General features: G+C 53.6%; 4 protein-coding genes and 3 pseudogenes across 4 annotated transcripts; 3 read left to right on the top strand and 4 right to left on the bottom strand.

Annotated features, from left to right (window-relative positions):
- Positions 1-2,397: 2,397 nt before the first annotated feature.
- Positions 2,398-4,469, top strand: LOC136461739 (carboxylesterase 15-like). Its single transcript, XM_066461046.1, has 2 exons — positions 2,398-3,835; positions 4,351-4,469. Exon 1 carries the CDS (start codon positions 2,751-2,753, stop codon positions 3,729-3,731), a length of 981 nt encoding a protein of 326 aa, XP_066317143.1. The 5' UTR covers positions 2,398-2,750; the 3' UTR covers positions 3,732-3,835; positions 4,351-4,469.
- Positions 4,391-6,905, bottom strand: LOC136461738 (probable L-type lectin-domain containing receptor kinase S.5; annotated as a pseudogene).
- Positions 6,906-7,863: 958 nt separating this feature from the next.
- On the bottom strand, positions 7,864-8,708 carry LOC136461742 (uncharacterized). Its single transcript, XM_066461047.1, has 2 exons — positions 8,055-8,708; positions 7,864-7,965 (listed from the first exon to the last, which is right to left on the bottom strand). Exons 1-2 carry the CDS (start codon positions 8,664-8,666, stop codon positions 7,864-7,866), a joined length of 714 nt encoding a protein of 237 aa, XP_066317144.1. The 5' UTR covers positions 8,667-8,708.
- A 21,120-nt stretch (positions 8,709-29,828) lies between these two features.
- Positions 29,829-31,020, top strand: LOC136457739 (carboxylesterase 15-like). The gene has a single exon (XM_066457753.1). The coding sequence runs from the start codon at positions 29,902-29,904 to the stop codon at positions 30,913-30,915; it is 1,014 nt and encodes a 337-aa protein (XP_066313850.1). The 5' UTR covers positions 29,829-29,901; the 3' UTR covers positions 30,916-31,020.
- A 6,589-nt stretch (positions 31,021-37,609) lies between these two features.
- LOC136461743 (carboxylesterase 15-like) lies at positions 37,610-39,540 on the top strand. Its single transcript, XM_066461048.1, has 2 exons — positions 37,610-38,906; positions 39,424-39,540. Exon 1 carries the CDS (start codon positions 37,822-37,824, stop codon positions 38,800-38,802), a length of 981 nt encoding a protein of 326 aa, XP_066317145.1. The 5' UTR covers positions 37,610-37,821; the 3' UTR covers positions 38,803-38,906; positions 39,424-39,540.
- LOC136460263 (probable L-type lectin-domain containing receptor kinase S.5) lies at positions 39,464-41,176 on the bottom strand (annotated as a pseudogene).
- A 953-nt stretch (positions 41,177-42,129) lies between these two features.
- On the bottom strand, positions 42,130-43,457 carry LOC136461744 (uncharacterized; annotated as a pseudogene).
- Positions 43,458-70,699: the final 27,242 nt, after the last annotated feature.

Here is a 70,699-nt window from a genome sequence, read left to right on the forward strand (position 1 = left end):
CACGCACACACGCTCCAAACACCCCCCAGACGGTTCTGCCTGAACCGCTCGGGGGCTCGGGGGCTACACCCGCGGGTGCGCTCGCGCGCACCCATCGAACAAAAGCCTCCCCTGCTGGCAACGCAGAAAAACCCCCCGGTTGGTTCTGTCCAAACCGCCCGGGGGCTCAGGGGCTACACCCATGGGTGCGCTCGCGCACACCCACTGGCAAGACAAAAAATCCCCCAAACGATTCTACTTGAATCGCCCAGGGGCTCGGAGGCTCCTGTCGGGTTCATAAACGCGGGGTCCCTCGGGGACTGGCTTCCACGCCAAGGCTCAACCCAAGAGTCTAAAAAACAACAGGGCAAAGGGATGGCCCAGCAGCTGACCGAAAGGTCTGGCCCAAGAAGAGCGACACCCACTCATCAATTTCTTCGGCCCACCTATCCGATCGGAGCACTCGCTCCAGGCTTCAGCCACCTCCGAACGGCCTCTCCGATCAGAAGGCCTGCCTCGAGCCCTACTTCCGACTCCGACCCCGTGTCTCTCCGACCGGGGTACGTAAGAACACTGCTTCCTACTCTGACCCCATGTCTTCGACTAGAGACCCCGTAGGAAGCCTGCTTACCGCTCTTCTCCGACTGGCGCGGCCAGGGCCGACTGGGGCCATCCGAACGGGGACACCCGCTCAGAAGGAACCAGGGGCGAATGAAGAAAGCAGTGCACAAAGTCAAACCACGATACCGGGACCATACCCTGTACGCCTGCGGGAGCAGTGCTTCACAACCACCCTGACACAAACAGTATTGTAGGCGTCAACATTTGTGTCTACAGTATTGTAGGCGCTATTGAGCTCCCATACGACAAAAAGCCCCCTATGCCTCTGGGCATCAATAGTGGGCGTCAGGGGTCACCATACCTGGTACTCGTGGTAAGAGCTCCTCACATAACAATAGTATTTTGTAGGTACCGACATCCACCCTTCCTGAAGAAGCCAACGCAACCCCCCATGTGCACCTGACATTCTACAGTGACATCAACAGTATTGTGGGCGCCTACCATCATCGCTACCCTCGTCGGCGTGGGCAACAAGGCATAGAAACATCTGTGCTCTCTCCCTCTCACCTATAAAGCCATCCCCTTTATCTATAAAAGGGGATGCGCTCCCTCCAACAAGAGGAGAGGTCGACTTCTTCAAGTTCAGACTGACTAGATCGATAGCTCACAACCCCTCAAGCACACGCTTGGACTTCTAGCTCATAGCGGAGTTCCGATCGTCCTCGGCCCTTCCGGTCAGACCCGACCGGGCCTCTTGAACACCCCTCCTTTCTCATTCTCATTTGTAACCCCACTACAGACTTCGAACACCTGGGCTCAGGAATAAAGTCACCGACCGACCCAAACTGAACGTAGGGCACGTTGCCTGAACCAGTATAAATCATGTGTCATTGAGTGCTAGGCTACCTCCGATCACAACGTACAGCAAAACTATAAATATTTACTAGTTGGTCATTTTCTGTACCGACACATTACATAGAAAATACAGAGCACATTTCATAATTTTTATCATTTAATTATCTTAAAAGTCAAAAGTAAATCAAAAGACCAACATCTGCATGACATCTTTGGTTTGCTCTAGAAACCCAAGCATTACATAAGTTCTCCAAAAATCGTAGAAAAAACCAATAATAATTTCTCTTATAGTTACACCTGCAATATACATGTAAATGTTCTAATCATTTAATAATTAATTTAATTACGCTTACAAAAGCATTTGCAAATGCTCCTTTGTTGTTTGAGTGGGTCCCACCGCTAGTAGGGCAAGCCACTTACAGCTTGAGTGTGAGGTGAGCGGCGGCTCCTGCGCATTGCTTTCTAGTATTGGTAGTGTATTCTTGATTTTCTCCTCCATCCCAAATTATAAAATGTTTGATTTTTTTGACATCAAGTTTGACCACTCGTTTTATTCAAAAATCTATATAAAATATCACTTCTTTTGTCGTGGCTTGCTTTATTAATAAAAGTTCTTCAAGAATGACTTAAATTTAACTATGTTTACATAAATTTTTTTTAATAAAACGAGTTGTCAAACTTGGAGTTAAAAAAGTTTGGGACGGAGGAAGTATTTTCCAAGGGAAAAGAAGGTGCGTGACGTAAGCAAGATGTCACGATGACATTTGCATCGAGCAAAGAATGGCCCCGCTCGGCTAGGTTTCGGCGCGCAGTGCCACCGCTGCTAGCTGCTTGCACACGCGCGCGAAGGCGACGCTTGGCAGAGGGACCCACATGTCGGCGTGGCTCTTTTATTGCAGGCACGTGCACCAAGGTTTGGTGGACGAAACCCTCGTTTTTTACTTGGTTGTAGATGTAGATGTAGATTGTAGATACTTACCATCTAACCTACGGGCCTCCGATTCAGAATTTGAGATATTGGCAATGGCTTCAAGTCACTCTCATATCGTCACATCTCATATGGCGTATCCGGATTAGTATTCGGGTTTTAAAGTATTTAATTTATTATATTGGGGCAAAACCCGTGTTGACTATTGAGTTGGCTTAGATATTTCTCTCCCGGCCATGGCTGCCATATGAAACCTCGCAATCACATGTTCGACCTGGCACGTCCGGTGCGAGCGAGTGCGAGGTGTCTGTGTCAGACTCTATTCAGTTGCATTCAGATCCAACGCTGAAACCGTGCATGGCGTGGCGTGTTGCCACTTTCAAGGCCAGTCTCTCGTCTCGCCGACGCCGTCGATAGATCGCTCACCATGTCCAGCGACGCCGCGCCGCACGTCGTCGAGGACTTCTTCGGCGTCGTCCGGCTCCTCAGCGACGGCTCGGTTGTCCGTGGCGACGAATCCGTCCTCATGCCGGCAGGGCCGTTCCCTGACGCCCCCGGCGTTCAGTGGAAGGACGTCGCCTACGACGCGGCGCGCGGCCTCAAGGTCCGCGTGTACAGGTCGTCGTCGGCTCGCGGGAAGCTCCCCGTGCTCGTCTACTTCCACGGCGGCGGGTACTGCATCGGCGGCTACGACAAGCCCATGTTCCACTCCTGCTGCCAGCGCTTCGCCGCCGAGCTCCCCGCCGTGGTGCTCTCCGTCCAGTACCGCCTTGCGCCCGAGCACCGCCTGCCCGCGGCCATCGACGACGGCGTGACGTTCTTCTCGTGGCTGCGAAGGCAGGCCGCGGCGGGCGCCCAAGGCACCGAGCCGTGGCTCCAAGAGTCGGCCGACTTCGCGCAGACGTTCGTGTCCGGCGTGTCGGCCGGCGCGAACCTCGCCCACCACGTCGTGGTTCAGATCGCCTCGGGGAAGCTCGCGGTCCACCCAGCGCGCATCGCCGGCTACGTGCTCTTGTCCGCGTTCTTTGGCAGCGCCGAGCGCACGGCGACGGAGACCGAGTCAGCGGACAACGTGTCCCTGACGGCCGTGTTCGATCAGATCTGGCGGTTGGTGCTGCCGGCGGGCGCCACCAGAGATCACCCGCTGGCCAACCCGTTCGCCCGGGACAGCCCCGGCCTGGAGCCGCTGCCGCTGCCACCGGCGCTCGTCGTGGTGCCAGGGCTTGACACGCTCCGGGACCACATGCGGCGCTACGCGGCGAGGTTGGAGGAGATGGGAAAGGCTGTGGAGTTGGCCGAGTTTGCGGGGGAGCGCCATGGCTTCTCCGTAAGAGGGTGGAGCCAGGCGAACGAGGAGTTGGTCCGGATCTTGAAGCGGTTCGTCAACCAAGGTGCCACGCGGAACTGAGGTGAAGCAGTGGCGCTTAGGCCAGGAGTCTACTTACACTGGGAATTGACAAGTTGCTCACAACAAGGCATGGGTTTTAGCTAAAATTTGTCTACTTGAATCTGGTAAATCATTAGAGTAAATAGTCTTGAATCAATGGCTACTGTTTGATCACATGAGTCCCATATTCTAGCTACCTCATCTCACTGCATGTGTCCCCAAATCCAAACATAGGATAGGATTATAGGAACAGATGTATATCCCAAAAATTAGGGATGGGTCTATTCCATCCCTAGAAGTCCCTAAAGTAAACACATGCCCGCATTCCTACTAATGATCAGGCAAAAGTTGCATGAACTCAGGAATTTGTCTTTTTCGCACAAAAAAAAACTCGAGTTTGCAGATAGGGATTGAAAAAAACAAACACATGCAACAATGTTTACACGGGCAGTGACCTGCAAATAAAATGTAACTCAAATGCTTTTTATATCATTGTTAGCACGAAATACTTTGTATATACCCCATATAAATTGGGTAATTACACTATCTGAAAACTAGACAAGTCATTGCACATACGGATACAACACACTTTCAGCAGTATTACGAATGATTTGTACTGACTAGTATTTTAATTCCCTAGCTTAACAGGTGCACAAAACTACAAATACAGCCGACGTATCTCACCATCCAGCGAATGAAGAACAGCTCAACCAACTATAGGTTGTCTGCCCTCCCGTGAAGAGCAACCCGACATCCGGCAGCTCGATCGATCTCTGGCTCGCCGCCGCTAGGAGGCCAAACAAACGCGGGCTTGTGGAATGGGGGCTCTGGCGCCTTAGCTCCGCCGATCAGCACCTGCACCGCCGTCCTCATGGACGGCCTTTCTCTCGGGTTCGGGTGGCAGCACGCCAAGGCTAGTCTCACCACGCGCTCCACCTGCGCCGGGTCAAGCTCGGCGCCGTTGTGCAGCACTGCGTCGTCGGCAGCGTGCATCGCTCTGCCCTCGCTGTAGAGCCTCCAGGTCCAGTCCACGATGTACATGGGCTGCTGCTGCTGCCGGTGCCGGCCACGCCTGCTGCGGCTTGGCTCATCGCGTTCGTCGCCGTTGACGTTGCCGTACAGCACGGGGCTGCTCGGCCTCCTCCCGCTGATGACCTCCATGACGAAGACGCCGAACGCGTACACGTCCGTGGCGAGGGTCGCGCGGCCGGTGAAGAAGCTCTCCTGCGCCATGTAGGCCTTCGTGGAATGGTGCGTCACGCCATCCCGCTCGATGATGCGGGCGAGGCCGAAGTCGCCCAGCCGCGCGTTGTACTCCTCGTCCAGCATCACGTTGCTGGCCCTCACGTCCCGGTGGAGGATCCGTCTGCTGCTCCCGTGGTGCAGGTACTCCAGCGAGGACGCCACGCCGCAGATGATCTTGTGCCGCCGTTACCTCGTAAGCTCCAGACTAGCAGCGGCGGTTGTCGCCGCTGTCGAGGCGGCGGCGCTTCGTTCGCCGGCGTACAGGTGCCTGTCCAGGCTGCCCATGGGGAAGTACTCGTACACGAGGAGCAGCTCGCCCCTCTCGTGGCACCACCCGATGAGCTTCACGAGGCTGCGGTGCGAGAGCTTGCTGATCGTGTTCACCTCCGCCAGGAACTCCTGCTCCCCTCGGCTGGAATTTCCGGTCGTCGACACCCGCTTCACGGCCACCTCTATGTTCATCGTCATCCTCTGAAGGTAGCCAAGGTAAACTGTGCCGAAGCCAAGGTAAACTGTGCCAAAGCCGCCATGGCCAAGCTTACGAGCAGGACTGAAGTTGGCAGTTGCACTCCTGAGCTCCCTGAGCTTGAATCTGACCGGACCATGTGCGTCGACTGTCGATCATCTTCTCCAGGTTGCGGTAGGCTAGCCTTCGCAGTCCTGTCATCCTTCGCCATACGAAGAACACCAGAGACGATGACAGAGCAATCAGAAATAGGGCCAGTAAGGCAAGAACCAAAGTCAGCTTCCTCCTATGCCCCAATTTACTGTTGGAGTCGGCGCCAGGCGTACTAAAATTCCATGACTTTATCTGATTCAGTACAGTGAAATCGCCCGGTTGAAGCTGCAAAACCGAGAGTGAGGTTCTCCAACAAGAGATGCCATGACAGATCAAGGGGCCAAAAATACTCGAAGGTGTGACCTTTCTGGACTGCTTGTATTCTCAACATTGCAGCAGTGCCATCGTACTCTATTCTAATCCACACATCAGACCCACTAGACAGAACGATGGAAAGATTACTGACTGGGTACCAGTAAGTTGAGTTGATGCTGTTGATGTCGATCCCGACATGGTTTCCATCGGGGTCGTCCTTGAAGCTCTTCCTCGTGTCAAACTCTACCGCGACAACCCGGTTCTTGGTTGCGCCATCCGTCTGGTTGTTGGTGATGCCGAACCACTGCCCGCTGCTGTCGCTGGGAAGTGCCGGGCTATTTGTGAGTATGAAAGCCATACCTTCTCCAACAGTCCTGTTCTGCGGCTGGATGTTTAGCACGAACTTGGTGAAGAACGACACAGGCGCTGTCATATTGCTGTTCCAAAGGTTGAGAGTCTCCCTTACGTAGCAGACCCTTCCTGATCGGCTGCTGATGTTTCCGGTGCTCGGCGTGATCTGCAGGGATCCATTTGCAATTCCTGAGCCTGGGCTGAAGCTGAAATCAGCCTGGTTGGCTGTGTCGAAGGTTGGGTAGCTGAATTCGAAGCAACTGCAGGTGAGGTTTCCTAGGATGACAAGAGCTGCAGAAACTCGCAGAAGAAAGCTCTTGAAGCTGGTCCTGGATGCCATGGCGGTTAGTGATTCTTGTGATCTCTCCTGTATTGGTATAATAGACGAGGAGTTGGATTATGTTTTTATTTTCTAGAGAAGGAGAATTTATTCATAGGGACATGCCTGAATGCACAATAATTGGCAGAAACATGAAGAAATCATAGCCAATGCTAATGCTAATGCCAATAATCAGGAAGCATGTGTGCATTGAAAGAAAGAAAGAAAGAAAATGTTATTCATTAGCATTGTGAAGAAGTCATAATATGGGTTTGCGTGGCAGAACTTCACAAACACTGAGACTTTGACTAGGCAAACTTCTAATAAAGTATTGGTTGGTGCTAGAGATAAACTAAAGTACTATCCTATATTAATGTGAAGTTTATTAAGCATCTAGAATCATGACAAAGACACGCACAAAGTTTGACAATGGTAGATGTGAACTATAAGGATATGCTTTTTCCCCCTTTTTCCTCCTACAGCCCACTCCCCACAGAAGATAACCCAAAGCCAAGTCAAAAGCTTCTGTGTTGTCCTAGGATTCAAATTTCTTGGCTTCGACTCTTTTTCTACTCCAAAGTCCAGCCAGTTGATTTTATGGTGTCAACAGAATTTGGTGGTTAAATTGAGGAAATATTCAGAAATCACAACACAAATTTTGGCCACAGTTGCAAGCACCTCCAATTAAGTATCTGTCAACTGAAAATTGAAATGTATACATAAGAAATCAACAGCCTACTAAAATTATTCAATCACTGCTAGAAAAAAGTAACACAAGATAAGGCCATATATCCATCTATTTTGCTTCGTACCATGTGAAATGGTCATCAAAGCATGGAAGACTCCACTGGCAGTAGTTCTTGAGCATGAAAGGGGTTATAGCTGATTTGTCCTCTGTCCACTAGCTTTAACTTGTAACTACCATTCTGAGGGCAGTCCCAATGGTGCATTGATGATGGTTTCTATCCTCATTAAATGATTTGCCACGTAGGCAAAATGCTGACATGGCAACGTAATTAATGAAGAAAGAGAGCAAAAATCATAGAAATTGTTTCTTCATGAAGAAACCAGGTCTACTCTTGACCCAATGCACCAAGAAACTATGAAATCGCCATTGGAGAGAAACCACCAGTTTCTAGGGAGCTCGTGTCGCACTCCCATTGGAGGAAAAGATAGAGTTGGGAGAGAGAAAGAGAAAATAGTTATTACTCATAGAAACCATGGGTTGGAAAGCAGTATTTTTTTGGTGCGATATCCTATATTATAGAAACTACTAGTTTCTTTCATTGGGACTGCCCTGAGTAAACTACTGGTGGTGATCTAGACATGAGAAGCCCAATAGAAATGGGGCCATGCATGCATTATTAAGCAGCAGTTTCCTTCTTGCATCGAACTTTTTTCTTCTGGAGAAAGACATCGGTCAGGACTGTCTTAGACTTCAAGGAAGCAAGAAGTATCTCCAACACCTGCATTTGGATACAGAAATCACAATAAACACAACAGGTTTGAAAGTACCAAAACAACTTACAAGGAGAATAATAAATAAGTATGCAACCTCTTCCTTGCCAATCTTCACGATCCTTTCTTGCAGCGTGCTCAGATCCTTCACACCACTCTGTGCAAGCAAGGCAATGCTAGACACGCTAGATGCCGGAGTTATTGAGAGATCGTCCTTGACAGTGTACGTGGCAGTCCCAGCCACCAACCCATCGGCTTTGACATGTCTCATTGCAACATTCATTGAATTGGAACAACTAGGGCATATGGTGCCCTTTATAGCAGAAAAATAACCACATGCAGGTGCAGCAAGTCTTCCATAGCTGTCCGTTTTCCCCTGACATGTGAAAAAACTATCACTGGCATTTAGTGGTGCATCCAGAAGCTGCTGCAAAGGATGAAGCACACTGGGAGCGACGGCTGGGCTGACATAGCGTTCCTTGCTCCTGCTTGAGATCACATACTTGGCGTCCAGTTCCTGCAGACTGTCAAGAACATTCCCAATGCTGCCAACCATTCGCTCCTTGGTAAGCAAACTGGTAATGGTGCTCACAGGGAGGCACAAGAGGGTGGAGAGGAACTCAACAACGTCATTGCCAGCCTCAGCAAAGCAGACTTTCTGAGCCTTGGTATCAATCAAGAGCTTCAACGATAATTCATTAGTAGCCATGATATCCTGTCCTTATGATAAGTCTTCCAATCTCTTGGTGGGTTATTGGTGTCTGCTACTGCCACCAGGGAAAGGAAGTTATACAGGCGTTCATAGTTAACTAGTGTTAGAGTTCGAATTTACCAGAACAGAGTAAAAAAATGCGTGTTTCAGTTTTGCAACAGAACAATTGATTTTAATGGAGGTGACAAGCAGAATGAGAAACATTATTATTGTGTCAACTTCTATCTATAAAGTAGAAACCAAGAGAAACTGATCGCACAACAAGAACATCGTCTTTGGTTACTAGCTGAGTACCAATTGATCTACATTTCCCTGATGATCAATAGCCCAGTAATAAAACAGCATCACGGCCTTTAAAAAAACAGAGCATCATCATGTTCAAATTTGGTATAGGTATACAGCTTCAGCTGTATTCAGAGGAGGCAGAAAATGGAAATAAAAACAAGGTACGAAAACTCTTCGTACCACTTGGGACTTGGGAGAGACAGAAATTAATGGGACAACTAAATTTAAATCACAACTAGCGGAAATCGTGCAAATCACTTTCGTTTGAGCACAAGAATCTTGTAAACCTATAATCCTATATTGTGACAGACAACCTAGGATCAGATTCCCCCAATGCCCAGATACTCAATTACAGTCAATTATAAATGATCCTGCACATTCTGCTTGTTCATGTCCATCGCAGAATAGAGCTTTGGGCCCCTGGCCCAAATCCAAACCCAACTCTAGCCCGACCACTAAACCCTAGGAATCCTAACCGACCCAGGCAGCGCGTGAAGAGTGGGATAATCACCATCCAAACATAGAGAGGGAAATCAGCAACGACGACATTCGCACGGCAAGATGGGAACAGTCGAAATCGGACAGGGTACACCCATCTCGTGTAATAAAAACAATAACAGGAACAGAAAAAAAAAATCAAAGGTAAGGAGGAGGCGGAGGAGGATTAGCGTGGTGAATAACGAGGGGAAGGCGTTCACAGTGCTGCTGACCTGCTGTTGATGCCCGCCGCTGGGCGCTGGCGCTGCCGGCGACGAGGTCGATGGGTTTTGGCCTTTTGGGTTCTATACTACTGTACTATTTTGCCCTCAGCTGTTTCGTGTGCGGAAATGCGGATGGCCGGATGGGAAGGTTTACGAGCCTTTGGGCACTTGGGGCCTAGCAGTAAGCTTGGTAACTCGGCCCACGCAAGTTTAGCCCAGTAGGGTGGGGAGACATGTGTACGTCGAGCGCTGGCCCATGATCATCGTCCACACGTGGCATCTGGGCCTCCGAATTAAAGCCCAAGCCGGAATCGTACCGGTCGTGTGCATGTGCATGTAGAATTGCGACGGTCCGCGTCCGCCGGAGACAGTTTGACGGTCGCGGCGAATTAAGCGTTTGGCTTCCGTCCTCGCACACACACTACCATCGATGCAATGCAAGCAAATCCCTTCGTCTCCCAAGCAGAATATTAATAAATCTCCAGCGCATGAAGTTGTCTCGCGCTCTCATTGCTTTCGCCAAACTGCTTGCACCGCTGCCGCTCCTCCACCGCGTGGCGCGCGCCATTCCTGAGATGGCACCGAAACCTACACCTACCGCCGTCGTTCTCACCATGAAGCTCCTGGTTGACACCAAGGCGTAGCGGGTCGTGTACGCCGAGGCCGGCAAGGAGGTGATCGATTTCCTCTTCTCCCTGCTCGCCCCCCGCCCCCCCCCCCCCCTCTCCGCGGTGACGAAGCTCCTCGCCACGAGCGCTAGGGCCGGCTCGGTCTCACCGCTCGACCAGCAACTCACCGCGGCGGCCAAGCGCCCGACGGCGACGAGAGCCATGGTCGGCTCGGTCGGCAGCCTGTACCAAAGCGTGGAGAGCCTTGATGCCGGCGGCCACGTCTGCTGCCGCGACGCCGCCAAGGACGCGCTGCTGAAGCCCGCCACCATCCCCCAGCTCATCGCCGCCGCGCCCGCTGCGGCGGTTCCGACGGAGGCGCCACCGAAGTCAGACGGCGGCCAGCTGTTCAGGTGCAAGGGCTGCAGCTGCTCCCCGAGGTGCCATGACTACGCCACCAGGGTCAGCGGCACGCCGTGCCTCGTGTGCAAACGCAAGATGACCACGGAGGTGCAGCTCGTGGAGCCCGATGGCGGCGCGGCGGCTGCGGAGGCGGCGAACACAGGAAGCGGAAGCAGCGGCGGGTACGTGCGGGATACAGTGATGTACACCGTGATGGACGACCTCTACGTGGCGCCCATCTCCACCATCACCGTTGTCGCCGCCCTCGTCTCCCTCGGCGTCACCGACATCAGCGGGCTGCAGGCCAAGGACGTGGAGATCGGTCACAAAGACGTTATTTCTCATACTGTATCTCAGATCGTCTTCAGGCACATTTGATTTCACCGAGATTGATTAGTGTGTTCTTTACATTCTGATGACGGTTTCATGATGATCCATATGCCTAGGGTTTGGCATTGCCGAAGGCGTCGCTGCAGTCCCAGACGGTGCTCACCGATGTCTTCCTAGGCTCCAATTCAAAACAGAGTGCTGCGTAAGCTGGTGTGCCAAGTCATTTAATTTCTGCATTTTGTTTATTTTATGGTGCTTCATGGAAATTAATCATGGATTGTATATGTTAAGCTTTGTATCTGTGTTCGAAAAAGCATGTGGTTTGTGGTGGGTTTCATGATGATCCATATGCCTAGCAGGGTTTGGCGTTGCTGAAGGCATCACTGCAGTCCAAGACGGTGCTCACTGATGTCTTCCTAGGCTCGAATTCAAAACAGAGTGCTGCTTAAGCTGGTGTGCTGTCATTTTCTGCATTTTGTTCATTTTACGGTGAGAGTCTCATGTTCTTCATGGATAATGATCATGGCTTTTATGTTGTGTACCACCCTGTTAAGCTTTGTATATATCTGTTGCCGGGTTAGAACGGGGTACCCCAAGCAAACATCAAAAGGGTCGCTAAAGTCCCATCAAAAAATAAAGCTAGAAGGTAAGCTGTGGGCCCCTCACCCGCAACGACCGAGCCCACCAGGCCCTCCGCCTCGCCTCGAGCCTCGCGCAAGAGGTCTTGGCACCCTGACGCGAATTCTGCCTCGCGCGAGGCTCACCATGGAAGGCCTCGACAGGGGGTGCATTCTCCGTATCGTGCGAGGCCTCTTGCGGCATGCCTCGGCAAGGAATCCAATCTCCGTCTCGCGCGAGGCCTCATTCTCCGTGTCGCTTGAGCCTGGCTCATCCGCAGCCCGTCGCCCCCCGCCTTGATCGACCCTCCAGACAGCGTGTCATGTCTCATTAATGCTTCAACCACTCCCGCAATCTCAGCCGGACGATGGCTCAATGCCACAGAATGGCTGACGGGACACGAGGTCGCATCAGCGCCATACCGGCCGGGACAGGGCATGGCGGGGATTACCGGCCACTGTGTCCTAACATTGTGTCCACGATCAACGCCATACCAGCTAGGACAGGGTACGGCGAGGATTACCGGCCACTGTGTCCTAACACTGTGCCCACGATCAGCCGCCCACTTGAGGCCTCGACACTGTACACAAAGGTCTCAGCTATCTTGGGGTTCGTGCCTGCCGAGACCCCTCCACTGCGGTGCAGCCTCGGCACCGACCAAGTCTCGGCCTCGCGCACAGTCCGTCCACAGTGGCTTGCACGTTCATCGCTGCACCCACTCCGAGGCAGTCCTAGGGCTCCCACGACGCACAGGATTGGATGGGACGACCACGCCGCCCTAGTGCTCCAAGGATGGACCACTCCGACGACCACGCCGCCACAAGAACAGGCTATAGGGCCCGGACACGCCACCTCTGTTCACACGACACCGTATAGTTAGCTCATGTACTATCCTTGTCCTCCCTTCAGGCTATAAAAGGAGAGGACTTGGGCCGTTTTAGAAAAAAAAAAGGAGGACACCTGGTAACACACACACACGCACACATCCCAGCCGCCTGAGAGCAACGTCTCAGATGGCCCTCATGACACCTTGCCGAGACCTGGGACTAGCTTCCTCTCTCCCTTAGCTTGTAACCCCCTACTACGAACACTTCGGTGCAATGAATACAAGATCGATCTCTCAGACTGGACGTAGGGCATCGATTGCCTGAACCAGTATAAACCTTGTGTCTCTTTGCATCACCATCCGGAATCGGGAGCACGCAGTTCAAATTCACTGGTTGGTTGAGGACCCCCCAGTCTGAAACACCGATAGTTAGCGCGCCAGGTAGGGGTTTCTGCGTGTCAGTTTCATCATCCCAGCAAGTTCCGGATGGCAGACCCCATACGACCATTGCGTCTTGGCATGGTGGTTTGGTTTGGGAGCCTAGAGTTCATGTCTCTAGGGCATGAGTATGACATGGTACTCCTCACTCCTTGAGCCCCACCAACCGACGATGAAGTCACGCACCAGTAGCCCAGGCGCAGGCGGCGCCCGGGCGGCCGCTCTCGCCGTGCTCGCCAGGCACGACGCGAGCATGACCACCCCGACGCTACGCGAATCCAGGGCGGCACGCCGCTCACCGCCGACATCCTACGACCAGCTGTTGGCACAGGGTCCCTGGCTGGGGACCTGTCTAGCCTGAGCTTGGACAAAGGAAAATCGCCGGTGGCACATGGCGATGCCCAGTCATCAAGCTCCACCCCACCATTCCCTGAGGAGCCAATCCCAGTGGAGCAGAGTCTGGCGACGGCACCATCCCCATACCCCTTCAGGTTGAGAAATGCCGCCACCTCTTATGCCTATGCTTACACTGCCGCTCATGAGGATCCCTCAGAGCGCCGCCAGCGCTTCGGCCTCGACCTAAGCACCCACGCCGACTCCTCGGATGAGGACGAGGCAAGGCCCGGAGTGGATTTCTCCAGACTCCATGACCCTGGGCTTTGCGCCAGTTCTTGGCCGCAAGCGACTACTGCTTCGGCTACTCCAACTCCGACGACGACGGCACTTACGACCCCACTCGCGAGTGTTTTCATGTCGGGCTCGGGATGCCGAGGGCAGGTGAAGAGGACGAGGGGGCAGGTAGCCATTCCCCGCTTTGCCCAGGTGCAGGCGCCGCCATGCCCCCATGCAATGTCCTGCCGGCCGCACGAAATGAGAACGTCGCTCTTGCACGACCTCAGCGCCTAGACCTAGAATAGCTCCGTGAGCTCTAGGCCAAGGTCGAACAAGACCAACTCCTTCTGCAGCAGCTTCGAGACTCTCTCAAACAAGAACAGCGAGGTCATGGCAAAGGCGAGGGAGCCCGACGGAGGGCCCGTGACGTGCATCACCGCATCCATGATGACGAAGGGAGTGAGCAACCCCCAGTCTTCAATCGCGCTAGCCAGAACGTCGCGGCTGCGGCAATGCTGGTCCGCGCAATGCCCGAGCCTTCTACCACGGAGGGGCGGTGGGTCCGCGACGAGCTCCAGGATCTCCTAGAGACCGCCACGGTTTAGCAGGCCGAGAGTTCCACCTCCCGACAGCACAGGGGTGCCTCGAACCTACCCACGGCACCGCCTCGATAGGACAGAGAAGCCCCGGCTCGTCCCGAGCCCGACCGAGCGCCGATAGTCCATAGGGTCCCCGTGCTTCTGGACTGCCTCGGCAATCGATGCGAGGTACAGGGAGACCATGAGGTGGTCAGCAGGCGACGACGCCACGACAACGAGGGGCCTGCTCGGGGATACCACCCACACCGAGGTGGTCGCTATGACAGCGGGGAGGACCGCAGTCCTTCCCCTAAACCACCAGGCCCTCGGGTCTTCAGCAGGGCCATCCGCGCTGCACTTTTCCCTGCCCGGTTTCAGCAACCAGCCAATCTCACGAAGTACAGCGGCGAGACCAACCCTGAACTCTGGCTTGCCGATTACCGCCTGGCCTACCAGCTAGGTGGCATGGACGATGACCTGCTCATCATTCGCAACCTCCCCTTGCTCTTGTCGGACTCAGCGTGAGCCTGGCTCGAGCACCTTCCTCCCTCACAAATCCACGACTGGCGTGACTTGGTTAGGATCTTCGTCGGGAACTTCCAGGGCACATACGTGCGCCCTGGGAACTCTTAGGATCTTAAGAGCTGCCACCAGAAGCCAGACGAGTCTCTCCGAGACTTCATCCGGTGCTTCTCCAAACAATGCACCGAGTTGCCCAGCGTCGGCGACTCAGAGATCGTCCAGGCTTTCCTCTCCGGCACTACCTGCCGAGACCTCGTTCAAGAGTTAGGGCAGAACATGTCGCGCTCTGCTGCCGCACTCCTCGACATCGCCACCAGCTTCGCCTCAGGTGAGGAGGCTGTTGGAGCCATCTTCCCCGACAGCGACACCAAGGGGAAGTGAAGGGACAAGGCCCCTGAGGCCTCAGCCTCCCACCTCCCCAAGAGAAAGAAAAAGGGGCGCCTGGGGAAGCAGGAGGTCCTGGAGGCTGATCTGGTCGTGGCCGTAGAATGCAAGAACCCCCGAGGCTTCAAAGGCCCTAGGCCTTTTGATGACATGCTCAAGAAACCCTGCCCTTACCACCAGGGCCCAGTCAAGCACGCTCTCGAGGATTGCTCCATGCTACGGCGTTACTACGCCAGGCTTAGGCTCCCCGATGACGATGCCAAGCAGAAGGGTGCCGGTGAGCGGAACGAGGACCAGGACGATGGTTTCCCCAAGGTATGCAATGCCTTCATGATCTTCGGTGGGCCCTCGGCGTGCCTTACGGCGCGGCAGCGCAAGAGGGAACACTGAGAGGTCTTCTCGGTCAAGGTGGCCACCCCCAGTACCTCGACTGGTCTCGAGAGGCGATCACCTTCGATCGAGATGACCACCCTAACCATGTTCCAAATCCCAAGTAGTACCCACTGGTTGTCGACCCGATCATCGACAACACCCAACTCTCCAAGGTGTTGATGGACGGAGGCAGCGGCCTCAACATCCTCTACATCAATACCCTAGAGCTCTTGGAGATCGACCGATCGAGGCTCCAAGGCGACATCGCCCCCTTCCATGGCATCGTGCTAGGGAAGCACACGTGACCCATCAGGCGCATCGACCTTCCTGTCTGCTTCGGCACCCCCTCCAAGTACCGCAAGGAAGTCCTCACCTTCGAGGTAGTCGGGTTCGGGGGAGCCTACCACGCCATCCTGGGGTGGCCGTGCTATGCCAAGTTCATGGTGGTCCCCAACTATTCCTATCTCAAGCTCAAGATGCTAGGCCCTAGTGGTGTCATCACGATTGAGTCCATGTACGAACATGCATACGACTACGACGTTGAGTGCATCGAGTACGCCGAGGCTCTGGCAGAGGCCGAGACCCTCATTGCCCACCTCGACCAACTCAATGGCGAGGCGCCTGACTCCAAGCATCGTACGGGGGCATTCGAGCCCACGAAAGCCATCAAACTCGTCCCGATCGACCCCGCCTGCCCCGACGACCGGGCGCTGAGGATCAGCACCACCCTCGATATCAAATAGGAAGCCGTGCTCGTCAACTTTCTCCGTGCAAACATCGACATATTTGCATGGAGTCCCTTGGACATGTCGGGCATACCGAGGGAGGTCGCCGAGCACACCCTAGACATCTGGGCCGGATCTAGACCGGCGAGGCAATGCCTGCGCCGCTTCGACGAGGAAAAGCGTAGGGCCATCGATGAGGAGATACAGAAACTCTTGGCGGCCAGGTTCATCAGGGAAGTGTCCCACCCAGAGTGGTTGGCTAACCCTGTGTTAGTCAAGAAGAAAAATGGGAAATGGAGGATGTGCATAGACTACACCAGTTTGAACAAAGCCTATCCGAAAGTCCCCTTTCCATTACCCCGAATCGATCAAATCATTGATTCCACTGCAGGGTGCAAGACCCTGTCTTTCCTTGATGCGTATTCTGGTTACCATCAAATTAAGATGAAAGAGTCCGACCAGCTCACGACTTCTTTCATCACACCATTCGGCATGTACTGCTACGTGACTATGCCTTTCGGCCTCAGAAACACAGGTGCCACGTACCAGCGGTGCATGACCCAGGTCTTTGGCGACAACATCGGACAGACTGTCGAGGCCTATGTAGACGACATCGTGGTCAAAACCAGAAAGGCCGAGGATCTCGTTGATGACTTGAGGATAACCTTCAAATGCCTTAGAGAAAAGGGCATCAAACTCAACCCGAGAAGTGTGTGTTCGGGGTCCCCCGAGGCATGCTCTTGGGATTCATAGTCTCGGAACGTGGCATTGAAGCCAACCCAGAGAAAGTCTCGGCCATAACCAGCATGGGACCAATCAGAGACCTCAAGGGAGTACAGAGAGTCATGGGATGCCTTGCGGCCCTAAGCCGCTTCATCTCACGCCTCGGCGAAAAAGGTTTGCCTCTGTACCGACTCTTGAGAAAATCTGAGCATTTTTCGTGGACCCTCGAGGCCGAAGAAGCCCTCGATAGACTCAAGACGCTGCTCACAAATCCTCCCGTCCTGGTACCCCCGGCCAGGGACGAGGCCCTCTTACTCTATGTTGCCGCAACGACCCAAGTGGTCAGCGCTGCCGTAGTGGTAGAAAGGCAGGAAGGGGGGCATGCTCTGCCCACCCAACGTCCAGTTTACTTCATCAGCGAGGTGCTCTCTGAGACCAAAGTACGCTACCCCCACATCCAGAAGCTGGTCTACGCCGTAGTCCTAGCCCGGCGCAAACTGCATCACTACTTCGAGTCACACCCAGTGACTGTGGTATCATCTTTCCCCCTGGGAGAGATAGTTCATAATCGGGAGGCCTCGGGCAGGATAGCCAAGTGGGCTGTCGAGCTTATGGGGGAAACCTTGACCTTTGCGCCTCGAAAAGCGATCAAGTCTCAGGTCTTGGCCGATTTCGTGGCTAAATGGACAGATACCCAACTGCCACCTGCTCAAATTCAGACAGAGTGCTGGACCATGTACTTCGACAGATCCCTAATGAAGACCGAGGCAGGCGTGGGTCTGCTCTTCATCTCGCCCCTTGGAGTACACATGCGCCACATGGTGCGACTCCACTTCGCCGCCTCCAACAACATGGCCAAGTATGAGGCCCTCATCAACGGCTTACAAGTCGCCATCAAACTTGGGGCATGGTGCCTCGATGTCCGAGGCGACTCGCGGCTCATCATAGATCAAGTAATGAAGGAGTCAAATTGCCTCGACCCCAAAATGGAGGCTTACTGTAAGTTGGTACGATGCCTGGAAGACAAGTTCGACGGTCTCAAACTGAATCATGTCGCACAGAAGTACAACGAGGCCGCCGATGAGCTAGCAAAGATGGCCTCGGCACGGGCCCCGGTCCCTCCAAACGTTTTTGCTAGAGACCTCTACAAACCTTCCATTGGCTACACCTCGACAATAGAGGAGGGCCCACCCGCGGAACCCACGGCAAAGCTCGATGCCCCCTCTACTACCGAGACCCCCTCGACTGAGCCCGAAGTCATGGAAGTCAGCGCCGAGCCTCCACAGACCGACCAGGACGCGGATTAGTGAATCCCGTTCCTTGATTGGATCGATCAGGGGGAACTTCCTAGCGACAGGACCGAAGCCCAACGGCTCGCGCGCCGAGCCAAGGCTTACGTCCTCTACAATGACGAATTGTATAGGCAAAGTCCCTCAGGTGTCCTCCAATGATGTATCAGTGTCAAGGCAGGCCAAGCCCTGCTTTGGGACCTACACATAGGCGCCTGCGGGCACCATGCGGCGCCTCGGACGCTCATAGGGAACGCTTTCCGCCAAGGGTTCTACTGGGCGACGGCGGTCGCCGACGCTACCAAGCTAGTACGCTCTTACGAAAGATGCCAGTACTATGCTCGGCAGACACATCTCCTGGCCCTGGCCCTGCAAACCATTCCCATCATATGGCCGTTCACCGTATGGGGGCTCGACATGGTCGGGCCTCTGCAAAAGGCCCCCGGGGGCTACACCCAGCTACTGGTATCAATCGACAAGTTCTCCAAATGGATCGAGGCTCGTCCGATCAATCGAATCAAATCCGAGCAGGCGGTGCTGTTCTTCACTGACATTATCCACAGGTTTGGGGTCCCCAACACCATCATCACCGACAACGGGACGCAGTTCACCGACAAAAAGTTCCTAACATTTTGCGACGACCACCACATCCATGTGGCCTGGTTGGCCGTAGGACACCCAAGGACCAACGGCCAAGTAGAGCGTGCCAACGGCATGATCCTACAAGGCCTTAAGCCAAGGATTCACAACCGGTTGAAAAAGTTTAGCAAGAAATGGCTCGCCGAACTCCCATCGGTCATCTAGAGCCTAAGGAACACTCCAAGCCGAGCCACGGGGTTCACGCCTTTCTTCCTGGTCTATGGGACCGAGGCCATCCTCCCCACCGACTTGGAATATGGTTCCCTGAGGCTACAAGCCTACAATGAACAAAGTAACCGCACCACCTGAGAGGACGCACTTGATCAACTGGAGGAAGCCTGAGACGTCACGCTACTACACTCGGCCAAATACCAGCAGAGCCTATGGCGCAATCAGGCCCGACGCATCCGAGGCCAAGACTTGAAGGTAGGCGACCTGGTGTTGAGGCTAGCACAGAGCAACAAGGGTCGCCACAAGCTGACCCCGCCATGGGAAGGACCGTACATCATCACCCAAGTACTGAAGCCCGGGACCTACAAGCTGGCCAACGAGAAGGGCGAAGTCTTCACCAACGCTTGGAACATAGAACAGCTATGTCACTTTTATCCCTAAATTTCCAAGCATTGTATATATCGTTTCTCGAAATACAATTAAAAAGCATTCTTTAGTTGGTCTAATTTTTCGAGAAACCCCCCGAGCCCATCGTAGGTCTCAATGGTACAATAACATGACAAGGGAGAATCGGCTCTGCCTCAGCAGAACCAAGCCTCCCTCGGGGGCTAGATGGGGGACTCCCCCTAGGTCCCATGCACCGTTCTTCAGTTGTTTTTTCGCAAAAATTCCTACGCTAAGACTCTAGCAGGCTCTGACGAATCAGTTGTAAAAACTCCTCGGACCAAGGTCTGTTTCCTAAGCAAGAGGCCGGTAGAGTTGCAAGACGGCCTATGCCTCCGGGCTATGGCACTCCCTCACTACCTCTCGCTTAAGGGACGGCTTAGGCCCCAATGGGGTGCTTTGCAAATGAAATCCGATCAGGGGCAACAGAGGGCAGAGGCTCAAAAACATAAGAAAAACAACTAAGAAACACAAATACTTCAGAAATAAAGGCCTCGATGGCCACAAGCGTTACGATGCAAAAAATAACCCCTACTCTACTTTTACATAGCCTCCGGGGCACAGATCACGGCTCAGGGTCTTCAGCACCGACAGATGGTAAGGGAGGAACCACCTCCTCTTCGAAGAGCGTCGCCAGCGCCGTGCTAGGGCCTTCCGCCGCCTCCATCAGCTTCGTGACCACCGCGTCTGCCTCCTCGTCATCATTAGGTAGGACATACCCATCGCTGATGGCCGCGAGGTCGACGCCGACGTAGTGAGAAGAGATGACGGCCAGCGCGCACTTGACACCAGTGTGCAGCGCTCCTCGGAGCCGCTCGTGCACCTGGTTGCTCAGCGCGGTCAGACGGCTCCCCAGGGAGCTGCCTAATTGAACCCCCTTGACCTCTAAGGCCTCGCAGGCGGAAAGGGCAGCATGTTTCAGCGCCTCGTGCTCCCCGATCTCGGCCTTGAGCACCGTCTGCACCGCACTGGAAGCCTTGGCAGCCCGAGTGATCTCCGCCTCCAACTCTGCATCGAGGAAAATGGAATGAGGCCGAGCAAGAAAAAAACAACCTAAGTTAGGGATGGAAGCCCACGAAACTCACCCTTGGCCTTCTACTCCCAGCGTCGGGTCTCGACCTGACAAGCCTCAGTCTTCTCCTTCCAGCGTAGGGCCTCGGCCTGGGAAGCCTCGGCCTCCTCCTTCAAGCGCTGGGCCTCAACCCAAGAAGCCTCGGCCGCCCTAGAAGCCTCACTCCCCAGCTCTGCGTCATGCAAGGGAGTTAGGGAGTGAATATAAGAAAAAGAAAACAAAATGAGGGGACTAAAACTCACCCTCGACCGTCCCCCTCCAAATTATAGCCTCGGTCCGTGAGGCCTTAGCTGCAGCAAGGGCCTCGTCCAAGGCACCTTTTGTCAGCTGGTGCACCCTCTGTTCCACCCCTAGCTACCCCGCGTGAGCCGCGGCCGAGGCCGTAGCTTCAACGGCTCAGCCCCTGAAGGCATCCCAGTCGCTGACCGTGCGGGTGAGCTCCTCCTCCAACTCCTTAACCCACGCTGCCAGAGGGGCGAGTTGCGTCTGGGATGTGGCCACCTCGACCTTCGCGTTGGCACAACGAAGGCGGAGGTCCTCTACCTCCATGCTCTGCGCCGACAGGAGCCCGTTGGCGCTGGCAAGAAGGTCCTTCTACCGCTAAAGCTGGTCCCAGACGCCCCTCTCCCACCGGAGAAAGACCGACTTCCCAAGCGACTGGGTCTCGAGCTCCTAGGGAAGCAGAATGAGGGTCATTGATTGCAACGAAACCAGAAAAGGACAACGTCGCGCGAGAAAGGAAAACACGAACCTGGGCAACTCCGGGCAGTTCGTTGGCCACCACGGATAGGGCCGTCTGTAGCGACCGCTCCGCCAGCTGGCGGTATTGCTCGAAGGTGCCCCAGCACCCGCCTTCGGCTGCGTCCTCGAGGGCGAACAGAGGCTCCCCCTCAAGGTCATCCTGGCTCCGCCATAGTACTCACGGGTGATCCCACCCGCAAGGCTCGGGTCGCGCCCGCACAAGGGCTGAGCTTCCCCCGTCCAAGAACGGCGCCGGCTGTTCCATGGCACCAGCATCCTCGGCGTCGACCACCTCCCGCGCCCGGGAAGTATCATCAGAGGAGATTGGATAGACCTCCACCTCCTGGGCGCTCTCCCGCAACAACGGCGGGCCCTGAACCAAGGGCGCCACCGAGGCCTCCGCCGCCTGCATCTCCACCTCCCGGACAGATGGCCTCGCCGCCATCACAACGGCCTTGGTGATCTCAGGGGCTCCGGCCTCTGCAATTATTGCCTCAACGGTCTCGGGGGCTTTGGCCTCCGCCATCGTGGCCTCGGTAGACACAAAGACACCAACCGCGGCCACTACAGTCTCGGCGGTCGTGGGCACTGTGGCCTCCGTCGCCTCAGCCTCGGAGACCCCGGTGGCCTCGACAACCAAGGGCACGCCAGCCCCATCCGACTCGTGAGCCTCGCCCCCACGAGGCGGAAGCACTCCCTCCCTCGTCTGTGTAGGGGCCGCCTCAGCAACCCCTCCTTGGGCGGCCGGCCCCCTTGGGTCGACCCTCGCCGATGCCGCGCCGCATTGGATAGCGACTTGTGCCTCCACCACCCAGTGGGCGAAGGAGCCGGGGCTCGCCTTTAGCGCCTTAAGGGGCGCCAAGGGGAGCTCGTCCACAGGCCGTTTCCGACTAAGGAAAAATAACCTACAGGGTCAGCGCGAGACCAAAAAGGCAAACGGAATGCACTATGACCCCGCCAAAAATACACTAACCTTGAACGGGGCGGCAACCGTTTCGCCATGGTGAACCTCATCCGCAACGGCGGAGGCAGCGGTAGAGGCGTTGCCTCTGTATCCATTGGCACCGGTCGGTCCTCAATGGACCCCACGCCCCTTCGATCCTCTATGGGGGCAGTGGTGTCATCTCCACCGCCACTCGCTCCACCACGACCACCGAGCCCACCGGGCTAACGGCTCGTTTGCCCAACGCTCGGGCCTTGGGCGTGTCGGCCTCGGCCCCAGAGCGGGCAACCACCGGCCCTGGGTCCGCTTCTCCTCCTCCTCCTCCCGGGAGTGCCAGGCTGCTGGCCAGCGCCCCGGGCACCACCTCCACTATGTCAGGAAGGTGGTCCAGGGGACCTCGCCCCGCCTCGCCCCCGTCATCCCCATCTGAGGCCTCCATCGACAGCAACGTCGACGGGGATTCCTCCAATGGGAGGCCATCTTTCCTTTGTTGACGGTGGCGCTGATCTAACCCTTCGCGCGCGAGGATTTGCCTCATGCGCTTCGCCGCCTTGGCATCCTTCCGTGTCTTCTGTGCATCGGCATGCGCCCGGTTGATCGCCCGCCGCCTCGCGTCCTCGGGAACAGGCGGCAGAGAGGAGCGCACGTCCCTCATCCCCTGAAGGAACGACAAACGCGCATAAGGGAACAAGGGGTAAGGGGAGACTAAGGAGGTTCAGAGGCTACAGCGGCACACGACTTACCAATGAAAGGAACCCCCACGATGGTGGCATCGCGAAGGGGGTCAAGTTGCACTCTTTAGCTTCGCCTCTACCGTCTCCCCCACCCGACGAAGGATTTCCTCATCGGAAAGGGCGGAGGAGGACATCCGGATGCCCTCCATGGGTTCACCCGGCTTCATCTCAAACAGCCGCCGCCGCCGAGCCATCAGCGGCAGCACCCTCCGGCGGTGGAAGGCGGCCATGACCATAGCCACGGTGAGGCCATGGCCCCACAGCCTCGCCAGCCCCTCCAAGAGCGGCTCCAGCTTGGGCTGGTCGTCCTTCGAGACACCCCACTTCCATCTCTCTGGGCAGCTCCCCACAATCTGCCCAGTGTAAGGGGGAAGTCCTCCGTCATCGTTACGAAGGTAGAACCAGCTCGTGTACCACCATCGGTTGGAGGACGCGAGCTGGGCCGGGATGTAGAGGTGCTGGCGGTCCTGGCGCACCTGGAGAGTGCAGCCGCCGGCCCTCAGTCGCCTTCCTCTTACCCGACATACCCGTTGGCTTGGTAGTGTGCCCCGCCCAGAATAGGTGGAGCCACAACTCCCAATGGGGAGCAATCCCCAAATACCCCTCGTAGACGGCAACAAAGATAGCTGCCTGAGCGATGGAGTTGGAATTGAAGTTGTGGAGCTCCACGCCATAGTAGTGCGGGAGCGCCCGCATGAACCGGTCCACCGGGATGCCAAGGCCGCGCTCGTGGAAGGAGACGAAGCTCACGACGTAGCCATCACGAGGCCTCGGCTCCGGCTCACCATATGGAGCAATCCACTCTGGCCTACTGGGGTCTGTCACTGGGCGAAGGAGTCCACCGTCGACAAGCGACTGAAGCATCTCCTCGGTGACGTCCGACGGGTCCTAGGGGTCTGCCTCGATAATGACGATGTCGCCGGCCATAGGTGCGATGGAGGAATTGGGTGCGGCGGTGAGTTTTTTCTCTCTCTCCCACGCTCTCGCTTTTTTCTTGCTTTCTCCCTAGGCTCGCTCTTCTCTCCTCTTCTTCCCGGCACCCGCTGCTCTAGCGATGGCTCGACGGAGGCGGTGCTAATGTAGGCAAGGTAAGACGAGGAGGGGCGAGACTCCTCGGGTATTTATGCAGGGAGGAGGCGAAATGAACGGGCGACGAAATCGGGGAGGTTTTCCCCCCGATCCGGCGTGGTTAACCACGAGCCGATTTCACCGGCCCACGCACCCATATCTCCCACATTAAATGCAAGGACAGTTACGTCCCATCCACCATGTCACGCTTGGCCACTATGGCAGCAGGTGTCATTTCGACTCCCCATGAAACTGCCTCAAAAGGCGCGTTGCCTGTGCCGAGCCAATAGGGAAGATATTCCCTGCGGCCTATTCCTTTCATATGAAGGAACCGGGCTCTGAACCTATTACGATCCAGGGGTTCGAAGGCTGGGCCCCAAAGGGTTTCGATAGCCACCCCAGGATAACAGAGTCAGGGACGACCGCGGGCGAGCCTATACGGGGCCGAGGCCTAAGCAGTCGAAATGCTTGGGACGCCCAAAGTCATGTCTGAGACCGGGGGAAAGTCTCCAAATGGGATCCCACCGTAGGGAGGCACCGAGCCACCGAGGCCTAGCGAATGGCCTCGGCACCCACTAGAGAAACCCTCTGGTACTCTTGGAGTGTGTCTCTGGACCGCTAGCCATCCCCTAGCGAATGGGGTACGGGCCTCCACTTGGACTACCCGATAACAGCTCACCGGAAGTGCCACCACTCGTGCCCACCAAGGGTAGCAAGGCACATTCCACCCCTCCTTCTGAGCGAAAAGGAAGCATGAGGGTCGCACAAAAAAGTCAGGGGAACCCCCGACGGCCTTCTCGTTCAATGCAGAGGCTAGGGGGCTCTACCTGCAACCTGGCCGAGACCCAGTGACCCCGGCTCGCACTCAAAGGGGCTCGGCAAAACAAACCCTCCTTCCGAGCGAAAATAAAGTGTGAGGGTCATACAAAAAGACAGGGGAGCTCCTGACGGCCCTCTCACTCGGTGCAGAGGCTAGGGGGCTCTTCCTGCAAATACGCTGAGACCCCACAACCCGGGCTCGCGCCCAAAAGGGGCCTCGGCAAACAAACCCTCATGCGTGAGGGGCGTATAAAAAGCCAGGAGAACTCCCGACGGCCCTCTTGCTCCGCGTAGAGGCTAGGGGCTCTTCCTGCAACCTTGCCGAGACCAGAATGGGCTCGGCAAACAAACCCTCCGTCCGAATGAAAAGGATATGTGAGGGTTGGATGAAAAAGTCAGGAGACCCCCGACCGCCCTCTTGCTCCAGGCGGAGGCTCGGGGGCTCTTCTTGCACCCAAGACCAAGACAAATGGTCCCAGCCCACGCTAGAGGTTTAATTACAAAACACGATAAAGGGCATCAAGCCCGTTACGGTCCAGGGGTTCGAAGGCTGGACCTCCAAGAGGTTTTGACAGCCGCCCCAGGGCAACAGAGTCAGGGACGACTTCGGGGCGAGCCTACAAATGGCCCAAGCCCAAGCGAATAGTCACTCGGGGCGTCCTAAGTCGTGTCCGAGACCGGTAGGGAAGTATCCGAATGGGATCCCACCGTAGGGAGACACCGAGCCACTGAGGCCCAGCGAACGGCCTCGGCACCCACTAGAGAAACCCTCTAGTACTCTTAGAGTGCGTCTCTGGACCGCTAGCCGTCCCCTAGCGAACGGGGCTCGGGCCTCCACTCGGACTACCCAATAACAGCTCACCGGAAGTGTCCACGCTCGTGCCCATTGAGGGTAGCCTGGCCCATTCCACCCCTCCTTTCGAGCAAAAGGAAGCATGAGGGTCATACCCAAAGTTAGGGGGGGCTTGACAAACCTCTTGCTCCGTGCGGAGGCTAGAGGGCTTTTTCCTGCAACCTCGCCAAGACCCCCGCAACCCGAACTTGCGCCTATGGGCTCGGCAAATACGATAAGAACTACTCGCTCAAACATGAAAATGAAAAAAGCCCCTGGAGGAGTAACTCTACTCCTCCAGGGGCTCGGGGGCTACACCCGGCAGGTGCGCTCGCGCGCACCCACCGGAACCTCAAAAAACAAAACCCAATTCCTACGGAGCGGGTATAAACCAAGCCTCGGCAAACCCTCAGGGAGAGTGCACGCACTCCCCCTGAGGCTCGGGGGCTACTGTCGGGTACCTTAGAACGGGGTACCCTGAGCGAACATCAAAAGGGTCGCTAAAGTCCCATCAAAAAATAAAGCTAGAAGGTAAGTTGTGGGCCCCTCATCCGCAACGACCGAGCCCACCAGGCCCTCCGCCTCGCCTCGAGCCTCATGCAGGAGGTCTCGGCACCCTGACGTGAATTCCGCCTCGCGCGAGGCTCGCCATGGAAGGCCTCGGCAGGGGGTGCATTCTCCGTATCGTGCAAGGCCTATCGCAGCATGCCTCGGCAAGGAATCCGATCTCCGTCTCGCGCGAGGCCTCATTCTCCGTGTCGCTTGAGCCCGGCTCATCCGCAGCCCATCGCCCCCCGCCTCGACCGACCCTCCAGACAGCGCATCATGTCTCATTAATGCTTCAACCACTCCCGCAATCTCAGCCGGACGATGGCTCAATGCCACAGAATGGCCGACGGGACCCGAGGTCGCATCAGCGCCATACCGGCCGGGACAGGGCACGGCGGGGATTACTGGCCACTGTGTCCTAACGCTGTGTCCACGATCAGCGCCATACCAGCTGGGACAGGGTACGACGGGGATTACCGGCCACTATGTCCTAACGTTGTGCCCACGATCAGCCGCCCACTCAAGGCCTCGGCACTGTACACAAAGGTCTCGGCTATCTTGGGGTTCGTGCCTGCCGAGACCCCTCCACTGCGGTGCAGCCTCGGCACCGACCAAGTCTCGGCCTCGCGCACAGTCCATCCACAGTGGCTTGCACGTTCACTGCTGCACCCACTCCGAGGCAGTCCCGGGGCTCCCACGACGCACAGGATCGGATGGGACGACCACGCCGCCCCAGTGCTCCAAGGATGGACCACTCCGACGACCATGCCGCCATAGGAACAGGCTACAGGACCCGGAAACGCCGCCTCTGTTCACACGACACCGTATAGTTAGCTTATGTACCGTCCTTGTCCTCCCTTCAGGCTATAAAAGGAGAGGACTTGGGCCATTTTAGAAAAAAAAGGAGGACACCTGGTAACACACACACGCACACATCCCAGCCGCCTGAGAGCAACGTCTCAGACGGCCCTCACGACACCTTGCCGAGACCTGGGACTAGCTCCCTCTCTCCCTTAGCTTGTAACCCCCTACTACGAGCATTTCGGTGCAATAAATACAAGATCGATCTCTCAGACTGGACGTAGGGCATCAATTGCCTGAACCAGTATAAACCTTGTGTCTCTTTGCATCACCATCCGAAATCGGGAGCACGCAGTTCAAATTCACTGGTTGGTTGAGAACCCCCGGTCCGAAACACCGACATCTGTGTTGGAAAACCCATGTGATTTGTGGTGGATTATGCCTTGAAAGCAATCACTGGGTGTTTGTAATTTGAAGACGCATATGATTTGTGGTTGGTTCTTGGTTGTGCAGTGAAGCATCACTAAGTGTTTTGTAAAGGGGTGTTCACTCTTTGTCTCCTAAATCTAGTTTCATTTAGTCACTTTTTACATAAACACTTTAATTAAATGGGACTAAAAGGGCTTTAGCCAACTAGTCACTCAAATGTTGCTAAATTGGACTAAATCTCACCTTTTAGTCATTTTAGAGCCAAACACCCTAACGAAAAGGAACTAAAAAACCTTTTAGTCTCTTTTAATCAACAAACCAAACCGGGGCTAACTAAAGTTTAGGAGCTGATTTAGGTGACTAAACTTTAGGAGATGCAAACCAAACATCCAAGACGCGTATGGTTGATTGTACCTTGAAGCAATCATTACGTTTGGAATTTAGAATTTTGGAGGCCTCTAATAACTGAATCGGACATTGTATGCCCATTGTTTAGGAAGAGGGCATTAAATAGCATGAATAAAATAGCGTGCCAAATACTTAGTAATTAATTTAAGGGGATGAAGTAAACAATTAACTGTCCAACAAAACACTATTGATATATATCTACTTGCATCCTTACACCAGTGGCGAAGCCCGGCACGAAAATCACAAGGGTCAGCTGGCCACCATCGATCATGGTACAAAATGTACTAGCAAACAGTGAATCTATATATGCCCTTGGCTGATAAGCCATGACTGAAAGTACTATTGACTGATTTGTTATGAGAGAAAAATAATATTCGTTGGCTGAAAAAATACAGCTTATAAGCCAAGCGAATAGGGCGCTAGGATTTGCCAAAATTTATAGGGGTAGGCTGACCCTGATAAGTACACGTTGCTTTGCCCATGTTAGAGCAAGGCTAATAATATAGTCAGTTGCTGGCTGTATGAATTCTTACAATCTACCTCTCAACATACCTATATATAGTAGTTACATCTTCACTATTAATGCATGTCACACTTGTCTCTCTCAAAGAGTTCCTTAGTTCTTGTGTCCAAGCTGGCTGTAAATTTACAGCCCGCTTCGCCCAACGGCTAGGGTGCGAGTCTTGCCTCGCCCGATGGCTGGAGTACGGGCTCCGCCTCGCCCGACGGCTGGGGCGTGGGCCCCGCCCCGCCTGATGGCTAGGGTACGGGCTCCGCCTCGTCCGATGGCTAGGGCGCGGGTTGCGCCTCGCCCGATGGCTGGAGTACGGGCTCCTCCTCGGCAGACGGCTGGGGCGCGGGCCCCACGTCGCCCGATGGCTGGAATACGGGCTCTGTCTCGCCCGACGAATAGGGGCGCACGAGCCCCCGAAGGGACCCACGTTATCTCCAACTACCGCGGACGTGGGATGTGGGCCCAGAGCCATGCCTGTGACGCCAGGAAGGAGACGGACACGTCTCGACGCGACCCACAGCTACGACAGGCCATGCTGTTGACCATACCGGGCGTAGACGACGGGAATGGAGGCCATGACCAGATGACGACGTCGGCCTGTAGCAGAGACGTGACAAGGAGTCGCTACAGGTCTCGTGGGACCCGCCCACTGAGGGAGAAGAGAGGCGTAGCCCCGGAGTTCTCTTCTTCCTTGTTTTTCTCTCTTCTTTTCCCCTTCTCTTTTCCTCTTATGTATCCCAGGCCTTTCTCTTAGTCTATAAAAGGGAAGGCTAAAAAAACACACATGCACACGCACCAGAGATTGGCGATCCACTCCCTCTCTTGTCTGTTTGTAACCCCTACTGCAAACATTCCGTGCTAGTAACACAAGCCACAACGGCGAACCGAAAGTAGCGACGTTCTGCCCGAACCAGTATAGATCTTGTATTCTCTAAGCACACCATCCGAGGCTCCGAGCCAGACGCGTAATCTAGAAATTTACTTGTCGGTGACTCGAGACAGTGACACAATGATTTAGGAAGGTCACTAATAATGCAGGAATTGAATGGATTTAGCCATAGATTACTGTATGTTTATTTTTTATATTTAAAAAAGAACCTAGGGGTGGCCATGACCCAGGTCAGTCTTACCTATCATCCACACCGTGATTACACGCATGCACAAAAGCTAGCTAAGTTAGACACAGATAACTCGATCGGCCATGAAAAATCATCGAACCAACCACTCCTGGTCAACATCAGTCTCATGAATCTGCCTCGCCAATTCGGTGGGTAGAAAATGCAAGGATGTGAAATGCGAAGGCGATGCATATCTGACCTTCTGGCCGTAGCTCTCTATTGCCGTCTAGTCCAAGAGAACCTCGGCTCTTCTCTTGATTTTTCTCAGATGGTGGGCGGCCTCCAAAGTCACGGCCAAATTCGAGCACATGACGAGGGAAGCCTCGGTCCGCCTTGGCCTGGCACGTCCACAATCGACTGCGACATGAGTGCACAACAAGAACCTTCATGGATAGCGAATTCGCGATCGCGTGCCCTATTTAACTTTCCCGATTTCCATTTAGAAGAAAGCAGACGCACGCACGCAGAAATTTTGTCGATAGATCCAGCGTCGAGCTGAGCTGCAAATCGTGAGCCCGTCCGCGTCCTTGACACACCATGTCCGGTATCACCACCGCACCGCAGGTCGTGGAGGACTTGCTGGGCGTCGTCCAGCTCCTCAGCGACGGTTCCGTCGTCCGCGCAGACGAATCCGTCCTGACTCCACCGGGAGCGACATTCCCCGACGTCCCTGCCGTTCAGTGGAGGGACGTCGTGTACGACCCGGCGCGCGGCCTCAGGGTCCGCCTGTACAGGTCGCCGGTGGCCGCGCCCAAAGGCGGCAGGCGGCTCCCGGTGCTCGTGTACTTCCACGGAGGCGGCTATTGCATCGGTGCTTACGACCAACCCTGGTTCCACGCCTTCTGCCAGCACGTCGCCGCCGAGGTCCCCGCCGTCGTGCTCTCCGTCCAGTACCGCCTCGCTCCCGAGCACCGCCTCCCCGCTGCCATCGAGGACGCCGCGACGTTCTTCTCCTGGCTGCGCGCGCAGGCCGCACCGGCACCAGGCGCGGCCGCCGACCCGTGGCTTGCCGAATCGGCCGACTTCTCCAGGACGTTCGTGTCCGGCGTGTCGGCCGGCGCCAACCTGGCTCACCACGTCGTGGTCCGAATCGCCTCCGGGCAGATCGTGCCTGGCCAGGTGCGCGTCGCCGGATACGTCCTCTTCGCCGCGTTCTTCGGCAGCGACGAGCGCGTGGCGTCGGAGTCCCATCCTCCGGCCGGCGTGTCCTTGACGGTGGAGTCGCTCGACATAGCCTGGCGCATGGCGCTGCCGTTGGGAGCCACCAGGGACCACCCGCTGGCGAACCCGTTCGGCCCCGAGAGCCCAAGCCTGGAGCCGTTGCCGCTGCCGGCGGCGCTCGTCGTGGCGCCCGGGCGCGACGTGCTGTATGACCATATGCTTCGCTACGCCGCCAGGCTCAAGGAGATGGGGAAGGCCGTGGAGCTCGCCGAATTCGCTGGGGAGCGACATGGCTTCTCTGTCGGACAGTGGAGCGAGGCGACAGAGGAGTTGATGCGAATCCTGAAGCAGTTCATAAACCACGGCGCCGCCGCCGCCGTGCTCAAGTGAGGTCATAGGTTGGTTACTCGGTAGTGTTGTTATCTACTCGAGCCATCCAGCTCACAATTGTCACACAATAATAATAACTTTGAATGAAAGTTCAAATTTATCGGGTTTTCTCTCTCTTTCTAAATAAAAGTTGGAGTATTTTATTATACTAGTAGCCACGTGCGACACGCACGTGTCTACAGTAAGGCATACTCATCTAAAAATGTGATGAAAATTGCTCCTATGACACTATAAACCAAATATTATGGCCCTGTTTGGTTGAGCTGTGGCTGTGGGAAAAAGCTGCTGTGAGCTGTGAGCTGTGGAAAAACTGCTGTGGGCTGTGAGCTGTAGAAAAGCTGAAAGCTGTTTGGTTAAACAAGTATAAAATATACCTTTTATCTTTATCTCTCTTGAAACAACTATGGAAGAGCTTTTTATTCCACCAATTTCGAAAAGCAGAAAGCCAAAAGTCAAAAGCAGGGTCAACCCAGCTTTCAAAAATGAACTACAGAAAAGCAGCTGCTTCTGAAAAAGCACCCTCCAAAAGCAGCCCCTTTGGTTGGGCTTTTGGCTTTTGGGGCCAAAAGTCAAAGCCAAAAGCCCAACCAAACAGGGCCTATATATGGTTGATATGCACTTGTGACGCGTACATATTTATAGTTTTTTTCCTCATTAATAGATGAATAACCATAAAATTGAGAAAGGTTATTCCTATATTTTATACAAAAGGTAATGATCCATCCACATAACCTAGCAAATTAATTTGTATAGCGATGACCACCAATCACTCCTGTATGCAGCTATTTTGGTAGGCCTAGTTGTTACATAAACAAATTGATTTCCTTTTTTGAGTTGTGACAATAGCTAGACTGAAAAACTTTATAAATCAGCTTTTGCGAATAGCAAAACTGCAGACCACCAATAGCTAACAGAATAATCAAGGATTCTAGGAAGCCTCAAAATTTGCTGTTGCAATCTCAGAAAAGTGCTGCACAACAATTATGAAAGAACAGTCTCAAAGTGCATCATGGTTGTGAAACCTTGGGCTGCCAAACTGGCCGTGACAAGTTGGGACATGGGACTACACGAGAGGATGATCCAATAAAGTACCTGAAGGCGAGAGATGACCGCACCAGCATTGGAGAAGTAGGGAAGGAGGCGAGTGTTTAGGTCATCCCACTGGTCCAACTCGTCCTGTGCCTTCCTCCATGCTGCTGCATCTTCCGCACCACCGCCTCCAGACTTCGACATGATCATCTCGGGCGTCTGCACCATGTTGATCCAGCAGAACATCATCAGCTAGGGCCTATGTGCGCCAAGGCGAAGAACCGATATCCAAGAATTTTAGACTGTAGTGCAAACTACAAATGAGGCCTAGATATTTTAGGGAAATACAAATAATGAATGTGAATTTGGATTTCACATTATAACAGACATAAATATTTTTTTTAAAAAAAAGAGTTAAGATTTATAGTAGGCATTCATGCTAAAGGAGTAATAGGTGAATCTTACCCATATCTTCTTAACTTGTAGTAAAAAAGCATTATTCCTCTTATACTCTTTGAAATAAAATCTTCAATTATATCTTTATATTTTATTTTTTTGAAGCATTGTTTTCTGAGTCTGAGTAAACCGTTCAGGTTATTGTTTCTTCTTGTACCTTTCATGACAAGAATCATATTTTCTAACTCTAGAAGACATTAAAAGCAAATAGTTCATGAATCGCAAACACAATAAAACCAAACACAACATATATGCTGAGCGATAAAGAATTAAGGATGAAGTTTATAGTAACCAATAAAGAAAGAAAATTTGCTTGTTATCTAACCTTGATACGAATTCAAGTCCAAGAGGCAAGAAGCCAAGAATAATAGGCTGCCCGGTCAGCCAAGTATTTAATATTTTGTAATTACCTGATTTAACCATTTAGGTAAGGTAATTACAAAATATTAAATACTAATCAGGTTAGTGCAAGTGCAAAACAGCAAAATGAATTGACTCCTACATGTCCACATATCTGATTACCTTCAAGAGACCACGAGTGCAAGTTTAGTCTTCAACGTGCATGCTGCATGCAGATGGCTGCCGAGAGCGACGACGCAGCTAGCAGCCAGTAGGCAGCCGCATCAGTGCCAATGTTGGCTGGATCGCACACGCGACGACACCAGCTGCCGGCCCGATCGCCCGTTGCCTCTAGGATGGATCCTGATTGCACATCGTAGCAGTTGCTCGGCCAGCCCTACGGATTCGACTTCGTCGGTTTCTACTCGGCTGCTTGCGTCTGTTCTGGCGTTCCGTCTTCCATCGACGAACCAAGAACTTCGTGAGTAGTCGAAGAGGAGAGTCGTGGCCGAGGGCATCCTCGAGGTACGGCTTCGAACGCGTGAGGAGTTGAAGAGAGGAGAGTCGCGGCCGAGGGTGTCCTCGATGTACGGCTTCGAGCGTGGACACGGCTTGCTCGGCGGCCGGCGTGTTGTGCCATGATCTGGTTGTGTGATGGAATCTTGGTTTAGGAATCTTGAGATTACGGGGAAGTCTAGGAGAAATCTTGGTTTATGAGGAGTCTTACGTCTTACGTGTAAGATCACAGACGACGGAGGGCTCATATAGCACGACGTCTAAATCAAACGGTTATCATAGAGGGAGAGCCTCCTAAAAAAACTCGTTCTTTTATAGTGTAATGACTAGATATATGCTCGTGCATTGCACCGGGTCATGAACTTTTATCCACGCGGACAGCGACGCACTTGGCCTGTGGCTTAGATAAATGTATTAAAATTTACAAATCTCATTACATAGAAAATACAGAGCACATTTCATGACTTTTATCATTTAATTATCTTAAAAGTCAAAAGTAAATCAAAAGACCATCATCTGCATGGCATCTTTGGTTTGCTCTAGAAACCCAAGCATTACATAAGTTCTCCAAAAATCGTAGAAAAAACCAATAATAATTTCTCTTATAGTTACACCTGCAATATACATGTAAATGTTCTAATCATTTAATAATTAATTTAATTACGCTTACAAAAGCATTTGCAAATGCTCCTTTGTTGTTTGAGTGGGTCCCACCACTAGCAGGGCAAGCCACTTAGAGTGTGAGGTGAGCGGTGGCTCCTGCGCATTGCTTTTTAGTATCGGTAGTGTATTCTTGATTTTCTCCTCCATCTCAAATTATAAAATGTTTAACTTTTTTTTGACATCAACCACTCGTTTTATTCAAAAATCTGTGCAAAATATCACTTTTTTGTCATGGTTTGCTTTATTAATAAAAGTTCTTCAAGAATGACTTAAATTTGACTATGTTTGCATAATTTTTTTAATAAGATGAGTGGTTAAACTTGGGGTTAATACTAGAAGTATTGGGATGGAGGAAGTATGTTCCAAGGAAAAAGAAGGTGCATGACGTAAGCATGATCTCACGATGACATTTGCATCGAGCAAAGAATGGCCCCGCTTGGCTGGGTTTCGGCGTGCGGTGCCGCCGCTGCTAGCTGCTTGCACACGCGCGCGAAGGCGACGCTTGCCCAGGATGGGCGTGCGCGCGAGGAAATTGGTTGAGAGGAGAAAGCCGTGCTACGGACGGACGTGGCTGGCGAGGGGCGCACATGTCGGAGTGGCTCTTTTATTGCAGGCACGTGCACCAAGGTTCGGTGGACGAAACCCTTCGACGTTTTTTATTTGGTTGTAGATCTAGATGTAGATTGTAGATACTTACCATCTAACCTACGGGCCTCCGATTCAGAATTTGAGATATTGGCAATGGCTTCAAGTCACTCTCATATCGTCACATCTCATATGGCGTATCCGGATTAATATTCGGATTTTAAAGTATTTAATTTATTATATTGGGGCAAAACCCATGTTGACTGTAACACCCTAGGTGTTAGGCTTGCATAATTGCACTTGCATTGCATGAATATGATCATCGAGCATTCATATATAAGCTTTTACATGTGAAACGTACAATTAAAACATGTAAAACATGTCTTGTTATTTTATGTTTCCATATGTGTATGCTTATGATTATGTGTGAATAAGTGCAAGTGGTTGATGTTGGTCACTAAAACACCTTAGCTACACTTAGGATGACTTATGGAACAATGTTCATGTAGATCACTTTATCTAATTAAGCTCCTAAGTGATGATATGCTTGTTGACCTAGGAAGTATTATATGTAACCAATGTATAAAATGATTGTGGAACCTTAGAAATACCTTAAACATGTTTAGAATGTTACTAGGAACAACTTTGGTATTCATGACTAAGGATAGTTTGGTCTCTAAGTCATAGTTATAGTGCAAGTCATCATTTACAAGTGATATGTTTGACCTAGGTTGAATTATGTCATAGAGCCTTTGCATGGATGTGTACCCTAAAGCAAAGTTGTAGTATTTGATTAGAGCAACAGCTTTTATTTTTGGATCTTGAGCTAATTCAGTGCCTAGCTTGGTCATTTTGAGCTCACAAAAATCAGCAAAACACTAGTTTTGGCACTTAGGAAATTTTCTAAGTCCTAACTGATTTAACAGTTCGTTGTAGCTGACTTTGTGATGATTTAACTTGCAAACCGTTGCGAATTAGACTTTGATCATTTAAGAAATGTTGGAGCTGGTATGTAGAGCTACAACTTCTACTAAGAGAGTTTTCGCTAATTAGCCGTGGATTAGGCGCTTAAGCATCGTCAAAACGCGCTGTTAGTTGCCCTATCAGGCTCTGATGGCCCTCGTCGCAGCGTGCTGGCACGCGATATTTGAGAACCCGCGCGCCTCATTTCACTCACTCCAGCGTGCTCCCTTCCTCTCCACTGCTCTTTCTTGCTCTCGCCACGGAGCTTCCCTCGCCGACGCGCAACCGCACCGCTCCGCCGTCGCCTAGCGCCCACGCCACCGCACCGTCGCCGTTTCTATCTTGCCAGCAGCTACGCAGTCTTCCTCTCCACCTCCTAGCCACAGCCGCAGGGCCAGATAAGCATTGGCGAGGGCGAAATCGCCATTCTTGCCTCGCCGGAAAGCTCGGCTTCCATGGCCACCTTCACGGTGAGCTCGCTGCTGCTCGGCTCGCATGCGCATTTCTTCTGCTTCCTCACGTTAGGGCTTGGTTAGGACGTGTACTAGCTCGTGGCATGACATTACCGCAAACAGTAGCCTAGCCGGTGTGGAATACGTTGGTCCACGCCGCTGTGCTCTCGTCACCGCGCCACCGCGCACGTGGCGGGATCTCGTTGGAGCATCTCGCCTAGCCTAGGTAGTCGCAATAGAGTTGCTTGGTCACCGAGGAGCTCGTGCGCTTCTCGTCGGGCCTTGTCGTGGCCTATAATGGCCGGCGTACCTCAGCGCAGCGCCATCGTGCCGCCATGGCTGGCGACGAGGTAGCTCCGGTGCGTCCGCGCTGCCACCAAGGGTATCAATCGACGCGGGTGAAGGTGTAGAACACGATGGTGAGGTTGGTTTGGCCGGAGAGCCCGCCGTCGGCGAGATAACGCCGGTCAAACGCGCTCCTCTGTTTTGGCACACTGACGTGTGGGGTCCTCTGACCCGTGGGTCCCTGATGTCAGTGAGAACAATTTAGGATTTTAGTTTATTCTTTTCCATATTTTGCACTAACCTTGAAAAATCATAAGTTGAGTTGTAGATGTCCAATTTTGATGAACCAAATTTGTTGTGTTTCTCATGAAATGTAGTATTTTATAAAAATATGAAATATACTGTTTCTAGTATTTTTCTTGGTGAATAAAATATAGCTAGATAAGTGCTTTTTGGATGTTTGCAATTTTTTAAAATATGTAACTTGAGCTAGGAAAGTGATAAAATTGAGATTCCAATTGAAATATGATCTTTCTCATAAAGTGCTTTTTGGATGTTGACATGCTCTAGCTAGAAAAAATAATAAACTTACAGTAAACTTGATTGAAATATGATCTTTCTATTTATCTATTAATAAATGATGTTTTCTGATGAAAATTATAGGGATAAAAATAAAGAATATGTTTCCCTGTAAATTTTTGTACAGTATTATGGCACTAGTATGAAGCTAAGAAAAATATAGAATCTGTTGTTCGACACTTTTCTATAGGGTTAACTATTTTCACTAAAATAAACCTTGCCAGCTTGTTATTTTTGTAGAGGATGTTTTGCATGTTCAAATGGTGTGAAATTTTTACAGTAGTCTATTGGGAGCACTTGGAGGCCACTGTATTTTTTTTTGAGAATTTATTGTGCACATTTGATATATGTTTGTTATTTTCCCTAATTATCTAATTAAATTAATAAATGCGTTTAAATAAATAAATTATGCTGGACCATGATGTTTTCTATGGTGCTTGTGATACATATAAACTGTTGATGTTAATAGTAAGGCTTAGAAGCAATTGGTTGTATGCAACTAATTAATCGTTGCTTTATAATCTAAATAAATGGCTGCATGTATAATTTCAGTTGAGCTGATAATTTTATGTTGATCTACATGAACATTGTTCCATAAGTCATCCTAAGTGTCAACAAGCATATCATCACTTAGGAGTTTAATTAATTAGATAAAGTACTTACCATCTAACCTACGGGCCTCCGATTCAGAATTTGATATATTGGCAGTGGCTTCAAGTCACTCTCGTATCGTCACATCTCGTATGGCGTATCCGGATTAGTATTCGGATTTTAAAGTATTTAATTTATTATATTGGGGCAAAACTCGTGTTGACTATTGAGTTGGCTTAGATATTTCTCTCCCGGCCATGGCTGCCATGTGAAACCTCGCAATCACATGTTCGACCTGGCACGTCCGGTGCGAGCGAGTGCGAGGTGTCTGTGTCAGCCTCTATTCAGTTGCATTCAGATCCAACGCTGAAACCGTGCATGGCGTGGCGTGTTGCCACTTTCAAGGCCAGTTTCTCGTCTCGCCGACGCCGTCGATTGATCGCTCACCATGTCCAGCGACGCCGCGCCGCACGTCGTCGAGGACTTCTTCGGCGTCGTCCGGCTCCTCAGCGACGGCTCGGTTGTCCGTGGCGACGAATCCGTCCTCATGCCGGCAGGGCCGTTCCCTGACGCCCCCGGCGTTCAGTGGAAGGACGTCGCCTACGACGCGGCGCGCGGCCTCAAGGTCCGCGTGTACAGGTCGTCGTCGGCTCGCGGGAAGCTCCCCGTGCTCGTCTACTTCCACGGCGGCGGGTACTGCATCGGCGGCTACGACAAGCCCATGTTCCACTCCTGCTGCCAGCGCTTCGCCGCCGAGCTCCCCGCCGTGGTGCTCTCCGTCCAGTACCGCCTCGCGCCCGAGCACCGTCTGCCCGCGGCCATCGACGACGGCGTGACGTTCTTCTCCTGGCTGCGAAGGCAGGCCGCGGCGGGCGCCCAAGGCACCGAGCCGTGGCTCCAAGAGTCGGCCGACTTCGCGCAAACGTTCGTGTCCGGCGTGTCGGCCGGTGCGAACCTCGCCCACCACGTCGTGGTTCAGATCGCCTCGGGGAAGCTCGCGGTCCACCCAGCGCGCATCGCCGGCTACGTGCTCTTGTCCGCGTTCTTTGGCAGCGCCGAGCGCACGGCGACGGAGACCGAGTCAGCGGACAACGTGTCCCTGACGGCCCTGTTCGATCAGATCTGGCGGTTGGTGCTGCCGGCGTGCGCCACCAGAGATCACCCGCTGGCCAACCCGTTCGCCCGGGACAGCCCCGGCCTGGAGCCGCTGCCGCTGCCACCGGCGCTCGTCGTGGTGCCAGGGCTTGACACGCTCCGGGACCACATGCGGCGCTACGCGGCGAGGTTGGAGGAGATGGGAAAGGCTGTGGAGTTGGCCGAGTTTGCGGGGGAGCGCCATGGCTTCTCCGTAAGAGGGTGGAGCCAGGCGAACGAGGAGTTGGTCCGGATCTTGAAGCGGTTCGTCAACCAAGGTGCCACGCGGAACTGAGGTGAAGCAGTGGCGCTTAGGCCAGGAGTCTTCTTACACTGGGAATTGACAAGTTGCTCACAACAAGGCATGGGTTTTAGTTCAAATTTGTCTACTTGAATCTGGTAAATCATTAGAGTAAATAGTCTTGAATCAATGGCTACTGTTTGATCACATGAGTCCCATATTCTAGCTACCTCATCTCACTGCATGTCTCCCCAAATCCAAACATAGGATAGGATTATAGGAACAGATGTATATCCCAAAAATTAGGGATGGGTCTATTCCATCCCTAGAAGTCCCTAAAGTAAACACATGCCCGCATTCCTACTAATGATCAGGCAAAAGTTGCATGAACTCAGAAATTTGTCTTTTTCGCACAAAAAAAAACTCAGGAGTTTGCAGAAAGGGATTGAAAAAAACAAACACATGCAACAATGTTTACACGGGCAGTGACCTGCAAATAAAATGTAACTCAAATGCTTTTTATATCATTGTTAGCACGAAATACTTTGTATATACCCCATATAAACTGGGTAATTACACTATCTGAAAACTAGGCAAGTCATTGCACATACGGATACAACACACTTTCAGCAGTATTACGAATGATTTGTACTGACTAGTATTTTAATTCCCTAGCTTAACAGGTGCACAAAACTACAAATACAGCCGACGTATCTCACCATCCAGCCAATGAAGAACAGCTCAACGACCTATAGGTTGTCTGCCCTCCCGTGAAGAGCAACCCGACATCCGGCAGCTCGATCGATCTCTGGCTCGCCGCCGCTAGGAGGCCAAACAAACGCGGGCTTGTGGAATGGGGGCTCTGGCGCCTTAGCTCCGCCGATCAGCACCTGCACCGCCGTCCTCATGGACGGCCTTTCTCTCGGGTTCGGGTGGCAGTACGCCAAGGCTAGTCTCACCACGCGCTCCACCCGCGCCGGGTCAAGCTCTGCCCTCGCTGTAGAGCCTCCAGGTCCAGTCCACGATGTACATGGGCTGCTGCTGCTGCCGGTGCCGGCCACGCCTGCTGCGGCTTGGCTCATCGCGTTCGTCGCCGTTGCCGTACAGCACGGGGCTGCTCGGCCTCCTCCCGCTGATGACCTCCATGACGAAGACGCCGAAAGCGTACATGTCCGTGGCGAGGGTCGCGCGGCCGGTGAAGAAGCTCTCCTGCGCCATGTAGGCGCGGGTGCCGGCCACCGCCTTCGTAGAATGGTGCGTCACGCCGTCCCGCTCGATGACGCGGGCGAGGCCGAAGTCGCCCAGCCGCGCGTTGTACTCCTCGTCCAGCATCACGTTGCTGGCCCTCACGTCCCGGTGGAGGATCCGTCTGCTGCTCCCGTGGTGCAGGTACTCCAGCGCGGACGCCACGCCGCAGATGATCTTGTGCCGTCGTTACCAAGTAAGCTCCGGACTAGCAGCGGCGGTTGTCGCCGCTGTCGAGGCGGCGGCGCTTCGTTCGCCGGCGTACAGGTGCCTGTCCAGGCTGCCCATGGGGAAGTACTCGTACACGAGGAGCAGCTCGCCCCTCTCGTGGCACCACCCGATGAGCTTCACGAGGCTGCGGTGCGAGAGCTTACTGATCGTGTTCACCTCCGCCAGGAACTCCTGCTCCCCTCGGCTGGAATTTCTGGTCGTCGACACCCCCTTCACGGCCACCTCTATGTTCATCGTCATCCTCTGAAGGTAGCCAAGGTAAACTGTGCCGAAGCCAAGGTAAACTGTGCCGAAGCCGCCATGGCCAAGCTTACGAGCAGGACTGAAGTTGGCAGTTGCACTCCTGACCGGACCATGTGCGTCGACCGTCGATCATCTTCTCCAGGTTGCGGTAGGCTAGCCTTCGCAGTCCTGTCATCCTTCGCCATACGAAGAACACCAGAGACGATGACATAGCAATCAGAAATAGGGCCAGTAAGGCAAGAACCAAAGTCAGCTTCCTCCTATGCCCCAATTTACTGTTGGAGTCGGCGCCAGGCGTACTAAAATTCCATGACTTTATCTGATTCAGTACAGAGAAATCGCCCGGTTGAAGCTGCAAAACCGAGAGTGAGGTTCTCCAACAAGAGATGCCATGACAGATAAGGGGCCAAAAATACTCGAAGGTGTGACCTTTCTGGACTGCTCGTATTCTCAACATTGCAGCAGTGCCATCGTACTCTATTCTAATCCACACATCAGACCCACTAGACAGAACGATGGAAAGATTACTGACTGGGTACCAGTAAGTTGAGTTGATGCTGTTGATGTCGATCCCGACATGGTTTCCATCGGGGTCGTCCTTGAAGCTCTTCCTCGTGTCAAACTCTACCGCGACAACCCGCTGCTGTCGCTGGGAAGTGCCCGTCTGGTTCTTGGTTTCCGGTGCTCGGCGTGATCTGCAGGGATCCATTTGCAATTCCTGAGCCTGGGCTGAAGCTGAAATCAGCCGGGTTGGCTGTGTCGAAGGTTGGGTAGCTGAATTCGAAGCAACTGCAGGTGAGGTTTCCTAGGATGACAAGAGCTGCAGAAACTCGCAGAAGAAAGCTCTTGACGCTGGTCCTGGATGCCATGAAGGTTAGTGATTCTTGTGATCTCTCCTGTATTGGTATAATAGACGAGGAGTTGGATTATGTTTTTATTTTCTAGAGAAGGAGAATTTATTCATAGGGACATGCCTGAATGCACAATAATTGGCAGAAACATGAAGAAATCATAGCCAATGCTAATGCTAATGCTAATGCTAATGCCAATAATCAGGAAGCATGTGTGCATTGAAAGAAAGAAAGAAAATGTTATTCATTAGCATTGTGAAGAAGTCATAATATGGGTTTGCGTGGCAGAACTTCACAAACACTGAGAATTTGACTAGGCAAACTTCTAATAAAGTATTGGTTGGTGCTAGAGATAAACTAAAGTACTATCCTATATTAATGTGAAGTTTATTAAGCATCTAGAATCATGACAAAGACACGCACAAAGTTTGACAATGGTAGATGTGAACTATAAGGATATGCTTTTTTCCCCTTTTTCCTCCTACAACCCGCTCCCCACAGAAGATAACCCAAAGCCAAGTCAAAAGCTTCTGTGTTGTCCTAGGATTCAAATTTCTTGGCTTCGACTCTTTTTCTGCTCCAAAGTCCAGCCAGTTGATTTTATGGTGTCAACAGAATTTGGTGGTTAAATTGAGGAAATATTCAGAAATCACAACACAAATTTTGGCCACAGTTGCAAGCACCTCCAATTAAGTATCTGTCAACTGAAAATTGAAATGTATACATAAGAAATCAACAGCCTACTAAAATTATTCAATCACTGTTAGAAAAAAGTAACACAAGATAAGGCCATATATCCATCTATTTTGCTTCGTACCATGTGAAATGGTCATCAAAGCATGGAAGACTCCACTGGCAGTAGTTCTTGAGCATGAAAGGGGTTATAGCTGATTTGTCCTTTGTCCACTAGCTTTAACTTGTAACTACCATTCTGAGTAAACTACTGGTGGTGATCTAGACATGAGAAGCCCAATAGAAATGGGGCCATGCATGCATTATTAAGCAGCAGTTTCCTTCTTGCATCGAACTTTTTTCTTCTGGAGAAAGACATCGGTCAGGACTGTCTTAGACTTCAAGGAAGCAAGAAGTATCTCCAACACCTGCATTTGGATACAGAAATCACAATAAACACAACAGGTTTGAAAGTACCAAAACAACTTACAAGGAGAATAATAAATAAGTATGCAACCTCTTCCTTGCCAATCTTCACGATCCTTTCTTGCAGCGTGCTCAGATCCTTCGCACCACTCTGTGCAAGCAAGGCAATGCTAGACACGCTAGATGCCGGAGTTATTGAGAGATCGTCCTTGACAGTGTACGTGGCAGTCCCAGCCACCAACCCATCGGCTTTGACATGTCTCATTGCAACATTCATTGAATTGGAACAACTAGGGCATATGGTGCCCTTTATAGCAGAAAAATAACCACATGCAGGTGCAGCAAGTCTTCCATAGCTGTCCGTTTTCCCCTGACATGTGAAAAAAACTATCACTGGCATTTAGCGGTGCATCCAGAAGCTGCTGCAAAGGATGAAGCACACTGGGAGCGACGGCTGGGCTGACATAGCGTTCCTTGCTCTTGCTTGAGATCACATACTTGGCGTCCAGTTCCTGCAGACTGTCAAGAACATTCCCAATGCTGCCAACCATTCGCTCCTTGGTAAGCAAACTGGTAATGGTGCTCACAGGGAGGCACAAGAGGGTGGAGAGGAACTCAACAACGTCATTGCCAGCCTCAGCAAAGCAGACTTTCTGAGCCTTGGTATCAATCAAGAGCTTCAACGATAATTCATTAGTAGCCATGATATCCTGTCCTTATGATAAGTCTTCCAATCTCTTGGTGGCTTATTGGTGTCTGCTACTGCCACCAGGGAAAGGAAGTTATACAGGCATTCATAGTTAACTAGTGTTGTTCAAATTTACCAGAACAGAGTAAAAAAATGTGTGTTTCAGTTTTGCAACAGAACAATTGATTTTAATGGAGGTGATAAGCAGAATGAGAAACATTATTATTGTGTCAACTTCTATCTATAAAGTAGAAACCAAGAGAAACTGATCGCACAACAAGAACATTGTCTTTGGTTACTAGCTGAGTACCAATTGATCTACATTTCCCTGATGGTCAATAGCCCAGTAATAAAACAGCATCACGGCCTTTAAAAAAAAACAGAGCATCATCATGTTCAAATTTGTCAAACTGGTATAGGTATACAGCTTCAGCTGTATTCAGAGGAGGCAGAAAATGGAAAATAAAAACAAGGTACGAAAACTCTTCGTACCACTTGGGACTTGGGAGAGACAGAAATTAATGGGACAACTAAATTTAAATCACAACTAGCGGAAATCGTGCAAATCACTTTCGTTTGAGCACAAGAATCTTGTAAACCTATAATACTATATTGTGACAGACAACCTAGGATCAGATTCCCCCAATGCCCAGATACTCAATTACAGTCAATTATAAATGATCCTGCACATTCTGCTTGTTCATGTCCATCGCAGAATAGAGCTTTGGGCCCCTGGCCCAAATCCAAACCCAACTCTAGCCCGACCACTAAACCCTAGGAATCCTAACCGACCCAGGCAGCGCGTGAAGAGTGGGATAATCACCATCCAAACATAGAGAGGGAAATCAGCAACGACGACATTCGCACGGCAAGATGGGAACGGTCGAAATCGGACAGGGTACACCCATCTCGTGTAATAAAAACAATAACAGGAACAGAAAAAAAAAATCAAAGGTAAGGAGGAGGCGGAGGAGGATTAGCGTGGTGAATAACGAGGGGAAGGCGTTCACAGTGCTGCTGACCTGCTGTTGATGCCCGCCGCTGGGCGCTGGTGCTGCCGGCGACGAGGTCGATGGGTTTTGGCCTTTTGGGTTCTATACTACTGTACTATTTTGCCCCCAGCTGTTTCGTGTGCGGAAATGTGGATGGCTGGATGGGAAGGTTTACGAGCCTTTGGGCACTTGGGCCTAGCAGTAAGCTTGGTAACTCGGCCCACGCAAGTTTAGCCCAGTAGGGTGGGGAGACATGTGTACGTCGAGCGCTGGCCCATGATCGACGTCCACACGTGGCATCTGGGCCTCTGAATTAAAGCCCAAGCCGGAATCGTACCGGTCGTGTGCATGTGCATGTAGAATTGCGACGGAATTGCGACGGTTCGCGTCCGCCGGAGACAGTTTGACGGTCGCGGCGAATTAAGCGTTTGGCTTCCGTCCTCGCACACACACTACCATCGATGCAATGCAAGCAAATCCCTTCGTCTCCCAAGCAGAATATTAATAAATCTCCAGCGCATGAAGTTGTCTCGCGCTCTCATTGCTTTCGCCAAACTGCTTGCACCGCTGCCGCTCCTCCACCGCGTGGCGCGCGCCATTCCTGAGATGGCACCGAAACCTACACCTACCGCCGCCGTTCTCACCATGAAGCTCCTGGTTGACACCAAGGCGCAGCGGGTCGTGTACGCCGAGGCCGGCAAGGAGGTGATCGATTTCCTCTTCTCCCTGCCTGCTCGCCCCCCCTCTCCGCGGAGACGAAGCTCCTCGCCACGAGCGCCAGGGCCGGCTCAGTCTCACCGCTCGACCAGCAACTCACCACGGCGGCCAAGCGCCCGACGGCGACGGGAGCCATGGTCGGCTCGGTCGGCAGCCTGTACCGAAGCGTGGAGAGCCTTGACACCGGCGGCCACGTCTGCTGCCGCGACGCCGCCAAGGACGCGCTGCTGAAGCCCGCCACCATCCCCTAGCTCATCGCCGCCGCGCCCGCTGCGGCGGTTCCGACGGAGGCGCCGCCGAAGTCGGACGGCGGCCAGCTGTTCAGGTGCAAGGGCTGCAGCTGCTCCCCGAGGTGCCATGACTACGCCACCAGGGTCAGCGGCACGCCGTGCCCCGTGTGCAAACGCAAGATGACCACGGAGGTGCAGCTCGTGGAGCCCGATGGCGGCGCGGCGGCTGCGGAGGCGGCGAACGCAGGAAGCGGAAGCAGCGGCGGGTACGTGCGGGATACAGTGACGTACACCGTGATGGACGACCTCTCCGTGGCGCCCATCTCCACCATCACCGCTGTCGCCGCCCTCGTCTCCCTCGGCATCACCGACATCAGCGGGCTGCAGGCCAAGGACGTGGAGATCGGTCACAAAGACGTTATTTCTCATACTATATCTCAGATCGTCTTCAGGCACATTTGATTTCACCGAGATTGATTAGTGTGTTCTTTACATTCTGACGACGGTTTCATGATGATCCATATGCCTAGGGTTTGGCATTGCCGAAGGCGTCGCTGCAGTCCCAGACGGTGCTCACCGATGTCTTCCTAGGCTCCAATTCAAAACAGAGTGCTGCGTAAGCTGGTGTGCCGAGTCATTTAATTTCTGCATTTTGTTTATTTTATGGTGCTTCATGGAAATTAATCATGGATTGTATATGTTAAGCTTTGTATCTGTGTTCGAAAAAGCATGTGGTTTGTGGTGGGTTTCATGATGATCCATATGCCTAGCAGGGTTTGGCGTTGCTGAAGGCGTCACTGCAGTCCAAGACGGTGCTCACTGATGTCTTCCTAGGCTCGAATTCAAAACAGAGTGCTGCTTAAGCTGGTGTGCTGTGTCATTTTCTGCATTTTGTTCATTTTATGGTGAGAGTCTCATGTTCTTCATGGATAATGATCATGGCTTTTATGTTGTGTACCACCCTGTTAAGCTTTGTATATATCTGTTGTCGGGTACCTTAGAATGGGGTACCCCGAGCGAACATCAAAAGGGTCGCTAAAGTCCCATAAAAAATAAAGCTAGAAGGTAAGCCGTGGGCCCCTCACCCGCAACGACTGAGCCCACCAGGCCCTCCGCCTCGCCTCGAGCCTCGCGCAAGAGGTCTCGGCACCCTGACGCAAATTCCGCCTCGCGCGAGGCTCACCATGGAAGGCCTCGGCAGGGGGTGCATTCTCCGTATCGTGCGAGGCCTCTCGCGGTATGCCTCGGCAAGGAATCCGATCTTCGTCTCGCGCGAGGCCTCATTCTCCGTGTCGCTTGAGCCCGGCTCATCCGCAGCCCGTCGCCCCCCGCCTCGACCGACCCTCCAGACAGCGTGTCATGTCTCATTAATGCTTCAACCACTCCCGCAATCTCAGCCGGACGATGGCTCAACGCCACAGAATGGCCGATGGGACCCGAGGTCGCATCAGCGCCATACCGGCCGGGACAGGGCACGGCGGGGATTACCGGCCACTGTGTCCTAACGCTGTGTCCACGATCAGCGCCATACCGGCTGGGACAGGGTACGGCAGGGATTACCGGCCACTGTGTCCTAACGCCGTGCCCACGATCAGCCACCCACTCGAGGCCTTGGCACTATACACAAAGGTCTCGGCTATCTTGGGGTTCGTGCCTGCCGAGACCCCTCCACTGCGGTGCAGCCTCGGCACTGACCAAGTCTCGCCCTCGCGCACAGTTCGTCCATAGTGGCTTGCACGTTCATCGCCGCACCCACTCCGAGGCAGTCCCAGGGCTCCCACGACGCACAGGATTGGATGGGACGACCACGCCGCCCCAGTGCTCCAAGGACGGACCACTCCGACGACCACGCCGCCACAGGAACAGGCTACAGGGCTCGAACACGCCGCCTCTATTCACACGACACCGTATAGTTAGCTCATGTACCGTCCTTGTCCTCCCTTCAGGCTATAAAAGGAGAGGACTTGGGCCGTTTTAGAAAAAAAAGGAGGACACCTGGTAACACACACACACGCACACATCCCAGCCGCCTGAGAGCAATGTCTCAGACGGCCCTCACGACACCTTGCCGAGACCTGGGACTAGCTTCCTCTCTCCCTTAGCTTGTAACCCCCTACTACGAACACTTTGGTGCAATGAATACAAGATCGATCTCTCAGACTGGACGTAGGGCATCGATTGCCTAAACCAGTATAAACCTTGTGTCTCTTTGTATCACCATCCGGAATCGGGAGCACGCAGTTCAAATTCACTGGTTGGTTGAGGACCCCCCGGTCCAAAACACCGACAGTTGGCGCGCCAGGTAGGGGTTTCTGCGTGTTAGTTTCATCATCCCAGCAAGTTTCGGATGGCAGACCCCGTATGACCATTGCGTCTCAGCACGGTGGTTTGGTTCGGGAGCCTAGAGTTCATGTCTCTAGGGCATGAGTACGACATGGTACTCCTCACTCCTCGAGCCCCACCAACCGACGATGAAGTCACACATCGGCAGCCCAGGCGCAGGCGGCGCCCGGGCGGCCGCTCTCGCCGCGCTCGCCAGGCACGATGCGAGCATGACCACCCCAACGCTACGCGAATCTAAGGCGGCACGCCGCTCACCGCCGACATCCTACGACCAGCTGTTGGCACAGGGTCCCTGGCTGGGGACCTGTCTATCCTAAGCTTGGACAAAGGAAAATCACCGGTGGCACACGGCGATGCCCAGTCATCAAGCTCCGCCCCACCATTCCCTGAGGAGCCAATCTCGACGGAGCAGAGTCTGGCGACGGCACCATCCCCATACCCCTTCGGGTTGAGAAATGCCGCCACCTCTTACGCCTACGCTTACACTGCCACTCACGAGGATCCCTCAGAGCGCCGCCAGCGCTTCGGCCTCGACCTAAGCACCCACGCCGACTCCTCGGATGAGGACAAGGCATGGCCCGGAGTGGATTTCTCTGGACTCCACGACCCTGGGCTTTGCGCCAGTTCTTGGCCGCAAGCGACTACTGCTTCGGCTACTCCGACTCCGACGACGAAGGCACTTACGACCCCACTCGTGAGTGTTTTCACGTCGGGCTCGGGATGCCGAGGGCGGGCGAAGAGGACGAGGGGGCAGGTAGCCGTTCCCTGCTTTGCCCAGATGCAGGCGCCGCCATGCCCCCATGCAATGTCCTGCCGGCCGCACGAAATGAGAACGTCGCTCTTGCACGACCTCAGTGCCTAGACCTAGAACAGCTCCGTGAGCTCCAGGCCAAGGTCGAACAAGACCAACTCCTTCTGCAGCAGCTTCGAGACTCTCTCGAACAAGAACAGCGAGGTCGTGGCGAAGGGAGTGAGCAACCCCCAGTCTTCAATTGTGCTAGCCAGAACGTCACGGCTACGGCAATGCTGGTCCGCGCAATGCCCGAGCCTTCTACCACGGAGGGGCGGAGGGTCCGCGGCGAGCTCCGGGATCTCCTAGAGATCGCCACGGTTCAGCAGGCCGAGAGTTCCGCCTCCCGACGGCACGGGGGTGCCTCAAACCTGCCCATGGCACCGCCTCGATAGGACAGAGAAGCCCTGGCTCATCCCGAGCCTGACCGAGCGCTGATAGCCCATAGGGTCCCCATGCTTCTGGACTGCCTCGATAATCGATGCGAGGTACAGGGAAACCATGAGGTGGTCAGCAGGCGACGATGCCACGACAACAAGGGGCCTACTCAGGGATACCACCCACACCGAGGCGGTCGCTACGATAGCGGGGAGGACCGCAGTCCTTCCCCTGAACCGCCAGGCCCTCGGGTCTTCAGCAGGGCCATCCGCGCTGCACTTTTCCCTACTCGGTTTCGGCAACCAGCCAATCTCACGAAGTACAGCGGCGAGACCAACCCTGAACTCTGGCTTGCCGATTACCGCCTGGCCTGCCAGCTAGGTGGCATGGACGATGACCTGCTCATCATCTGCAACCTCCCCTTGCTCTTGTCGGACTCAGCGCGAGCCTGGCTCGAGCACCTTCCTCCCTCACAAATCCACGACTGGCGTGACTTGGTTAGTGTGGGGGTATTAACCCCTATACCCTTACGGCTAAGCTTGGGCTGGCCCGGATCGATGGGTTCGGCCCACCCGAAAGACGACGTGCGGCCCAGTTAACCTGATCGGAGTCCCGCACAAGGAATCAAGACGGATTTGGCGACCAAGCAGGATCCTGGTCGGTTAGAATAGGAATCCTTATCCGGCCACATATGGCAATTGTAACTGACTAGGATTAGTTTCTAGATCTGTAACCCTGCCCCCCGGACTATATAAGGCGGGCAGAGGACCCCTCTAAAAAACATCTCTCATTGACATACAGCAATACAAATCAGACGCAGGACGTAGGTATTACGCCTTCTTGGCGGCCGAACCTGGATAAAACCTCGTGTCTGTCTTGCGTCACCGTCTTGTTTGGGGCTTGCGTATCTGTCTGCCGATAATCTACTACCTTGGGCATACCCCTAGGTAGACTGCCGACCATATTTCGTCGATAGTGGCGCGCCAGGTAGGGGGTGTGCGTACTGCTCTCTAGGCAAACAAGACGGTCATCATCTTCGGCTCCATGGCTACGCCCAACGGCCTCACGTTCACCGTCGGCCAGATCACCTGGACTACCGGCGCCGACGACTCCGTCGCCAAGGCCACGGAGGAGGCATGGATCCAACCTGCGCCGACGACTACTTCACCTGCATCGGTTACGGCTCCGACCACGGTGAACACGGCTCCGACCACGGTGAATGCGCCTCCGACCACGGTGAACACGGCTCCGACCACGATGAATCTGGCTCCGACCACGGAACATCTGGCTCCGACCACGCCTACAGCCACGCCGACAACCCGTCATCCGCTTCCCCGCTACAGAGGAAAGCAGATCGACAACACCAACCTACTCGACTCCATCGATCGGGTCGGCATCAAACTCGCCGAAACCCTAGCTCTGGTAAGTACGGTTCAAAGCCAACCTAATAAGCAGGAAACAACTCCCCACAACAGATCTATCCGACCAGCTCGGACCAGTCATCCAACGCGACTTGGAACAGATCTCGTGGTCATATCTACTCCTAAGGGCCGCTTCGCTCGTCGCCGGCCAGCCTTCGCGACGAATCTTCAACTCTGCGAGTACGAAGTCCCGATGGAGAACCACCAGGTCCAGCCCTACGGCCTACAAAATGCTGCCGCCAGCTACGCGTACAATCTACGACACCGCTTGGATCTGTGTCCTGTACACCGATCTCAGCCGAAGCCATGCCACATCATCAATATGGTCCGGATTGAAGATTATCAAGAAGGATCCGTCCACACGGTCCGAGAGGGCGACTCCAGCTCCTCATCCAGCATCACATCCAATGCATCAGTCCACACCGAGCTTCAGCGTCACGAAGATGAAGGCGCCAAATACGATCTGGACCTACCAGACCACGCCCCGGGTTTCCCCCAATTTCCGTCTTTCCCGCCAAGACGGGGGGATTTGATCCATGTTGTCAGCAATGACGAGCCGCCAGCAGTCGGTGAAACAGAACAAGAAAAGACTGCACGCGAAGCACATAATATTGACCGGTTTAATCGCCGGCAAATCGAAGCTGAAGCAGACCAGGAGGCATGACGCATAAGGGTCCAACCACGTGACCTCAACAATGCTTTCGACAGGGTGGGGGACAAACAAGTCTTCAAGACCCCAAGCGCCAACGTAGCCATCGCCATGGCGACAATGCAACGGCTGCCCAACACTCCCGAGACCCAAGCAGTCCGTGATGACATACAAGCTTATCTGACGGCTGCTATGGCTCAGACCGCAGAGATGAATCAAGCCCGGGCTCCATCCGTTTCAGTTGAATCAAGCCACATCCACTAATACTCAAGTCGCTCACAGCCACTCAACTGACGTGGCTCGCACAACAACGACCCGTCGGACAACCGTCAAGGCGGAAACGGTGGTCATGATGGCGGTCGGGACGAAAACCGCCGCCGGGAGGATAACCGCCACGACGTTCGAGGTGACAACCGCCGAGATAATCGCGACGATCACCGTGATAACCATGGTCGCAGGGCTAATCCAGATGGCAATCGAGATCGCCGCGATGGCAATAACGATCTCCGCCATTACCTCGGTGGACGTGATCTGCGTGCTCGCATCAACCAGAGAGCCAACGATCGTGCATCCCATGAAAGCTATCGCCGTATGGAGTATGACACCGCCCACGGTCCGCCGGGTCTGAAGCAGTTCACTCCACACCTTCGCCAAGTCATATGGCCCAAGAATTTTAAGCTCGAGAAACTTCAGAAGTACGACGGCAAGGAAAACCCTGAATTATGGGTCATGCTCTACAAAACTGCGTGCCGATCAGCCATGGCCGACGAGCATGTCATGTCTAACTACTTCCCAGTCGCTGTTGGTCATGCAGGTCACCAATGGCTGGTTAGCTTGCTGCCAAACTATTTTGACTCTTGGCAGGAGCTCAAGCAGGCCTTCATCGACAATTTCATCGCTACTTGTGAACAACCCAGCAACAAGTACGATCTGCAACGGATCCGAGATCGGAAAGACGAACCACTGCGCGAGTATGTTTGGCATTTCTCGGAGATGCACATCAAGGTCCTGTCAATCTCCGACAACGAAGCAATCGAGGCTTTCGTCACCGGCCTCCGCTTCCACGATGCCCTAAGAGACAAGCTCCACCGAAAGAGACCTAAATCAGTCACAGCGCTTTTGGCCACCGCTAAGAAATACACGAACGCTGACGACGCTAAAAAGATAATCGTTGAAGAAGCAGCAAGGGTTCCACGCTCCGACCACCCTCCAAACCGCGACGATTACCACGGCAATCATGGTCGGAACGACAATTTTGACCGCCGCAACCAGCGCAATGACTCCCGTGACCACCGTGACCAACGTAATCAGCGGCGCAACCGCTGTGACGATGATAGGAGCAAGTGTGCTCGGGAAGACGACGGCGAGGTCAATACCGTGAAAAAGGGCGGCGGACGTCGTAACTACGAGGACGACTACGCCAAAGCATTGAAGGGGCCCTGCCAGCTCCATCCTAAGTCGAACCACACCATGGAGAATTGTCGCGTCCTCAAGACTATCTACACACGTCAACAGGCTCTAGATACGTCCGACAAGCCTAACAACGCGGGGGAACAGCGCAACGAGGACAACGACGACGATGATGTAGACCCTCGTCATAAATACGTCAAGCCGACTGATCACGTGCACACCATCATCGGCGGCAAGGTGTCCATTGAGACCAAATGAGAACGCAAGCTGCTCGCCCGCGCTTGCTTGAACGTGGCAAACACCGACAACCTTCTCACCGATCCGTGGCTCCCTCCGTGGTCTCACCGTGAAATCTACTTCAGCAGGAAGGACCAATGGGCCGCCATACCCGAGCCAGGGCGTTTTCCCCTGGTCCTCGATCCTTGTATCAACAAGGTTTAGTTCGACAGGGTACTGATCGACGGCGGCAGCTCCATTGACATACTGTTCAAGAACAGCCTGCCCGCTCTAAAAATAGCCTAGGCGGACCTGAAGCCATACGAGGCACAGTTCTGGGGCGTTCTCCCCGGGCAGAGCTCCACACCTCTCAGGCAGATCACGCTACCTGTGCAATTTGGGACTCCGGACCACTTCCGCACCGACTACGTCAACTTCGTGGTCGCTGACTTCGACGGCACCTACCATGCTATTCTTGGTCGACCATCGCTCACCAAGTTCATGGCCATACCTCATTACAGGTATCTGGTGCTCAAGATGCCTACTGAGAAAGGAGTTTTAACCCTTAGGGGCAACGTATACGTAGCTTATACCTGCGAGGACGACAGCTTCAAAATAGCAGAGGCCCACGACCTCCCCATTCGCATGGCTGAGACCATGCTCAACGCTAAGAAGACCTCGGCCGACCACCTAGAGATCCCAGAGCTCGAGGCTCCGCGCAAGAACATCAGGTCCAAGGAGCACAAGATGATCCAACTGGTCGATGGCGATCCCAGCAAAACGGCCCTCATCGGGGCCAACCTGGATCCCAAATAGGAAGACACGCTCGTCAGGTTCTTGAGGGGCAACGTATATGTGTTTGCATGGAAACCTTCCGACATGCCCGGCGTACCTCGGAACTTGATTGAGCACTCCTTAAATGTCAACAGCAAGGCCAAACCAATCAAGTAGAAGCTATGATGGTTCGCTCGCGACAAAAAGGAGGCGATTAGGGTAGAAGTTACACGGCTTTTGGCAGCCGGATTTATCAAAGAAGTGTATCATCCGGAATGGTTAGCCAACCCGGTTCTTGTACGCAAAAAGAATAATGAATGGAGAATGTGCGTTGATTACACTGATCTCAACAAACACTGCCCTAAGGACCCCTTCGGCTTACCTCGCATAGACGAGGTCGTAGATTCAACCGCCGGTTGCGAGCTGCTGTCCTTTCTCGATTGCTACTCTGGTTATCACCAGATCGCTCTCAAAAAGGATGACCAGATCAAGACATCTTTCATCACGCCTTTTGGCGCCTACTGCTACATGACTATGTCGTTCGGGCTCAAAAACGCCGGGGCTACCTACCAACGAGCTATACAGGCTTGCCTCAACGATGAGATAAAAGACAGCCTCGTCGAGGCTTATGTGGACGATGTAGTTGTCAAAACCAAGGAAGCACGTACCCTTGTTGACAACCTGGAACGCACCTTTGCAGCCCTCAATACGTTCCAATGGAAATTAAACCCAAAGAAGTGTATCTTTGGCGTTCCTTCTGGCATACTGCTCGGCAACGTCGTCAGTTACGACGGCATATGCCCCAACCCGAAGAAAGTCAAAGCTGTCTTAGACATGAAGCCCCCAAAAAAGGTGAAAGATGTCCAGAAGCTTACCGGATGCATGGCCGCTCTAAGCCGTTTCATATCAAGATTAGGAGAAAAAGGGCTACCATTCTTCAAACTGCTAAAAGCATCCGAGAAGTTTGAGTGGTCGGAGGAAGCAGACGCTGCTTTCACGTAGCTAAAAGAATACCTCACATCACCCCCGGTACTTACTGCTCCCAGAGAAGATGAAACTCTCCTACTTTACATTGCGGCAACCGATCAGGTGGTTTCCACTATAATGGTGGTCGAGCGCGATGAGCCAGGCCATGCCTACAAGGTACAGTGGCCAATTTATTTTGTTAGTGAGGTACTCAACGAATCCAAGACCAGGTACCCACAGATTCAGAAACTGATCTACACCATACTGATAACATCCTGAAAGTTGAGACATTACTTCGACGGATATCGGGTGGTGGTCATGACCGAGTATCCTTTGGGGGACATCATTCGCAATAAGGATGCGAATGGACGCATCGTCAAATGGGCAATGGAGCTATGCCCCTTTTCCTTGGAATTTGCAAGCCGTACTACAATCAAGTCTCAGGCACTCGTCGATTTCATCGTCGAGTGGACAGACTTAAGCACGCCTGCTTCTCCGGGGTCCAACGAATATTGGACGATGTACTTCGACGGTTCTCTCAACATTGACGGTGCGGGAGTAGGAGTTCTTTTCGTGTCACCATCCAAGGAGCAGCTACGGTACGTCCTCAGGATTCATTTCCCAGCATCTAATAACGCCGCCGAGTATGAAGCATGCCTGCATGGTCTACGCATTGCGGTTGAGCTTGGTGTTAAACGTCTCTATGTCTACGGAGATTCGGCTCTGGTCATCAACCAACTCAACAAGGACTGGGACACGACCAGTGAAAAGATGGACGCATACTGCAAATCAATAAGAAAGCTGGAAGGTAGGTTCTATGGCATCAAGTACATACACGTGGTCTAGGACAAGAACCAGGCAGCGGATGCATTGTCAAAGTTAGGATCATCCCGAGCTAAAATCCCACATGGCGTGTTCGTCCAAGACCTGCTCACGCCTTCCATTGCAGACGAAGATTCAACGAACGACAAAGCTTCAGACCAGCAATTAGTGGCTACGGTTCTGGCAACAAGCATAACTGAGCCGCTTCCGACCACTCATGAGCTAGACTGGAGGACACCTTTCATCAAGTACTTAACAGATGGTAGCGGTTACACTGATCGAACAGAAAACGAACGACTGATGCGTCATAGTAAGCAGTATCTGCTCGTTGATGGCAAGTTATGGCGCAAAAACGCAAAGGAGGAAATCTTGATGAAGTGTATAACCTAGGAGGATGGTGAGCATCTCCTGGACCAAATCCACTCTGGCTCCTGTGGCAACCACGTGGCCTCAAGAACACTGGTCGGTAAGGCTTTCCGAGCAGGGTTCTATTGGCCGTCAGCAGTAGCCGACGCAGAGAAGCTAGTCCGCCGCTGTGAGGGTTGTCAGTTCTTCGCCAAGAGAATCCATGTACCAGCACATGAGATCCAGACGATTCCAGCCTCTTGGCCCTTCGCGTGCTGGGGACTGGACATGATCGGGCCTTTCAAACCGGCTCCTGGGAAGTTCACATGCGTCTTCGTGCTAATTGACAAATTCTCTAAGTGGATAGAATACATGCCTCTGGTACAAGCATCCTTAGAGAAGGCTGTCACGTTCCTCGACCAGGTCATCCACCATTTCGGCGTACCAAATAGCATCATTACTGATCTGGGTACTCAGTTCACCGGGAACGCCTTTTGGGACTTCTGCGATGAAAGGAGCATAGTAGTAAAATATGTCTCGGTGGCGCATCCTAGGGCTAATGGACAAGTCGAGCGAGCAAATGGCATGATCTTGGACGCACTAAAGAAAAGGATATACAGAGAAAATGACAAAGCTCCCGGAAGATGGCTCAAGGAGTTACCAGCCGTGGTCTGGGGCCTCCGAACTCAGCCCAGTCGTAACACCGGTGTCTCACCATACTTTATGGTTTACGGCGCTGAGGCAGTCCTCCCACCAGATATAGCTTTCAGATCAGCATGGGTAGAGAACTTTGACGAAGGCAAGGTCAATGAAGTACGGGAGCTAGAAGTCAACAGCGCAGAGGAGAAAAGGCTTGATTCTTGCGTACGCACGGCCAAATACCTTGCTGTTTTGTGCAGGTACTACAACAAGAACGTTAAAGAGCGTTTCTTCGTGGTCGGGGACTTAGTCCTGAAGTGGAAGACGAACCAGGCTGGTGTCCACAAACTCGCAACCCCATGGGAGGGACCCTTCATGATCAAGGAGGTCACACGTCCAACGTCTTACAGGTTAGCTCACCTGGATGGCACGGACGTACCAAACTCGTGGCACATCGACAAGCTTAGACGTTTCTATGCTTAACTACTGAGATATGTACTCTACTTGTATTTTCGATTTACTTTAATAAAGCAATTATGATTTCTCTGACCACTCTAATGTGTCATTCTGAATTTTATGGCTATTCTAACTTAGCAAGTACAAGCCGACCACTACTCCTTCTATGGTTTTCGGAGCAGGCCCTATCTCTGGTTCCTCCCAACACGTGCACGGGATCCGCTCTCTACATTGCGGGTGATCGGTAGGTCCCCCCTGGTTTGACTTGTCTGCATCCACGTGTGCACAGGTCATAGTACCTCACACTCCGACCACATGCCAAACTAGGGCCGCACAAACTTTTCGGGATGACGTGTCGAGCAAAACGGTACAACTAAACAGAACGTTAACACGTTCCCACTTAGTTACACCAACAATAAAATTTTCAAGCTTAAATATGCTTTGTATAAAGCAAACGAGCTTATAATGATATACAGTTACGTTATTACAAGCTTGCCTGAAGAGGCTCCAGTTTACAATAACACAACTATGTCCTCCTTCTACAGCTCTAAGCCTATTACATTGGCTGGTCGGGGCGCATGGCATTTGTTGATTGCCGCCTTTGATACCCTACTCGAGTCTTGGGGACTCTTGAGCTGGTCGAGCTGAAGGGGATGGCCCCGCCGGTGCCTGGCTGGTCGAGACCGCAGGCTTCGTTGGATGGCTTGTAGATGATGGCGTTTCCAGCTAGCTTGTCGATGGCATACCCTGTATAGGTGCTGTCCCACCTCCACACAGGTTAATATCGCCAATTATCTTTGATGACAAGTCCAGCTGAGCCGTCCGAAGCTCTTCTGCCTTGTCTAGGTCTATCTCCTTCGGGTACCCAGCCTCCAGGCATTTGAGATCGATCAGGGGGTAGTGAGCACGCACCATGCTTAGTACATGGGCGCCCGTGTACTCACCCGCCTCCTTCACAAATTCTTGGAACCATCCCCATGCTTGTCTGCATCTCTCGACCAGTCTGAGCTGGGGCATCCTTAGCTCTTCCTCTATGAGCACCGGATTGATAAGGTCGAGGACGGGCACAATACCAGTTGCCATTTCTTGGCACCGCTTGTTCCACGTGTCCCGCTCCTCGGTGGCCTTGAGGCATCGTGCCTTCCAGTCGTCACGCTCCTTGATCACGGCCTCTAGGTGCCTCTTGGCATTGACTTTCAAAACTAAACGCAGTACAAGACATCAAACGTGATGACATGACACGGCAAGGTGGGCAATAGAATGAGAGAGGTGATCTGGAATGCTTACTTTTCAGGTCCTCCTTCATTCTGGTAGTGTGGTCTTGGAGTTCAGACTGGCTGCGTGCTAGTTTCTTGTTGTCCTCTTTCAGGCGACCACATTCTACGGTCACACGGCTATTTTCCCCCTAGAGGCGGGTCATTTCAGCTTCTAAACCTGCATTATAGCTGTTACGGCTGAGAACACAATAGCACAAGTCTTGCACTTGCTATGATACGGTGAAAACTTACTTGTTCTCTCCCGCTCTTTGTTATTGAGCTGGCCGACCAGGTTTTGGTTCTGTGCTTCTTGCTCTGTCCTCTCCTGGTCGGCGGCTTCAAGTTGGCGCCGTAAGCGTTCCACTTCAGCCGTCAGCTCCTTATTGGTCGCCGTGATTCCTTCTATCTGGTCGAAGCACCTTTTTCGGTATCTTGTAGTTTTCATCAAGTCCTGCATACAGACAAGCTACGTCAGACAGTTCAACTACACAAAAGGGTCAAGGACTCAAGCCAAATATACCTGGACTTCTGTCACCAGACGCTTGGCCGCCCGTTCGACTCTTAAGGTCTCTTCGACCTCTGGGATTTCCTCGTGCATGACCCATTCGTCATTCCGATAGCGCGACACATATACATGTTGTCGCCTATCTTGGGGATGGCCCAGGATTTCTTCCACTTCTTCCTCTTCAGCCTCCTGTTTGGGAGGCGGCGCTGGTCTGGAGTTTGCAGACTCCACGACCTCCAGGGCTTTTCCACGAGCCGTCGCATTGGCAAACATGTTCTGGGCCACTTCTGATTGCTGCTCCTCGGCTAGATCCAGCTCCCTTGGCGCCATGGTATCCGCCTCAGCAGGGTTCGTGCTTGGAGCATTTGTATTTTGCTCGGTTGTCTTCTTGTCCAGCTGCTCGGGGACTGGCGTCTAGTCGTCCGCCTGCTGAGGCCCAGGCGGAGTCCCTGCCATGGGCTCCTCCGTGACTGGCTGCTGGGCAGTTTGTCCCACCATTGTTGGGGAGGACTGCCACACCCAGCAAGCTGGTCGGGGCTTTCGGTGGATGCCGATCTAATGCATCAGAGACAAATTCAGAAGATAATAGTATCCAATGCAAAATGCAAGCTTACATAAAAAATATAGAGACTTACAGCTTCGACTTGCAGAATGATGTGGCGAAGGAACGTCTTCTCGACCGCCCCTGCTCCGCTTGCTCGGCAGTTTCCACCGGGACTCTTTCAACCTCCGGTATGGGCGTCGGAGTATGATGCGGCATGTTTCCTTCGTCTGTCCTCTGTGTTGCAGTGGTCGGTGCTATGACCACTGTTGGCCTAGAGGAGCCACCCTGCTCCGTCGGTCCCACCTGCCTTCTCCTCTTTCGGGGGACGAGCCGGAAGATGTCCGCATCCTCTGCTTCGTCGTCCGACAGGGGGAAGATGGCTTGACGTCGTTTGCTGGTAGCCGGACACTTGCCAGCGGCTCTGGTCGAGGCGTCCTCTATGGTCTCGAGTACCGCCCAGTGAACGTCGTCGGTCCTGGCGCTGGTCTGGGCGGCTGGGCCGGTAGCTTGCGGCCATTCTACACCGGGGGGAGGCGACACGAACACTTCTGCCTAGTCACGACCATTACACTGAGACACAAAATGGGGGCAAACAGTTATTTTCTTGATACAACACGACTCTACAGTTAAAAGGAGGCATCATTTACCTTTGGGGGAGGTCGAGCCAGCTTGAAGGCGTGCTCGATGGCGTTCAGCGCAACATAATTGGGATCGGCCAGGTTGAACAGCTCTCCAATCCTGGCCTTGATCTCCGTCTTGTTGAGCGGCTCTTTCCTGGTCCTTGTTGGATCTGCGCCTCCTTGGTACTCGAAGCCAGGATGAATCCTTTTCTGGCATGGCTGAATTCGTCGGCTAATGAAGTTGCCGACCACGCTCGGGCCATCAAGCCTTCCCCACGGGATCATCTCGAGCAGTTCGGCGATCTGCTCCAAGTTCTCGGGCTTTTCCGACCAGCTATTTTTCTTCTCTGGAATTAGCCCCACGTCACACCGAGTGATGGTGTTCGGCTCTTCACGGATGTAGAACCACTTCTTGTACCACTCGTCCAATGAGGTGTTCCAGGGGCAGTGCAGGTATTGGGCCTTCATGCCATCATGCAGGTTCAGGTAGACGCCTCCGGCGATCTTCGAGCCACCGCTCCCTTTTTTCCGAAGACAGAACAGGTGGCGAAAGAGGTCGAAATGGGGCTGGAAGCCACCATACACCTCGCAGAGATGGATGAAGGTAGAGACGAGAAGAATCGAGTTGGGATGCAGATTGCAAATCCCAATCTCGTAGTACAAGCAGAGACCCTGAAGGAAAGGGTGCACTGGAATCCCAAAACCCCGTTTGAAGAAATCTTTGAAAACCACAATCTCACCTGGTTGTGGATCGGGGAAGCTTTCTCCTTCCGGTGCGCGCCATCCAGCGAGGGCCTTGTTGTGGAGCACCCCCATGGCGATGAGGTCTTCGATGGTTTGCTCGTTGCTCCGAGACTTCCACCATTCCTTTGCCATGATTCCGCCTTTCTTCTGGGCGTCTCTCCTCGCCATTACTCTGTCCTTTCTAGGGGGGTGGATGCGGTGGCAAGGGGATTTGGCGATGTTTATCAGAGGAATAGGGTTTGGCAAGAGGAAGACGAAGGTGGCGGCGGCGAATGACAATGGGGAACGGTGACAGTAGCTTGCCAGATCTACATTATAAATAGCGAAGAGTTCCGTCGTTTCGTCCGCCCGAGTTTCTTGGGAGACGTGCGCACGCGCAGCGGACGGTTGTTCACACCACCTCGAGATCTATGCCAATAAACACGCCCCTTCATTTACAGTGTACGCGCCTCTTCGCTGATAAAGTCAGAGGGCCCACACTGACACACCTCAGTACAGGTGTCAACCGACTGTTTGCCAGAAAAAAAATAATAAGAAGACAGACTGACGTGCTATACCTATTTGCTTTTTTGACCAGACGTGTCAGATTGGACTTGGCAGAGAATAGAGAAAAATAAATACACCAAATAATAGTACAAGCAGCGCATGTGATCGTGGATTTGCCCTGACCACTACTGTGCTCGGGAACTGCCTAGACCACTACTGTGCTCGGGCACTGCCCAGACCACTATTGTGCTCGGGGACTGCCCAGGCCACTCTCGTGCTCGGGAACAACTCCGACCACAGTGACTGCTGAGACCATGGCTGTGGCCATGCTCGGGGACTGCTCCGACCATTGCCATACTCAGGAACTGCTATGACCACCGCTGTGCTCAGGGACTCTTCCGACCACTTCTTGGAGTTTTGCTCTCCTCGGCTACATGTGATTTGTACTCACATACAGTTGAGAGACATTTATTTGGACCTTGCTACAAGGCTCATACTTCGCCTTCCAGCAAGCTCGGGGACTACGTCGGAACGATGCACCTGCCGGTGTATCTTGTTTTAACTGTACGGCAATTGGATTCTTAACTTCAGCGGAATTCCTTTCTAGACCCTGGCACCACGTGACTATGTCACCTACTACCAGGCTCGGGGACTAAGTGGGCACACTTCACCTTGCGGTGAATGTGTTTGTTTAGATCGACCCTTGTGCTTTGAATGATTGTAAGGATTATTAATATGCTCGGGGACTGCCCCGACCATTGCTTGAATAATGGTTCTCCTTGGCTACATGTGATTTGTACTCACATACAGTTAAGAGATACTTCTTTAGACCTTGCTACAAGGCTCATACTTTGCATTCCAGCAAGCTTGGGGACTACGTCGGTACGATGCACTTGCCGGTGCATCACGTTTTGCCTGTACGGCAATTCGGTTTTCGACTAAACTATGAACTCTTTTTAGACCCTGGCACCACGTGCCTACGTCACCTACTACCAGGCTCGGGGACTAAGTGGGCACACTTCACCTTGCGGTAAATGTGTTTGTTTTTTGACCCCTACGCTTCAAGACCACTTACATTTCTTTTCAGAAATAAAAGTGGGCACACTTCTCAGGGATAGAAATCTTTTTCTTTTTTCTTAAGAGCACCATACATTCTTCAGACAACCTATTTCTCCGGTGATGACGGTCGTCGAAGGCGTCAAGGATTCAAGCCTCACTTGTTGGAGAAGGTTAAAATGGTGTGTCGCAGCATAATACATGATGCTCGGGGACTAGCTGTGGGGGTATTAACCCCTATACCCTTACGGCTAAGCTTGGGCTGGCCCGGATCGATGGGTTCGGCCCACCCAAAAGACGACGTGCGGCCTAGTTAACCTGATCGGAGTCCCGCACAAGGAATCAAGACGGATTTGGCGACCAAGCAGGATCCTGGTCGGTTAGAATAGGAATCCTTATCCGGCCACATATGGCAATTGTAACTGACTAGGATTAGTTTCCAGATCTGTAACCCTGCCCCCCGGACTATATAAGGCGGGTCGGGGACCCCTCTAAAAAACATCTCTCATTGACATACAGCAATACAAATCAGACGTAGGACGTAGGTATTACGCCTTCTTGGCGGCCGAACCTAGATAAAACCTCGTGTCTGTCTTGCGTCACCGTCTTGTTTGAGGCTTGCGTATCTGTCTGCCGATAATCTACTACCTTGGGCATACCCCTAGGTAGACTGCCGACCATATTTCGTCGACAGTTAGGATCTTCATCGAGAACTTCTAGGGCACATACGTGCGCCCTGGGAACTCTTGGGATCTTAAGAGCTGCCGCTAGAAGCCGAATGAGTCTCTCCGAGACTTCATCCGGCGCTTCTCCAAACAATGCACCGAGTTGCCCAGCGTCGGCGACTCAGAGAACGTCCAGGCTTTCCTCTCCGGCACTACCTACCGAGACCTGGTTCGAGAGTTAGGGCAGAACATGCCGCGCTCTGCTGCCGCACTCCTCGACATCGCCACCAGCTTCGCCTCAGGTGAGGAGGTTGTTGGAGCCATCTTCCCCAACAGCGACACCAAGGGGAAGCGGAGGGACGAGGCCCCCAAGGCCTCAGCCTCCCACCTCCCCAAGAGAAAGAAAAAGTGGCGCCTGGGGAAGCAGGAGGTCCTAGAGGCTGATCTGGTCGTGGCCGCAGAACGCAAGAACCCCCGAGGCTTCAAAGGCCCTAGGCCTTTTGACGACATGCTCAAGAAACCCTACCCTTACCACCAGGGCCCGGTCAAGCACACTCTCAAGGATTGCTCCATGCTGTGGCGTTACTACGCTAGGCTCAGGCTCCCCAACAACGACGCCAAGCAGAAGGGTGCAGGCGAGTGGAACGAGGACTAGGACGACGGTTTCCCCAAGGTACGCAACGCCTTCATGATCTTCGGTGGGCCATCGGCGTGCCTTACGGCGTGGCAGTGCAAGAGGGAATGCCAAGAGGTCTTCTCGATCAAGGTGGCCACCCCCAGTACCTCGACTGGTCTTGAGAGGCGATCACCTTCGATCGAGATGACCACCCTGACCATGTTCCAAATCCCGGGCAGTACCCACTGGTTATCGACCCGATCATCAGCAACACCCGACTCTCCAAGGTGTTGATGGATGGAGGCAGCGGCCTCAACATCCTCTACGTCAATACCCTGGAGCTCTTGGAGATCGACCGGTCGAGGCTCCAAGGCGACGTCGCCCCCTTCCACGGCATCGTGCTAGGGAAGCACACATGACCCATCGGGCGCATCGACCTTCCTGTCTGCCTCAGCACCCCCTCCAACTACCGCAAGGAAGTCCTCACCTTTGAGGTAGTCGGGTTTGGGGGAGCCTATCATGCCATCCTAGGGCGGCCGTGCTACACCAAGTTCATGGCGGTCCCCAACTATACCTACCTCAAGCTCAAGATGCCAGGCCCTAGCGGTGTCATCACGATTGAGTCCACGTACGAACATGCATACGACTGCGACGTTGAGTGCATCGAGTACACTGAGGCTCTAGCAAAGGCCGAGACCCTCATCGCCCACCTCGACCAACTCAGTGGCGAGGCTCCTGACTCCAAGCATCGTACGGGGGTGTTTGAGCCCATGGAAGCCATCAAACTCGTCCCGGTCGACCCCGCCTGCCCCGACGACCGGGCGCTGAGGATCAGCGCCGCCCTCGATATCAAATAGGAAGCCATGCTCGTCGACTTTCTCTGTGAAAACGCCGACATATTTGCATGGAGTCCCTCGGACATGCCGGGCATACCGAGGGAGGTCGCCGAGCACACCCTGGACATCCGGGCCGGATCTAGACCGGCGAGGCAACGCCTGCACCACTTCGACGAGGAAAAGCATAGGGCCATCGGTGAGGAGATACAGAAACTCTTGGTGGCTAGGTTCATTAGGGAAGTGTCCCACCCAGAGTGGTTGGCTAACCCCATGTTAGTCAAGAAGAAAAATGGGAAATGGAGGATGTACGTAGACTACACCAGTTTGAACAAAGCCTGTTCGAAAGTCCCCTTTCCATTACCCCAAATCGATCAAATCGTTGATTCCACTATAGGGTGCAAGACCCTATCTTTCCTTGATGTGTATTCTGGTTACCATCAAATTAAGATGAAAGAGTCCGACCAGCTCGCGACTTCTTTCATCACACCATTCGGCATGTACTGCTACGTGACTATGCCTTTCGGCCTCAGAAACGTAGGTGCCACGTACCAGCGGTGCATGACCTAGGTCTTTGGCGACAATATCGGGCAGACCATCGAGGCCTACGTAGACGACATCGTGGTCAAAACCAGAAAGGCCAAGGATCTCGTTGATGACTTGAGGATAACCTTCAAATGCCTTAGAGAAAAGGGCATCAAACTCAATCCCGAGAAGTGTGTGTTCGGGGTCCCCCGAGGCATGCTCTTGGGATTCATAGTCTCGGGACGCGGCATTGAAGCCAACCCAGAGAAAGTCTCAGCCATAACTGGCATGGGACCAATTAGAGACCTCAAGGGAGTACAGAGAGTCATGGGATGCCTTGCGGCCCTGAGCCGCTTCATCTCACGCCTCGGCGAAAAAGGTTTGCCTCTGTACCGACTCTTGAGAAAATCCGAGCATTTTTCGTGGACCCTCAAGGCCGAAGAAGCCCTCGATAGACTCAAGACGCTGCTCACAAATCCTCCCATCCTGGTACCCCCGGCCAGGGACAAGGCCCTCTTACTCTACGTTGCCGTAATGACCCAAGTGGTCAGCGCTGCCGTAGTGGTAGAAAGGCAGGAAGGGGGGCATGCTCTACCCACCCAACGTCCGGTTTACTTCATTAGCGAGGTGCTCTCTGAGACCAAAGTACGCTACCCCCACATCCAGAAGCTAGTCTACGCCGTAGTCCTAGCCCGACGCAAACTGCGTCACTACTTTGAGTCACACCCAGTGACTATGGTATCATCTTTCCCCCTGGGAGAGATAGTTCATAATTGGGAGGCCTCGGGCAAGATAGCCAAGTGGGCTATCGAGCTTATGGGGGAAACCTTGACCTTTGCACCTCGAAAAGTGATCAAGTCTCAGGTCTTGGCCGATTTCATGGCTGAATGGACAGATACCCAACTGCCACCTGCTCAAATTCAGACGGAGTGCTGGACCATGTACTTTGATAGATCCCTGATGAAGACTGAGGCAGGCGTGGGTCTGCTCTTCATCTCGCCCCTCGGAGTACACATGCGCCACATGGTGCGACTCCACTTCGCCGCCTCCAACAACGTGGCCGAGTACGAGGCCCTCATCAACGTCTTACAAGTCACCATCGAACTTGGGGCACGGCGCCTCGACGTCCGAGGTGACTCGCGGCTCGTCATAGATCAAGTAATGAAGGAGTCAAATTGCCTCGACCCCAAAATGGAGGCTTACTGCAAGTTGGTACGATGCCTGGAAGACAAGTTCGATGGTCTCAAACTGAATCATGTCGCACAGAAGTACAATGAGGATGCCGACGAGCTAGCAAAGATGGCCTCGGCACGGGCCCTGGTCCCCCCGAATGTTTTCGCCAGAGACCTCTACAAACCTTCCATTGGCTACACCTCGACAATAGAGGAGGACCCACCCGCGGAACCCACGGTAAAGCTCGACGCCCCCTCTACTGCCGAGACCCCCTCGACTAAGCCCAAAGTCATGGAAGTCAGTGCCGAGCCTCCGCAAACCGACCAGGACGTGGATTAGCGAATCCCGTTCCTTGATTGGATCGATCGGGGGGAACTTCCTAGTGATAGGACCGAAGCCTGACGGCTCGCGCGCCGAGCCAAGGCTTACGTCCTCTACAATGATGAATTGTATAGGCGAAGTCCCTCAGGTGTCCTCCAATGATGTATCAGTGCCGAGGCAGGCCAAGCCCTGCTTTGGGACCTACACGTAGGCGCCTACGAGCACCATGCGGCGCCTCAAATGCTCGTAGGGAACACTTTCCGCCAAGGGTTCTACTGGCCGATGGCGGTCGCCGATGCTACCAAGCTAGTACACTCTTACGAAGGATGCCAGTACTATGCTCGGCAGACACATCTCCCGGCCCTGGCCCTGCAAACCATTCCCATCATATGGCCGTTCGCCGTATGGGGGCTCGACATGGTCGGGCCTCTGCAAAAGGCCCCCTGGGGCTACACCCACCTACTAGTATCAATCGACAAGTTCTCCAAATGGATCGAGGCTCGTCCGATCAATTGAATCAAATCCGAGCAGGCGGTGCTGTTCTTCACTGACATTATCCATAGGTTTGGGGTCCCCAACACCATCATCACTGACAACGGGATGTAGTTCACCGACAAAAAGTTCTTGATGTTTTGCGACGACCACCACATCCGTGTGGCCTGGTCGGCCGTAGGACACCCAAGGACCAACGGCCAAGTAGAGCATGCCAATGGCATGATCCTACAAGGCCTTAAGCCAAGGATTCACAACTGGTTGAAAAAGTTTGGCAAGAAATGGCTCGCTGAACTCCCGTCGGTCATCTAGAGCCTAAGGAACACTCCAAGCCAAGCCACGGGGTTCACGCCTTTCTTCCTGGTCTATGGGACCGAGGCCATCCTCCCCACCGACTTGGAATATGGTTCCCCGAGGCTACAAGCCTACAACAAACAAAGTAACCGCACCACCCGAGAGGACGCCCTTGATCAACTGGAGGAAGCCTGAGACGTCGCTCTACTACACTCGGCCAAATACCAGCAGAGCCTACGGTGCTATCAGGCCCGATGCATCCGAGGCCAAGACTTGAAGGTAGGCGACCTAGTGTTGAGGCTAGCACAGAGCAACAAGGATCGCCACAAGCTAACCCCGCCATGGGAAGAACCGTACATCGTCACCCAAGTACTGAAGCCCGGGACCTACAAGCTGGCCAACGAGAAGGGCGAAGTCTTCACCAACGCTTGGAACATAGAACAGCTATGTTGCTTTTATCCCTAAATTTCCAAGCATTGTATATATCATTTCTTGAAATACAATTAAAAAGCATTCTTTAGTTGGTCTAATTTTTCGAGAAACCCCCGAGCCCATCGTAGGTCTCAACGGTACAATAACACGACAAGGGAGACTCGGCTCTGCCTCGGCAGAACCAAGCCTCCCTCGGGGGCTAGATGGGGGACTCCCCCCTAGGTCCCATGCACCGTTCTTCAGTTGTTTTTCACAAAAATTCCTATGCCAAGACTCTAGCAGGCTCTAACGAATCAGTTGTAAAAACTCCTCGGACCAAGGTCTGTTTCCTAAGCAAGAGGCCGGTAGAGTCGCGAGACGGCCTACGCCTCCGGGCTATGGCACTCCCTCACTACCTCTCGCTCAAGGGACGGCTTAGGCCCCAATGGGGTGCTTTGCAAACGAAATTTGATCAGGGGCAACAGAGGGCAGAGGCTCGGAAACATAAGAAAAACAACTAAGAAACACAAATACTTCAGAAATGAAGGCCTCGATGACCACAAGCGTTACGATGTAAAAAATAACCCCTACTCTACTTTTACATAGCCTCCGGGGCATAGATCATGGCTCAGGGTCTTCAGCACCGGCAGATGGTAAGGGAGGAACCACCTCCTCTTCGAAGAGCGTTGCCAGCACTGTGCCAGGGCCTTCCACTGCCTCCATCAGCTTTGTGACCACCGTGTCTGCCTCCTCGTCATCATCAGGCAGGACATACCCATCACTAATGGCCGCGAGGTCGACGCCGACGTAGTGAGAAGAGATGACGGCCAGCGCGCACTTGACACTAGTGTGCAGCGCTCCTCGGAGCCGCTCGTGCACCTGGTTGCTCAGCGCGGTCAGACGGCTCCCCAGGGAGCTACCTAACTGAACCCCCTCGACCTCTAAGGCCTTGCAGGTGGAAAGGGCAGCACGTTTCAGCGCCTTGTGCTCCCCGATCTCGGCCTTGAGCACCGTCTGCACCACACTAGAAGCCTTGGCGGCCTGAGTGATCTCCGCCTCCAACTCTGCACCGAGGAAAATGGAATGAGGCCGAGCAAGAAAAAAAACAACCTAAGTTAGGGACGGAAGCCCATGAAACTCACCCTTGGCCTTCTGCTCCCAGCGTCGGGTCTCAACCTAACAAGCCTTGGTCTTCTCCTTCCAGCATAGGGCCTCGCCCCGGGAAGCCTCGGCCTCCTCCTTCAAGCGCTGGGCCTCGACCCGAGAAGCCTCGGCCGCCCTGGAAGCCTCACTCCCCAGCTCTACATCACGCAAGGGAGTTAGGTTGTGAACATAAGAAAAAGAAAACAAAATGAGGGGACTAAAACTCACCCTCGACCGTCCCCCTCCAAATTACAGCCTCGGTCCACGAGGCCTCAGCTGCAGCAAGGGCCTCGTCCAAGGCACCTTTTGTCAGCTAGTGTGCCCTCTGTTCTACCCCTAGCTACCCCGTGTGAGCCACGGCCGAGGCCGTAGCTTCAACGGCTCGGCCCCTGAAGGCATCTTGGTCGCTGACCGCGCGGGTGAGCTCCTCCTCCAACTCCTTAACCCACGCTGCCAGAGGGGCGAGTTGCGTCTGGGCTGTGGCCGCCTCGACCTTCGCGTCGGCACAACGAAGGCGGAGGTCCTCTACCTCCACGCTCCGCACCGACAGGAGCCCGTTGGCACTGGCAAGAAGGTCCTTCTGTCGCTGAAGCTGGTCCCAGACACCCCTCTCCCATCGGAGAAAGACCGACTTCCCAAGCGACCAGGTCTCGAGCTCCTGGGGAAGCAGAACGAGGGTCATTGATTGCAACGAAACCAGAAAAGGACAACGTCACGCGAGAAAGGAAAACACGAACCTAGGCAACTCCGTGCAGTTCGTCGGCCACCATGGACAGGGCCGTCTGTAGCGATCGCTCTGCCAGCTGGCGGTATTGCTCGAAGGTGCCCCAGCACCCGCCTTCGGCTACATCCTCGAGGGCGAACAGAGGCTCCCCCTCAAGGTCGTCTCGGCTCCGCCATAGTACTCACGGGTGATCCCACCCGCGAGGCTCGGGTCGCGCCCGCATGAGGGCCGAGCTTCCCTCGCCCAAGAATTGTGCTGGCTGTTCCACAGCACCGGCATCCTCGGCGTCGACCACCTCCCGCGCCCGGGAAGTATCATCGGAGGAGATCGGATAGACCTCTGCCTCCTGGGCGCTCTCTCGCAACAACGGCGGGCCCTGAACCAAGGGCGCCACTGAGGCCTCCGCCGCCTGCATCTCTGCCTCCCGGATAGATGGCCTTGCTGCCATCACGATGGCCTTGGTGATCTCGGGGGCTCTGGCCTCTGCAATTATGGCCTCGACGGTCTCGGGGGCTTCGGCCTCTGCCATCATGGCCTCGGCAGACATAGAGACACCGACCGCGGCCACTGCGGTCTCAGCGGTCGTGGGCACTATGGCCTCCGTTGCCTCAGCCTCAGAGACCCCGGTGGCCTCGGCAACCAAGGGCACGCCGGCCCCATCCGACTCGTGAGCCTCTCCCCCATGAGGCGGAAGCACTCCCTCCCTCGTCTGTGTAGGGGCCGCCTTAGCAACCCCTCCTTGGGCGGCCGGCCCCCTTGGGTCGACCCTTGCCGATGCCGCGCTGCGTTGGATAGCGACTTGTGCCTCCACCACCCAATGGGCGAAGGAGCCGGGGCTCGCCTTTAGCGCCTTAAGGGGCGCCAAGGGGAGCTTGTCCGTAGGCCACTTCCGACTAAGGAAAAATAACCTACAGGGTCAGCGCGAGACCAAAAAGGCAAACGGAATGCACTATGACCCCGCCAAAAATACACTAACCTTGAGCAGGGCAGCAACCGTTTCGCCATGGTGAACCTCGTCCACAATGGCGGAGGCGGCGGCAGAGGCGTCGCCTCCGTATCCATCAGCACCGGTCGGTCCTCAATGGACCCCGGTGCCCCTTCGGTCCTCTGTGGGGGCGGTGGCGTCGTCTCCACTGCCACTCGCTCCACCACGGCCACCGAGCCCACTAGGCTAACGGCTCATTTGCCCAACGCTTGGGCCTCGGGCGTGTCAGCCTCGGCCCCGGAGCGGGCAACCGCCGGCCCTGGGTCCGCTTCTCCTCCTCCTCCTCCCAGGAGTGCCAGGCTGCTGGCTAGCGCCCCGGGCACCACCTCCACTATGTCAGGAAGGTGGTCCAGGGGACCTCGCCCCCATCATCCCCATCCGAGGCCTCCGTCGACAGCGATGTCGATGGGGATTCCTCCAACGGGAGGCCATCTTTCCTTTGTTGATGGTGGCGCTGATCTAACCCTTCGCGCGCGAGGATTTGCCTCGTGCGCTTCGCCGCCTTGGCATCCTTCCGTGTCTTCTATGCATCGGTGTGCGCCCAGTTGATCGCTCGCCGCCTCGCGTCCTCGGGAACAGGCGGCGGAGAGGAGCGCATGTCCCTCATCCCCTAAAGGAATGACAAACGCGCATAAGGGAACAAGGGGTAAGGGGAGACTAAGGAGGTTCAGAGGCTACAGTGGCACATGACTTACCAGTGAAAGGAACCCCCGCGACGGTGGCGTCATGAAGGGGGTCAAGTTGCGCCCTTCAGCTTCGCCTCTACCGTCTCCCCTACCCGACGAAGGATTTCCTCGTCAGAAAGGGTGGAGGAGGACATCCGGATGCCCTCCATGGGTTCACCCGGCTTCATCTCAAACAGCCACTGCCGCTGAGCCATCAGCGGCAGCACCCTCCGGCGGTGGAAGGTGGCCATGACCATAGCCATGGTGAGGTCATGGCCCTGCAGCCTCGCCAGCCCCTCTAGGAGCGGCTCCAGCTTGGGCTGGTCGTCCTTCGGGACACCCCACTTCCATCTCTCCGGGTAGCTCCCCACAATCCACCCAGTGTAAGG

This window comes from Miscanthus floridulus, chromosome 6, assembly GCF_019320115.1.
Source record: "Miscanthus floridulus cultivar M001 chromosome 6, ASM1932011v1, whole genome shotgun sequence".
Classification (NCBI taxonomy): domain Eukaryota; kingdom Viridiplantae; phylum Streptophyta; class Magnoliopsida; order Poales; family Poaceae; genus Miscanthus; species Miscanthus floridulus.

What these genes read in the sequence shown, in the direction of transcription:
- LOC136461743 (XM_066461048.1), top strand. Translation starts at nt 37,822, where the DNA reads ATGTCCAGCGACGCCGCGCCGCACGTCGTCGAGGACTTCTTCGGCGTC.
- LOC136461742 (XM_066461047.1), bottom strand. Translation starts at nt 8,666, where the DNA reads ATGGCTACTAATGAATTATCGTTGAAGCTCTTGATTGATACCAAGGCT. An exon ending in TGAAGATTGGCAAGGAAGAG is followed by an intron (nt 7,966 to 8,054) that starts GTTGCATACTTA and finishes ATCCAAATGCAG; the next exon opens with GTGTTGGAGATACTTCTTGC.
- LOC136457739 (XM_066457753.1), top strand. Translation starts at nt 29,902, where the DNA reads ATGTCCGGTATCACCACCGCACCGCAGGTCGTGGAGGACTTGCTGGGC.
- LOC136461739 (XM_066461046.1), top strand. Translation starts at nt 2,751, where the DNA reads ATGTCCAGCGACGCCGCGCCGCACGTCGTCGAGGACTTCTTCGGCGTC.